Here is a 72,089-nt window from a genome sequence, read left to right as displayed (position 1 = left end):
CACACACACACACACACACACACACACACACACACACACACACACACACACACACACACACACACACACACACACACTTAAAAGTGTGTGCAGGTATTCTTCTTAGGACACTGCATTGACTTCCAGGCATCTGGACAGGTTAAATAAACAAAGCCTTATTGCTAACCTTATAGTAGAGCAGATTAGCAAAAAAAAATCTTCACAACTAGAAAGAAGCACCACAATTTGACAGAATGTTCCCCTTTAGCCACGAACATTTCAAAATGTCTCCATTTCCAACCATCTTTGACATCAAAATGTCATTTCCTGGGCTGATTTCAGTGATTTTTGGTGTGAAATGATAGGTAACATTTCGAATTATTAAATCAGAAATCCTTTTTATATCTCTTTATGCCATAATGTTTTCTAAAATAATGTACAAAATATGCATATGGAGAATTTTAAGGTTTATTCGCATTATAGATATTATAGATTCTGATGTTCAGGTTATAATTGATTACACCATTTTGTGTGTTTGTTGTATGCCAAGCTGTACAAATGATATGTACAGTAGTAAGCAAAGGGTTCAGCTCCTCATGAGCAAATAAATTGACCATTTCTGTGCATTCGTAATGAGTTTTGCTGGAATAATGTGTTGTGTCAAATGTTGGTGCTTCTAATATAAAGATATAAATCTGCTTTTATATCTGCAACTATAATCAATAATTTGGTCTACTATTAACCTCAATGTATTTCTTAGCCCTCAACTTAACCACTTCATCAGAAATGAGGTTCTGCCTCATGAGGACCAGGTTTTGTTCATGTAGAGGTAACAAATACAAGTGCAAACACACACAGTCTGGTTTCCATGACTTTAGAGGACATCACATTAACATTAACCTAAATGCCTTCGCCTCAAAATGTAATAATTCACGTTATATGAGGACTTTATTTTTGTCCCCATAAGGCAGACAAGTGACTGTGTCCCCACAACCTGAGTAATACCTGGAACACACACACACACACACACACACACACACGCGGATCTACTTTCGTTACTACTACTCGTTACATATGGACGAGTAATATCCTACTTGGATCCTGATCCTGCTGAGCGGAGGGGGAGGTCGCAGCATCAGCATCATCATCATCATCATCATCATCACAGCGGTCAGAGCGCAGCAGCTTCTCCGCTCTCGACAACCAGAGGAGCGACACAGACGCACCAAAAAAACAAAAACTGTCGACCTCAATTAATGAAGCATCGTAATTATCCAGGAACTCCCGTGGGTTTTCAGCGGCAGGAAAAACAATTAAAAGAAAAGGAGGGCGAAGTAACTCCGCTGTGACAGATGTTGGAAAACTCTGGTTGAGAGGAAGAGGAGAAGAAGGAAAGAGGAGGGAAAGTGTCCTGAACACACAGACGCTCTGATTTTGTCTCTAATGTTGATGCGGGATCTTTATCGCGATGTTTCCTCCTCTGAGAGCTTCAGCAGGTGAGTTCACTTCATAAAATACACTTTTTCTTTTTTCTTTTCTTTCTTCCAAATTCCCAGCATTTTACTTGTATGTGGTGATGTTCATGTTCCATAACGCTCTTCATTCCACATTTTATTTATAGCATGAGCTGAGTTTAGATTCAGGTCTGGATGTGCTGTTCCTCCCGCCTATAGAATCTATACCCTTCCTATAGGTGGTCATAATGTCTCATTGTACTCAGAAACACATCAGCGTTGACGTTATGTTAAATGTGATGTTTTAAATCCACCGCTTTTGACAACTTTTGGTATATTTATATGCATAGATAAGACACACATGATTATTGTGTCATATGGGAAAATGGAACTAAGTCAATTTTAAGTTGTCCTTTAACCGTTGTTTTTTTATTATTAGTGGTATTAAATACTGATATAAAACAATAGTAATTTGCATTATTGTGTCTGGTGCAATAGTGCACGTACATGCTGTACTATTCAGCCCAGTTTATTGGTTTGTGAAATGTGTTCCCCGGCTTGTTGTTGTTGTTGTGTGTGGAGTTACAGTGTGTCCTTGTGAACAGTAATCCTCGGGATAGTTTGTTCCATAAACCTAAAAAAGGGCCAGAGCAGACTGGTGTTTTAACTGCAGGATTACTGACAAACTGCAGTAAACTGCAGCCTCATTTCCTCCCCGGGGCACAGTGTGAGGCTGTGTGTGTGTGTGTGAGAGAGAGATAACTTGTATTTGTTATAATTTAGGACCTTTTCTGGCAGAAACACTGACCTTGACAGTGAGACAGATCCTAATTTCTGAGGCACTGGTTAAGGTTTGGGGGTAACAGTCGAGTTCTGGTTATGGATAAAGGCTTTGTTTAGGCTGTAAGATGCCTCATCGCTTAAACTCGGGTTGGTTTCACCTGCGCTCTGATAGAAAAAGCCGAGGTCAGCGTTTGTCAAAACCCCTGCGTCCTGCCTTCCTTGTCATAACGAGGACACGCATCACATCGGTTACGATGTGGCCGTAGAGGAGTAGATCACCATCAGGGGAGAACCAACGATTTGACGCTTGGGACTCTGCCAAATGGGCAATTTAATCAGAGGGCATTTTATGCACAGGAAGTATGTCAGTCTCCTTGTTAGGAATGATTTATCTGGACTGTTAAATCGAGCAGCCGCTCCAGTCCCCAATTGATTTCAGCCTCGAGCTGCATGACAGATCTTTAACTTCTTAGCTCTGCCCGCGCGGACGCAAACAGCCACACTTGTAAGTGGATTTTGAGCCGCGTGGACACAGCACTTGAGACTTTTCTAATGTTTTCTAATGACGTTGATCTGCAGTGTCCTGTCACTTGCTCGCATGATACATGAACGCCAACACTTTTCCTTTGCTCTTGAATTTAAAAAGTGTCCTACCAGCGTGTCAGATAATAATAATAAAAAAAAATAGCATAAAGGAAACTCAAGGAAGCTTTTAAGTTAAGGCTGGTCGAGCTACAGATAATGCAATTTAATTTGTGATGTAATTTCCATGTGAATCATGAGCTCAATAGTCACTGTTTAGCAGGTTGAAGACATCATTACAACTTTACAGAATTGCAGCGCCATAAGAAACCAATATGACTTCAGGCCCTATGAGTAGGCAAAAGGTGAAAAAAGATGACTCAGTCATGTTTTTGTGGTCCATGCGCTCATTGCTACGTCTCAATGAGACATTCCTGGAATTTTTCTCTCGTGGAGCTCCGCTTTGTCCCTAAAAAAGACGAGAGTGCAGGTGAGGGCAATAGTATCAGGAAGAGCAGAATTCAGCAAAGTGTTCTATTCTTGGCTGCACAGTGCAGCACAGAGTTCTACACAAAATTCCAGGCTCAGAGGTGCAGCACAGAGTTCTACACAGCTCCTTTTTTGTTCATAAGCGGTGTGTAGTTTTGTAGGTAAATGTTTTGCCACCAGGTCACATGCAGGTAGTTTGATTTGTCCATTCTGGGCTCCTATAGAAACACAACAACACTGATAAACTCAATGGATGATCACCTGTTCACACACAGACTAATTTTAAGGCGATGAAAATGCAACCTAAAAGCATTATTATAATATTATAATCCATGTTTAGAAATCCCCACACATCCTATACATGAGCACCAGGAAAATCCTGTTTTTATTAAAGTAAACATTAGGTGTGAAGCACCTGAAGTTTTTTTGGAGTTATAGCCCTGCAGCGTTTTAATCAAGCGTGTTGAATCCACTGCTGAATCTATTGTGAACTCACTGCACACACGAGCACCATTCAGGTTTACCTTTTGTATGAAGCGCTTTGTAAAAAAATATGTTTGCTGCCACTGGAGGAAAGGAGTCAGAGAATGAAGAGCTGAATACGGCACTGGCCTCGAGCTTTGTGTTTGGAAGAAGCTTTGTGTTGTTTGGCCATGGAAATTCTTTCCACTGATGATGTTTCTCACACATTTCGTTCACGCATCGCATCTTTTCTCTCCACAAAGATGTCTCGCTCTTGTGTGGCACGTTTCTGGTCGGATTATTTTCTTCTGTGTTCCTTGATTGTCTGACACACTTTGTTTTTTTTGTTTTTTTTACTGCCTTTGGAAAGACTGTAAGTTGAGTTAAACAACTTTCTCGCTGCTTTTTACTCTACTACAGCCAGTGCAGCGCACACGTGATATCAGATAGTGATGATATAAATGCATCAATGCAATGATAGATGCGTCACTCAATAAAACCTTTTACATTTTAAGTGTTAAAACAGTATCTCTTGGGAATTTTCGTTAATCTCGTGGCAAAGACGTCCATTTTAAACTTGAATGACAATAATGTAACTTATATTGATTATTACACGTGTGTCAAAATATCAATTTGGTGATATATATATCGTCTTCCTTCCTCCGTCAATTCGATAATCGATACGCCAGGGCAAATATTCATACTTTAAGTAACAAATTAAGGTACTCAGTTTCGCCAGTTTCCTCATACTTCACGTCTCCTTTGGATGGAAGTTACCTGGCTGAGGAAGAGGGAGTTTACAGCGGGATAATGGTGGAGAAAGCTACGTTAAGAGATGCTCCATCCATGTTCAAGGCATAGACTTTATGCTCTTTGTTCTCTATGTTTTAAACAAGCAGAGACATCCTGAATCCTGAGTTCTGTTTCGTGAGGTACCCTGTGATTCCCACTTCTTGTCTTATCCATGATCAATGTAACAGTGTAATGACATCATACAGGTTTTTGTGGTCCCTGGGAAGAAGAATAGCTGCTGTATTGCGATACCTAATATTGGATCCTAATAAACGAAACCAAACTGTCGGTATCCAAGCTCCCCCATTTAGGAACTGCTGCTACAAATATCATTAAACCTGCTTTCACTGAGACACTTTGAATAAAGTAGACATATTATACCCTATTTCTCCAAGTTAAGCTAGTTCCCTGGTGTCCTAATGTGACATGCTTTGGTCAAAACACCTTAAGGATGAAGCACCACAGCAGTTCAATCACTCTGCCAAAACAGCCCTGTTCAGAATACTCGCTTTTGAGTGCCTGTCTCTTTAAATGCAAATGAGACACAGGAAACTACGTCAGTTGGCTAGCCGGCACATTGCCGTCATATATAAAATGTAAATCCTCTGAGGCTGGACGTTTGTGTAGAACTCTGTGCTGCACTGTGCAGCCAAGAATAGAAACACTTCAAAGACTTCCGCTCTTCCGGTCCCCTGGAAAAAAACTGAGTTAATCGGCGTTATTCAGACAGCTGTCGATGATGTAGACCAGTGGTGTCAAACTCATTTTAGTTCAGGGGCCGAATCGGCACAAAACATTTAGCTACAGGTATCTAGACTGTGACATGGGGCCTCTCAGATTCAGGAGTTAGCACTCAACAAAAACATGATCCGCTCTGCTCGTGAATAAGTCTACGGTGAGTAAGTTTGCTGCTCTGAATTAGTACAGTCAATGTTTGACACATAACCTTTTTCCAGGTTAACAACTCTCCTGTCACCTCGACTTAAACACATCCTCCTCCGATGTACGTTGACAGATCCTTAGCTTGACTTCAGCGTGCTGAGACGACCTAATTTGTCACATCACACAGGCACAGAGCTGAGAGGCTAATTCCCATCCCTCATTTATTCAGGCTATTATTAATATTGCACACCGAGCACTTTGTGCGACAATCGTACAGAGTTGCGACTCTCTCCTCGTCTGAATTAGGAATTAAAGCAGAGTACTTTACCCAGCATGCAGTCTGGAACAAGACTGAGAGGAGTGGATCACTGTGACCCACTTCTTTCACATATTACATGGTTGTAAATGCTCCCAACCTTAATTCTCTCTCTCCTTCTGTGTGTGTGTGTGTGTGTGTGTGTGTGTGTGTGTGTGTATTCATCATATTTTACGTTTTTTACTCACATTTGGCCTATTGTGTCTGGAACATTACAGTTGCACTCTAAACTGCAGGTGTCATTAAAAACAAAAGAAAATGGGAAAACACTACTGACTCACTGCAGAGGACACTGTCAAATGTTGGTTGGGTAGCTTTGTGTTTGTCCACAGTTTGTCTGCCTTGTGTTTTATTTAAACATGGCAGACAAATGTGTCCTTCCGTGTCCGAAGTAAAATTAAATGTGTGCATCCTTTACAGCCGAGAGGATCCCGAGACTGATGGCGTGCCAAGAACAAAAATTCAACAACAGAAACAGCACAATAACACACTTTTATACAACAATAAAACACAGGAACCTGGAAGAACTCATTAAATTTTCAGTTGATTTATCCTCTTGAGGGTTATCAATCCCAACTGACACAGGGCAAAAGGCGGGTCACAACCTCCATCACAAGACCAACATACAGAGAACAACTATACACACATAGATGTTGAAATAAATATTGTTTGTTTGCTGGTCTAATCTGCCAGGATATGAACCAGTCGCTGTTCATTCTGCTGTGAGGCAACAAGGCGACCGGTACCATCGCCATGTGGCCCTGGATTCAACAAAATAAATTCCTTTAAACCATTATGTGCCATTAGGCATCTGTGACAGTGACGGCTGTTAATATGCTCTGAGAATCCACAGCAGACCAGTGACCAACGGCACCAGCTTCCGTTGTCTGTGGAGAAGGTGATGGAGACACAGATGAGACAAAGCCCATATTTGGGTGAGTGGGTGGAGCTGGAGAAGGGATGGGTGGATGCCACACAAGTTTTAATTTAGGTAGTAGTGTCTTTTGCGTGTTTTATCTCCTGTACTTAGACTGAGGCAGACCACAAAAAAGTCATCTTTTTTTCACTTTGCCTACTCATAGGGCCTCCAGAGTCCCAAATATATGTATTATTTAAAACTATTAAAAAGTTGATTTTGCATAATATGTCCCCTTGAACAAAGTTGAGCTCCATCAACTTGCTTTGGTCCTTGACACTGACAACCCCCCCCCCCCCCCCCCCCACCCCAAACGTAGTGACAAGAGCAGGAGACGTTTGTTTTTCAGCCGTGCAGCCAACAGCTGTTTTGCCAGCAAACCTTTTAATATTTGCTGCTTGCATGCTGGAGGTCTCAGGGGCCATCGCACTGCAGCAGGTGCCAGAAGCCGTTTGTAGGGAAAAAAAATAAAAGGAAACACAATGAAATGCACCAGTTCCACCACCACCACCACACACTCGAACACATGGTCCACAAACTAGAACACACATGGTGCAAAGACACGCGCTCGCACTCTGTGATCCCCGCGCTGTTGTTCGGTTCCAGCTGCTTTAATTGGGGATTTGATCCGGGCTTTTCTCTTTTTCACTGTGAGGAGCTAAAAATAGTCACCAGACGAGTGTCATAAAACCCAGCAGGGCTCCGGCAGTGGCGGGCTCTGTCTCAGGCTGCCTCACTTGCATCGGGACTCGTGCTTGTGGACATCCAAACTCAAACACAGGGACAGATTGTCCGATCTGCCAGACCACTTCAGGAGGTGGTCGGAGACGCATTGTGACCACTTTGAACAGCAGCTATATGAGCGGAAATAACTAATCATCTGCTTTTGGTCGGTTTTTCATTTGATGATGACGACTTCTTCCCCTGCGACTAATGTTGTTGTTGTTGTTGATATGGCTACACATAGGACGGGACACTGGAGTCCACTGCTGTAAGTCTTTGCAGAAGCAGAGGGGGAGGTGACGTAAAGGGGATCAACATAATCGGATAGTGATTGGATCTTGATGTGGACACATGTTAATACCGTCAATAAGCATGTGGATAAAACTTGACAGGTGGGGGTTATAGTGTCATAATTTTTGCAAAACACGATAATGCTAGTGGGCATTTTCCGATTTTTTTTCCTGCCAAAAATACTAATTTAAAAGGAGACATATTATGCAAAATCAACTTTTTAAATAATTTTAATGCTTATATTTGGGACTCTGGAGGCCCTATGAGTAGGCAAAGTGTGAAAAAGATGATTCTGTGTCATTGCTACGTCACAATGACACATCTCTAGAATTGTTGTCAAGCGGAGTTCTGTTTTGTCCCTAAATAATGTGCGAGTTCAGACGAGGGCAATAGTATCAGGGAGAGTGGAAGTCTGCAATTTTATATATGACGGAAATGTGCTGGCGAGAGTCGGCAAAGCATGGCTTTTCCAAATGCTAACTGCTGTTAGCTGCCAGAGCCTCAGTGACGCTGACGTAGTTTCCTGTGTCTCATTTGCATTTAAAGAGACAGGCACTCAAAAGAGAGCGTTCTGAACAGGGCTGTTTTGGCAGAGTGATTGAACTGCTGTGGTGCTTCATCCTTAAGGTGTTTTGACCAAAGCATGTCACAGACATGTTCATTAGGACACCAAGGAACTAGCTTAACTTGTAGAAATAGGGTATAATACGTCTACTATAAGCCTCTCAGAATGTTGGTTCCATGTGGACAGAAAGTCAATAGGATTCTCCTAAATTTCTTTTCATGTGAACATGCCTTTGGACCTGAGTTTTATTGACTTGACTGCATGAATTGCTGCTCGCTTTTTTTAACCTGAGCAGAAATGCCAACTTTGCAGTTTGAGAACACGAGAAAAGGAAATGTTTAATCTGGGCTTTTGTTGAGCATCGTAAGCAGCAAACAAACATAACATAACCTAATAACACTTTAGTGACCGTCCTTCACAACACAGCGATTCACTGATGTGATACCCGGTGAAATCAGTTCTCTGATTGTTTTTTAATTTCACTCTCGTCAATGAAAGCGATCATCAGGGGAAACATAAAGAAGCTGCGGGGGGGATCTGCAGCTGTGAAGGTTGTAATTTTTACCACAGAAAGGGAAATGTTCACAGATTAATGGGAGGCGATAAAAACCAGAGCTGAGAGTTTTGATGAGTTCTGTGCGATGACAGAACCGAGGGAGCAAAGTGAGCAAAGTTTAATTATTTCAGTTAATGAAGCGACAGTTGGACTTTGCCCAAAATGTCTGTTGCTTTTCTGCCAGAGAATTGTCTGAGGAGACGTAACGTCCAATTGCCTTTGATATTGTCTGCATTTTGGCTCAGCTTTAGTAGAGTGGGTGGTTTTAGACTTATGAAAAAGGTTTTTTTTTCTCCAGGGACGGGAGCGGAGAGACACAGGTGAATCTAATGAGGGCGTGGGCATGCAATCAAGACTAGAGGGAAAACACACAGGGGCAGGAAGTGAAGTGAGAGGAGAGGTAAGATTCACAATAAAACAGGAAACAAGAAACATGACAGAGAGAAACAAAAAGCACGACCTTAAAGGGAATGTCGAGAAGTTTCAGCAACAAAACAAATGAATCATTGAACTGAATAATAAGAGGGAAGTGGTTCACAAATTAAAATTATCAAGTTATATGAAGACAAAATGCTTCCTTCCTGTTTGTATTGTCTGTATTGTAATCTCAGGCTCAGCGAGATCTCTAAAAAAAACCATTCTGGTTACGTAAACACCGGTTCTCCTGAACAGCAGATCCTCCTGCTCTGGGCACTAGTCCGGGTACATCCGGTTGCGTACATTGAACCGCAGAAGAAGAATAACGTCCGTTGTGGAGGTGTTTCATGAACGACAGCGTCTTCTGACTCTGGGTCTGACTCTGGGTCAAAGTCATTAAAGGGACTGCGGCGGGGAGTCGTGAAGAAGCTATTTTTGAACATTATTAAAACAATGTTTTGATAATGAGTAGCAGTGCAGAGGGCTTAATTTTTCAGATTTCTATTGGCTCATTTATAGCAAATAGGAGGTTTTTGACCATAAAAACAATTCAAGTTAATGTATGTAAGTAGACCTCCATAACTCACATATATGTGCGATAGGACCACTCTATGGGAGCTTTAATAGAAAATGCTACAGTCATAAAACTACAGTAAATACCTCCTCATTTTGTTTTTTTTAATTTATAGTTTTTTGTGTTTACGTGTTGGACCAGAGCAGTAACAGCTGAGCTATTGCCTTGCGTTGACTCTAACTTTGAACCTTCATTAATAGAAACAACAAGCGGCGCGTGTGACAGAAAATAGTTAAGGTAATTAACACCGTAACGTGACACCCCTGTGACCACAGACTCACTCTGGGTGTGAAATTCATGTTGAAAATTACAAATGCATTTAACTCCCTCACTTTCTAAATTAACAGACGGGTTCACTCCGGGGTTGCGAACCTTGGACGGAACCTTCGCTTTATGATGTGTGCAGAGTCACAGAGGAATGAGCCACTCTGGTCCCTGATTGGCTCAGCAACTGACAGCTCACACACCTGCCGGTCTCCGTCTCTCACGAGGAGGTTCAGGAACCTTTTAAATTGTGAATCCCTCCCATGGGTACGGAGATGGTAAACCGAGGAGACAAAATGTGAATTTTTGAACAGTTAAAAAGCCAATATTTTGTTCCTTATGATTACAGTAAAAGTAAAAACTAAGGTGACAGAAAGGTTTTCACAATAACAATTTTCTCATCAGTTGATGTTGATAATTATAAGTGCTGAACAGTCTATTGCACTCAAATAGGAATTAAAACACATTCCGTAAATCACAAAGGTCGTTTATTCATTCTGTATCTAGTTTTATTGTGCATTAAAAAAAGATTAGATTGCAATTGTGATATTTGTCAAAATAATGGTAATTAGGCATTAGTGACACAAAAATTGCGATCATGATCAATTTTTGTGTCACTCATCGATAGTGTCTCAACATTCTGCCGCTAAATACTTTGACCAATCGGCCGTCAAAACTCCACAAAAAGAGGCGGTTCTCTGTGCTCATGTCGTTAGAATGCCCCCCCCCCACCAAATACATTCATGGGGTTATCTAAAAGACAACAACTCTATGTATTCTTCACTTGTTAACAATTCAAGGTTTTATATCTCAGTGTTTTTGCGCAATACCATACAATACATTTATAGTGAACTTTTATTATATTAATATTGAATAAAATCCCATTGTTTACATATATATATATATGTACATACACAAATATGTGTAAATATACACATATCACATTATCTTATTGTGTCAGGAAAAACTCAATATTTGAGTCACAAATTGAAAGAAGTTGAGATAAAACACACCGAGCTGATATAAAAAAAAGGTGTGCCTGGGTGTCTGTGAGTCAGCGCTTCTGGCGGGCCACTATAAGAGTTGTTTGCATGAGGAGCAGCTTTGACACAAGCACTGTGCACAGCTCTGGGACTGTTGACAGCTGAGGCTGCAGCGAGTCCGCTCAGTCCACTCTGGGATTGTATTCGGTGCCGGTTCGGAGTAACTGAGTTCATGAAACCTATCTGCTCGGTGGATCTGGGTTTTTCACTTTGAGACGCAGTTGGTAAAGAATCAAAGTTACATGTTTTTGTTTCTGTCGCAGTGGTGGTTGATATGAATGGGAAGAATAATGTAGTTATGTAATATTTCACTGAGCTTTGTTTTAAATCAGTGCTCCTTGGACTTTTTTGAGTTTGTTTTTTTTATAAAAGTACCGACCGTGTTTGTGTTATTCAAATGTGTTGTTTTACTTGTGCGTGTAATGATCTGAAACATTATGCATTTGGATAATTGCCTGTGTCGAAATTCAGCCAGAGTTTTTGACAGCTGGCCAGTGCTGCTGCCTTCAGTGGAGTAATTTTCTAACTCTAACACTATGGTGACTACAGAATTATGCCCTCTACTCGTGCCAGTGATTAAAGCAGAGGAGCCACCACTTTAGTTTATCACTTTGTTCTTCTCCTAAAAGATTGGATCTATATCTCAATACTTTGTTTTGTGAATGATGCATTTAATGAAAACCTTATATGATAGTGTAATATGATTGGCACACAACATTTGCACATGCTTTCACGCTGTTATTCTCTTTATTCTGGCATTTTGTGGAAAAATGACAACAATTCACAGCACAAAGGAACAACACTTTTACGTATCAGTAATAATTAAGTTACACAGTTTCCTCACATGGGAGGAAAAGGTCCTTACTGTGTCCTTACTGCCTGATAATGGCCATAAAGAAACTGCGAGGGATGCACAAGTTGTGTAATTCTATTATTGTATAAGGAATCTGTAACACTCTGGTAACTCAACCAACGGTTCTCAAACTGTGAGCTTCCTCTGCTGGTAGTTCAGAAAAAAACTGTTGTACTCATTTTCGGAGTCCGGAGTGCTTAGAAAATGACACAAACAACACATCTGATTTCACTATACGGTGTGTGTGAAGTATTTGTGAGGAAGAGGATGGGAGCGCAAATGATCTTAGTGCGAATAAGTCTGCCTTGTGTATGTGCCTTGAGTACTTGGCTGACTTTGCTCAACCTATTTACACAACTGTATTTTCACGTCTGTGATAATGGCGTTATTTCAAAAGCCCTTCTCAGGTGGTACCAGTTTGAGAACCACTGCTCTAACTCATCGGCGACACTCGCTGCCCAAATCCAGCCTTCATCCCACCGCGGCCTCATCTGCACTCTCATAGGCACTACAGCACGCCATATGTGGACACGTCCTGGGGTATTAAGAGCTGTTAGCGGTGCTTTTTCAGTCTTGGAAGAGGATAAAATATCCAGAGTCAAGAGTGCGACATATTCTTTGATAATCAGTTAAGTAGGGATTTTGCCGTCTGTGGCACAGAGATGAAGGCCGGTCTTATCAGCTGCAACATCTGCTTCACATGGAGGGACAGTTGACTGTTCAAAGATGTGCTCTTTTTGTTGCATTCTCCCTTAAACAACAATGAAACTAAAAAAGCAGGAAGTCAAAATCAGATAAAATGATGTTAAAAGTCAATCTCAAGTGCAGGATTTCTTTGTTGTGGCTTTATGTAAGTTGGGTCTTTAGTCACTACTTTAGACCAGCTGCCACTAATGAATAATTTAGTCACAGGACAGTCAGTGATTCAGTCTGTTCAGAAAGATGCTGTTATGTCTAGTTTGTATTGGTTTGGTTGTAACACCAAACTGACAAGATTAACAATGTTAATAGTTCTCTTACACCTGTCTTCATTTAAAAAAATAGACACACAAGAGTGCAATGACAGACTGATGGCCGTGTCTTACGTGTCATGTTATTTTAAACTTTGTCCTTGAATCCATAGCGTAAGGCTGCTGTTGCTGACTTGTTCCTCTTGTTTCTTTTCTCCAGGCCACGGTAAAGGGCATGTTACTGACTAAAATTCATCTTTTACGAAAGACTTAACTCAAGTCTGATTCCAACTTGACTTCCACTGGTTATGCGAATCTGCACAACAAGACTGAAACGGTAAGTTTCAGTTCGAATCAAGTAAAGACGCTAAATTGAAATGAAATGCATCCGGATTATTCATTATTGTCTGTCTCTCTCTCTCTCTCTCAGGCAGGGGGTAAGATGTTTGTGGAGTCCGTTGTACGATGGGGGACGTGGAGCATCCTGCTCCAGTTTGGACTGGGTGTATCTGCAGGAGTCTGTCCTTCACGCTGCGTGTGTCGCCCGGAGGTTAAAGAAGTGAGCTGCTCTGGCAAACATTTCCTCTCAGTGCCAGAGGGATTTTCCAGCGATGCCAGACGGTTGGATTTTTCCCAAAATAAGATTAAGACTGTTAGCCGCCGCCAGTTCTCTGGCCTCACACAGCTTCAAGACTTGGATCTCAGTGATAATATAATCTCCATGATTGAGGTGGAGGCTTTCCAGGGCCTACAGAATCTCAGGGCGCTTCGGCTTAAGAGTAACCGACTCAAGATCATTCCAGTCGGGGTGTTTTCTGGCCTGTCCAGTCTGTGCTTTCTAGATCTGAGCCAAAATGAGATTCTGGTCTTCCTGGACTATACTTTTAAGGAAATGGTGAACCTACAAATGCTGGAAGCTGGCGAGAATGACTTGGTGTTCATCTCGCAGCGGGCTTTCTACGGTCTCCAGAATTTGCAGGAGCTCAACATCGATCGCAGTAATCTCACTTCTATTCCCACCGAAGCGCTGTCCCAGCTCCAGAGCCTGACGCATCTTCAGATGCTGCGCCTCACTATAACAACACTTCCCAACAACGCATTTAGACGACTCCATCGTCTGCGCAGCCTCCTGATTGCAAACTGGCCGGCCCTGGACACTATTGCTAGCAACAGCCTGATCGGCCTCAATTTGACCTCACTTGTCATTACCAGCTGCAACCTGAGTGCTGTCCCTTACTCAGCAATGCGTCAACTGGCCTATCTGCGATTTCTGGACCTGTCCTACAACCCCATCACTGCTATCCAAGGCAATCTGCTTGGTGACCTCCTGAGACTCCAGGAGTTACATCTAGTAGGGGGCAGCCTGCTACGAATAGAACCAGGAGCCTTTAGGGGACTGGTCCACTTTCGCATGCTTAATGTAACATCCAATCAGATGTATACATTGGAGGAGAGTGTCTTCCACTCTGTGGGGAACCTTCAGGTGTTGCGATTGGATGGGAATCCCCTAGCATGTGACTGCCGCCTTCTCTGGGTGGTCCGCCGCAGGTTACGCCTGAACTTTGACGGACATCAGCCCACTTGTTTCTCCCCTGATGCTGTGCGACTGCGGAAATTCAAAGACTTCTCAGAGAAGGAGCTACCAAGGCTGTTTACATGCCGCCCTGCTCGTATCTTGGACCGCAGGCCACAGGAGGCCAGAGTGGAGGAGGGCACAACGGTTCTCTTCTCCTGTAAGGCTGATGGAGACCCATTCCCATCCATCACTTGGATCTCATCCAATAAGAAAGTGGTTTCCCCAACAGGACGAGTCAGAGTTTTGCCTAATGGTACTTTAGAAGTCCGTTTTGCCCAGGTTCAGGACAGTGGCACTTTTCAGTGCCTGGTGGGCAATGCGGCTGGAAATGACAGCCTAAATGTTGGTCTCCATGTGAAGGGCCTTCCTCGTAACCGAACCATCCCTTTCTACTCGGACGAGGGCTGGGTAGAGTCTTCAAATACTCAAGCAGTCAACTCCTCCACTCAAATGGCCAAGCCATACCCGTTTGACGCAAAGACCTTGATCATTGCCACCACCATGGGCTTCCTCTCTTTCCTCAGCTCAGTGGCCATCTGTTTCGTCTTCATGTTCTTCTGGAGCCAGAGCAAAGGGCAGATCAAACACACCGCGACGATTGACTTTGTTCCCCGGTCTTCCATGGGTGGAGGGGGAGGAGAAGGTGACGGCGGCAGGTTCACCATGAAACTTATTTAAATAACAAGGCAGAGGCGAAAGTGGTCTTTGCGTTGACTCTTTGCAATGTGGACACACCGTTGAGACATTCAAGAACTTCTACTCAAAGGCAAATCAGAGTCAGTGTGTTGGGCTTCTGACTGTCTTTCAAATGAATATCTCATGATCCTGAACTAGAGAGAGTTAAACAGACGATGAATGCTGGGCTGTGTCGTGGTAAATGCACATTTGATTCCAGCTATTTTTGCTTCAAACAGGCAAACGGCATCTTACCTAGCACAGGTCCATTTTTTATGTAGCATGCAATTATACTTTTTTTTTTTTTTTTTAAATAAAGATGCGTTGTTATGATTGTCAGTATAGCAGGGTTTCCTCAATCCTGGTCCTGAACATTTGAATCAGGTGTGTTGGAGCAAGGAAACTTCTAAAACATGCAGGGAAGTGGGTACCCAGGACCAGGATTGAAGAATCCTGCAGTATGGCATCAGTCCGACACTGGACAAAATCACTGAATTGGAGATCCTTTTAGATCTGTAAATCCCAAATAAGGCACAATTACTTCACTTAACACAAGATTTAAATAGAGACGCCCATCAGCTCGGTGGCGTTACAGCTTGGTAAATGCATTAGCATAAATGTCTTATGAACAGTTAAGATAAAACCCTCAATCAGACTGCTTCTGGTTGAAATTCAAAGTTGTGATATTGGTTTTGTGTCAGAAACAAACAAAAAAGAGGTGTAGCCAGCCATTTTTAAGGTCCAGTGTGTAAGAAAAGTGACAGAGGACTCATTCACTCAACCCTCTCTTTGCCAAAACCAAAGTTGGGTACTATAGTGGCCTTCACAAACAAGAAAAGAGGTTGTTTTCCCCTTATTTGCATCAAAGCTTCTGCTTCAAAATGTGGAACACACTCTCTTGCTAGCGGCCATCATGGTGGAAACACGATGGCACAAGATGGCGGCCTCACTAAAGCAAGTCCCTTGCCCAAAGGCTTATTCTAAGGCTACATACTGCATAATCCCTGCTAAATTGCACACTGGACCTTTCATTTTCACAGGTATTAGGATTACACATGCAGAGTTGAGAGTTTAAAGCATCCGTCACATGTTTCTACATTGTCATAATCATACCAGGTGCTTGTTTTATTCGTACATAGTGTAAAAGCCAAACCTAAGTCAAGTGAACATTTGCGTTTTTGAGCCTCGGGGTTGTTGTTGTTATGGTTGCTCACCAACAGAAGAATAATGTGTCAATTAATCGGTTGTAAAACTTTAACATAATATGATGAAGCTTTTGATACTACTTGCAATAATTGTCAAATTCATGGTGACATGGTGGACATTTTTGGATTTAATTTATAACGTTGCGTTATATTTTCAGCTGGTTCTTGCTTGCTTTAAAATGATCATGTAACAGCGTTAGAGATGAAAGGAAATATAATAGTGTGGCATCATGTACACGAGAACGTTCCCATTTCATTACTGGTACAAACTGGATCACTGTCTTTATTTTTCTGCATTATCGAATCATCACATTTTGAAGGGTCTTTGTTCCATCAAATGATGGAATTTGTTTTTATTCATTAATTTTTTATATTCGACAAAACACCGGAAGATATGTGCCTCAGTAACATTCTCAGAGCTGAAAGACAAAACGCTTGCCGTTGTCTTGTAAATATGTAGGTCAAGGGCGTTTTCTGTGCGTGCTGGGTTTATTCTCATCATTTTGATCTAGTTCTGGGGATTAGTGTCACTCAGATACTGTACTCCACTGATGTTGATGTGTATGAACTTAACTGTGTAGATGCACTATGCACAAAGCGATGCTTTTACGATGCCAGGAACACGCAAAATGATGCACACGCAGACTTTTTGACAAGTCGGTTTATCATCTTGTTTCGTAAACGACGGCTTTTTTCACTTCAACGTTATTAAATGCATATATTTAAATCATCCCTGTGTGTCTCTGCAAATGCATTGAATTGTTGAATAATGTTTTTTTTTTTGTTTTTTTTACTTTAATTGTCAAGAGACTGAGTGGAAGAGCCAAATCCATTCATCTGAGAACCAGTCTCTATGGAACCAGGGTCTTCTAAGAGGATGCTATTATCGGGGAAATTGGCAGTGGGATACGTGTATTTTGCATAACCAAAGAATTTGATCTGTGTGCTGTTTGTGTGAAGAAGTTTTGGTTCACTTTGTTGCCACGTTGCAAGACGATAATGCTACAGTTGGCAGTCACGCACGCAAATCTACGTTCTTTCTGGGATTTTGTTCCCACACTGAAAATCTGTTCTCTCTCAGAGCCATGTGTATCCCTGCTGATCCGACACATTTATTTATCCCAAAATGCAATTTAATGATGTCCCCAAATCCATTGATACATAAAGGTTACTACAACAATATAATAATAATAGTAATAATGCATTATATTTGGAGGCACCTTTCATAACACTCAAGGTCACAATATACAACATAGAGGGTAAAGGGCAAAAGTTTTTTAAGTCAGACAACTGTCTATTTTTGTGACTTCTGCACAATTATCGCTACTTCATAATGTGACTAATACAAATGCAAGAGCAAACGCTGACATTTTGAAGACAATGATAAAACAAAAATAAGTTAAATAAAATTCCAGGGAGAAATAAAACCAGTTTAACAGTCTGATTGCAGCTGGGATATAAAAGACTTAAGAGAAGGGTTAGTTTTTGTGGATGGAGCCATAAGACGCTGACCTCAGGGCATTATTTTGAATTTAATAGTCAGGACATGGTCTTGTTGGTCAATAATACTCACTCCTGTTTCCCCTGCTGCACATTCTTCACTGCTGACTCTTCGTTTTAAACAAATTACAACACTTGAGTGTAATAAACCAAACGGTAACCAACGTGTTATCCTCATTTTAGCTGTACAGAATAATCTGGACAGCAAATCACTCTGTCCATATCAGAGAGACTACAATAACCAAGTAAAAAACAACAACTAATAATCACTTGTATGAGATAGAGGAGAGATTTAAAACCTTTAGGATTACTTCTGCATGTCTTAATCTGGTATATAGGTCTGCCTACCCAGCCTGGCCTGTTGTATGATCTATTTTAATACAACTTTTTTTGCTCCCATTGGACAGAAAGCCAAAAGGGCAGATTAGAGAGGTATTTAAACGCCACTCCCCTCCCCCCGACCAATGACTGACACAAGCACACCAGCAACAACAGTATGGTCTATTCCCAAGTGCCATCCGCTCATCCACTCAGTTTCATTTTCACAGCAAAGATTGAAACATTTCTTTGCAGCAGTGGATGCATTTTACGTATTTATTGTATTTGGCAGATATGCAGAGTCAGGCAATAATAAGATTAAATGTTCAGAGCAAATAAACTGCAGGCAGAATCTGCGTCAAAGCTGTATATTCATGTGGCCACAGATTAAAGGAGCTAAAGTGCTTCAAATATTACAGATAGGGGTCAAAATCTAAAAGGAAATTGTCCTTCAGGTTTGTTACTCGTTGGTTTAAAATGGTTTTTACGGTTGGGTTTGTCGCCGCCTCGATTTTTCGCTTCATAAATACATGAACAGGTCAAATTCAGCTGCAGTAAGAAGGAGAAAGGAGAAAATAATTGTTGAATTGTTGTGTTTTAACCACAGGTGCTTAAAATTAGAAGTTTTGGATTGCGGCATCCTCATTTTTTGATGGAGACATATTATGCAAAATCAACTTCTTAATCATTATAATACTTATATGTGGGACTCTGGAGGCCCTATGAGTAGGCAAAGTGTGGAAAAAGATGACTTTGTCATGTTTTTGTGGTCCTCCTCAGTCTAAGTACAGGAGATAAAACATGCAATGTTGACTTCCGCACTCATTGCTACGTCACAATGAGACATTCCTGCAATGTTGTCTCGTGGAGCTCGGCTTTGTCCCTAAAAAACACGAGAGTCCAGGTGAGGGAAGAGCAGAAGTCGGTGAAGTGTTCTATTTTTGTCTGCACAGTGCAGCACAGAGTTCTACACAAACATCCAGCCTCAGAGAATTTACATTTTATATATGACGGCAATGTGCCGGCTAGAGTCGACAAATGATGGCTTTTCCAAATGCTAACTACTGTTAGCTGCTGGAGCCTCAGTGACGCTGACATAGCTTCCTGTGTCTCATTTGTGTTCTGAACAGGCCGGTTTTGACAGGGTGATTGAACTGCTATGGTGCTTCATCCTTAAGGTATTTCGAAAATTTATCCAACTTTGAAAAATTACCATTTTCGATTGGGGGCGCTATTGAGCCACAATGCCTCCTCTTGTATATGAAACCAAAGAAAATATGAAATGAAAAATCAACACATCTCATTAATGGAATGAGAACATCACACTCTGAGTTTTGTCCCAGTCCGAGGACACTCGTGTAACCACCTTTTGGGGGCGCTATAGAGTCCCGAGGCAACGCACGGGTCCGATGCGATGTCACTATTACAATTTGACTGAAAAACGGCAGAGAAGAAAGAGTTGGAATATATGTGTTTAGACGTTTTTACTGCTCAAATTCACACTCTGACCCTCAAATTTTATAAAAAGTGTGTATTAGTAGATTCTATTCACCTTGAATGAATGAATGAATGAATGAATGAATGAATCGTTTATTTCGGGCATGACAAGTAATCAACATCTGCACACATCAGCATTTAAATTCATACACACCTTAATTATGGATATGTATTTGTGAAGTCTAAATTGCTTCCTGCTTCTGGAGGTATGGTGAAATTATTTTGTGCCACGTCCCGATTTGGCTCTTCAGGCTGAGGTTGAGTTGAATTAATATTTTGACAAATTGCTGGCACTAAACAGAAAGTCAGGGACTCACTCAAGATATTAGGTTTCATTCTTTTGGCAATCTCAAAGCCTGGGTGAAAATATGAATTCATCCAAATGTCTTTCAGGATTCATTGCTGTGAAAGCAAAATGTGGTTTTACATCTCTAATCCAAACCAATCCAATCCAACTTTATTTATAAAGCACAGCAACAGCTGAAACAAAGTGTTGTACATTAGTAAATAAATAAAACATACAAACGTGTGACCCTAATAGACCTAAGAACAAACAATAAAACAATACAATACTGTAGAAAATATAAAAACAACACAAATAAACAGGTCATACATTAAAACTAAAAAATATCAAAACCAATGTCTCTTACTAGGTTTGAAAGCCAAACAGTAAAACTGGGTTTTAAGATGCATTTTGATCTATTATGAAATGCTCTAAAGTCTTTTTCAACTGCTGCTAAGTGATAATAATAATACTAATACTAAAAATAAAACAAATAGACTTAAAACAAGATTGGAAATGAATTCAACATAAAAATCTTTAAATGCTCCCAGTGCTCCACTTGTTGTCCTTTGATTAGCACAACCTACAGGCAAATGAAAGGAATCGCTTACATAAACCATGCAATTATCCCAAAGTGTTTTGTAACCAGAGTCAGTAATGATCCTCTGATGCCTTCAGTCTGATTGGATGTGAATAAAAGGTCTCGTTACCTTTCTGTTTTCCACAATCTCAGCTGAAACTGCAGACAAACACAGGTAAAGTAGATCTAAGACTTTGTGCTCCAGTGCTTCGGCTTGGTTTGGTTTGGTTTGGTTTGGATCGACAGGAAAGCAGGTTCATCATTATGGTCTGTCAGCGTGAGTGATATTCAGGCGTTCTTGATTGTGATGATGATAAGCAGGTGTGAGGTGAGTAAAGGGACAGGAGAGAGAGAGTGCGAGCGTCAACCTTTGGTGAGTTTTGAAGATGTTATTATTCTGAAAACAGGCTCTGTCAAGCAAGACTATCAGAGCAAAGATGGGTGTCTGCTTCACTTCAGCACCATTAGACTACTCACAGCTAATGTCGGCATGTTGTTACATGACTTCCTTGAGTTTTTAAGCTCGGACTGTATATGTTGTAGGATGTGTTTCAGCATCCTACAGTGTTGCTAGGCGACACGAGATGTAAACACTGCTACAGTGAGACAGAAAGGTTACATTCAGGAGTTTTAATGGCATAAATACACAACCCTCTCGTTATTTCTGATAATAACAGAATGTAAATGTCACCTGATGAGGTCTTCATGTTGACTCCTGCTTGAACAAAAATACTGTATGATAATCACTGATAATACCAGATGCAAATTTTGGAGAGTTAATTAACTCTCGTCTTCCTGCAGAAGCAAACCAGGTGAAGCTGTAATCAGGTATTCAGCAAAACTCCAATGAAGAAGAATCCTGCTGATGATCATCAGACCCTGACACAGACTGAAACTCCTACTTTTGCTGCCACCTAGTGTATGAAATAAGACACCCCGTGTGTTACAGTGAATGATAGAAAACACTCACAATGACATCATTGGTGAATGATGTCATACAATATTTGAAACAACTCAATCCCACTGGTTTTATCTCCAGACATTCAGTGCATATTGTTCATCTATTTTGTGTTGTTTTTATGTGGAACCTAAGACAATAAAGTGGATAATAAAGTTAAAGTTTTATTTTTCCACACAAGTCTCCAACAACGACCTTCTGGACTAACTGTAAGATCCTGTTGTGAGCTTTCCCACTCACGGGGGTTCAGGAAGGATGAGAAGGCGTCGTTGAGTGAGTGAGTAAACCGGTTTATTGCAAAGCAAAACAATGAACAAACAAAAGGAGACAGCTGTTGCTGCTGTGTCAGCGCTCCGCTGCTCTCTCTCTCTCTCTCTCTCTCTCTCTCTCTCTCTCTCTCTCCCTCTCTCTCTCTCTCCCTCTCTCTCTCTCTCCCTCTCTCTCTCTCTCTGTCTCTGTCCGTGTGTATGTCAGGACCCAGCCTACTGCAAGAGACCAGAACCAGGTTACAAACGTGCTTATATAGCTGACTGATTACCTGATTCTGTCCAGCTGTCTGATCACCGGCTGAGCCACTCCTCCCTTCTCTCCAGCAGCCGTCGCTCTAACCAAGCCCCACTGCCACACCTGTATTGTCCACAATGAAGTGGTTTTATTGTGCTTTTATTGAAAGTGTTTTAAACATTCTGTATCAGAAGTGAATCACAACGAGGCTTAAGATTATTGTCGGTTGATGAGAGGCATCCTCTCCCTTCCTCTCCCTTCCTCTCCCTTCCTCTTCTTCCTCTCCCTTCCTCTCCCTTCCTCTTCTTCCTTCCTCTCCCTTCCTCTTCCTTCCTCTCTCTTTCTACCAGCGATGGGAGCAACAGCACTCCTTTAAGGCTAAGGTAGAGTAAAACTTCATTATAATCCAATCAGAGGCAGAATTGGGCGGGTGTTGTTGACACACAATTGAGTAAACGATCAACAACATGTTGAATGGCGAGCCCGGTAATTCCTAAAGCAGCCGTCTTGAACTGGAAGTATAACCATTGCTTTTCCTTAAATTAAAGGAAAGAATATATACACTAAATGCACATTATGCCCTCTAATGGACAAAAGTGCTTTGTCACGCGCTTCCACGAAATGACTGACTGTTAATACTAAAGGAGACGAAGACAGTGCCATGCAATCAAAACAACTCAAGCTTGATTGTTCGGCACCAGACGTTTTGGAGCTTAAGAATGTTACACTCCCTTTGTCCCAGAGCAACATTAGAATATTCTGATTTATCATAAATAATTAAAAATGCACATACATTTTGGCATTTAAAATGTACTTACACAATTCTTAATTTCCATAGTAACTAGTTACTTTTATAATTTGTAAGTCAGTAACTAATTGAGTATCTTTTTGGGAGAAGTAACAAGTAACTGTAACTAATTACTTTTTTAAAGTAACACTGCTTTCTACAAACATATCTTGACAGGAACTTGTGGAAAGGCTGCACGGCTGACTATACTGTAAACATGAGGCGGGTTGACAGCAGGAGTTGAAACCGAGAAGAATATTGAAACAGGAAATGCATCTTTTATTCAGTATGTATGTGTCTGCAGTTCCCAAAATAAATACACAGTTCAACTATGATGAAATAGTTCGGATCACGATTCCACGCCCACGGAGTGGCAGTGAAGTATTGTTTTTGGTGGCTCTGTGTATCTGTCTGTTTGTTTGTGCTTCCACACTTGCACTTGCCAATATGACCAACGGAGGCCGCCAGAGGCTTTTTGCGAGAATGGGGTGAAGTCTGCCATCTCTGATTTGCTCTAGTTTGACTGTAGGTGTGAGCTCGAGAGTGAGTTGTTGTGCAATGCATGCATGAGCTGATTTGAATCAGGTATGTTGGAGCAGGGGAAACAGTGAGGGACTGAGAAACCCTGCTTTAGGGCGCTTTCACACCACTAGTTCGATTATTTGATCCGCACCAGGCAATACAATTGTTATTATGTAACATATGACTCCAGTGTGGTCCGCTTTCACACCAGCAAACGAACCAAAATCGGCCCGATTGACGTTTCATCAATATCCAATTTGAGAATGAGTCACGGCTGCGTCTGGAGAACAATCTGCTGATGCACTGGAGTCGGCGAAGACGTATAGCGCGTCATTTCAGGCAGAGGAGACGCGCTATTTTCATGAATGTGGTCGTGCTAACTATGAGATGAAGATTGCTCCAAAGACCTACAAGGTAGGCTATGTCCATGGCATTTACTGCAGAATATGGTTTGGACCCGAGTTCGCGTTCTCACCAGAGGGACCACACCAGAGTCTGACATTTGGTGCGGATTCAAGTGGACCGAGACCACCTCTTTTTGGCGGTCTCTGTCTGCTTGATTTGGTGCGGACCCGAGTGCGATTGATGCTTTCACACCAACAAAAACGAAACGAACTAGAGTTTTCTAGCAACTGCTGTTGGTGTGAAAGCGCCCTCAGATTAATAATCTATGTACGGGGCACAGATTTCTTCTTCTACAGGAGGCGACAAATGAAAACAAGAATCAACACGAATTTGAGTCTTCACAGTTTTTATGCAAATGTATTTCGAGTAACATCGTGTCAGATGACGAAGACGAAGGTCAAAGGTCGATCATCTGTAGAGATTCTCTGAGTTTTGGCTCATACCATATTTTTGTGTCCAGTAAAATATCAATATTGGTTCATTATTGCCTCCTTTAAACTTGGCTGTTTAATCCATCCATCCATCCATTTTTGTGTCAATCTCAGCACAACATAAGGCGAAATTTAGTGTCCAATTTATCTAAACCGACACAAGGGGAGAACATGCCAATTCCTACATAACCATCCATTATCTACCGCTTTATCCTCCACCAGAGGGTCGCGGGGGGTGCTGTGCCTATCTCAGCTGACATTGGGCGATAGGCGGACAGTTCGCCAGTCCATCGCAGGGCCACATACAGAGACAAACAACCATTCACACACTCTCACGCCTACAGTAAATTAAGAGTGACCAATTCACCTAATTCCCATATCACATGTTTTTGGACTGTGGGAGGAAGCCGGAGAACCCGGCGAAAACCCCACGCACACACGGGGAGAACATGCAAACTCCTTGCAGAAAGGCCCTTGTTCCGAAGTTGTTCCAAACGGGGCTCGAACCCAGGAACCCAGGTCTTCTTGCTGCAAAGGCGAGAGTGCTAACACCTACATAACCAGACATTAAAAAAAATATATCTGTCAATACTGGATGATATTGTCTGCCTCTGTTTACAACAAACGATCAAAAAATGTCTCTTTCTTAATGAAGAACATAACGTTTTCTTTGACTGCTTGTTAACACAAATGATTATGTCATCAACTCAATCCACTTAGGGGTTTGTAGACATTGTCAACACGAGCTGCTGAAGCGTCCGAATGGGAGAGAAGAGGTGAGTTTTTTAGTTGTTAGTGTCAGATAAACTGCATGGTCTGAGTATTCCAGAAACTGCTGATCTACGGGGATTTTCAGGCACAACCATGTCGAGAATTTAAACAGAATTGTCCAAAAAATAGGTGAAAATATCCAGTGACTCATTTCTCTGACCCAAAAAAAATGCCTTATACAGCACTTTCAGAATGGGGGGAACATGCAGCAACACATCACATCTTTTTTTTTCTTCTTCTTTTTTTTGTATCAATATGTATTTATTGAGTTATTCCTGCAATGACTGCTCCCCTAAATGTCTCACTAAAACCCATGTGGCTCATCCTCTGTTCACTTCAGTGAGTTAACCTCCATTTTTTCACATTTGAGTCAATTAAGTTGCAACGAATGCCAGCACTGCAGAGCCAAACTGCTGATTCATCCCCGTTCAGCCATTCAGCCGCGTTCATTGACATGTATTGATTAGACATTAGACTCCACAGTGAAGGCAGCATATCACGGCATAGTGATAGGATTACTATTAGTAGTAGTATTATTGGCTGCTGGTGTTATGTAGGGTTTGTGCAGTCAGACACCATGAAATGACCACAAAGAGTCATACAGTTTGACATAACTTTGGTGCAGTTCAATCTAATGTAGTTATTCAAACCTATTTCTTTTATAAGGATGTGCGGTTAGGTTCTACAGTGTAGATTAGATTAGATTATAGATCTAGTAGTAACACCATTATCGTTAAAACGTTAAAATACAGTGGTTTGAGCAAAGTCAACTGCAGACTTCACAGGAGGCAGATTTATTGCCTAACAGATCATTTGCTCTCCTCCTCTTTCCTCACATATACTTCACACAGTGGTGTAGTGAGATCAGATTAAGACGGAGCGAGAGATTAGGTGACTCTGCTTATTATTATTATTATTATAATTTCATTTCATTCACTACGCACTCTGGTATATACAGTATTTCTGATTTTCCTCCAAGTACCACCAAGAGGAAGCTTGCGTACCACTGGCGGTACACGTACAGCAGTTTGAGAACCATATGGTATTAGAATAGATTAGATTTGTCTGTCGGACAAAGTGCAAAATAGGACTAGAATAAGCAATAAATCAAACAATATGATGTAAAATAATGTAATTAAAACAATATACAGGTGTAAAAAAATAAAACAATAAAAGTATACTGGATGAATTGGTGAATGTGTGGCAGGATGATGGGATTATGCAAATTCCAGTTATTTTATTAGATTATAACAATGTCTACAGAGGATGTTTGGGCTAAAAAACATAAATAAAATAGAAGTAGAAGATATTTTCAAGAACGGTGAGGCTGTGAAATGTTCATTATTCGAAAGAAAAAGAAAAAAGCCGTCTCGTGCTGCTTGTTTGAACACGTTTTAAAATCATGATTTCGAATGAGAATATCTGTCTGCAACAGGTATGACGGCGTCACCCTCCTGCGATTGCGAATCCACATGTGATGCGTGTTTTTGTTCACGATTCATTTTTTTCTTGCCCTAATCCCACTCGTTCTCATCCATGCGCCCCGGACGCTCCACTCCTCCTTCTTCTTCTTCTTTGCCTTTTATTGGCGAGGTGGAGCCTGAGAGAGACACCCCGACTTCTCCAAACTGAACCGCCGGAGAGCGAAGCAGACGGACGAGCGAGGAACCGGGACCAGCTGGAGATCCAGGGCCAGGAGGCGACCATAAAGACGGGGTTTTTTTGAGTGAAGGAAGAGAGGGATATTTGTGTGTGCGCTCTGACCTTCGGCTGATTATTCTGTGCTTTTCAAAAAAAAAAAAAAAAAAAAGAGCTCCGGGGAAAGATGAAGTCTTTGGTCCTGCTCTCTCTTTTTGCCACGGTGATCGGCGGAAAGTCACCTCGGCTGAAATTTGTTGTTCACGGTAGGCAAGCAATCCTCTTCATATTGTGTGGTCTGGTGTGGAAAAATCATGTGACATAATTATTTCGCCTGGAGCATGTTTTATTGAGTGTGTGCTTGAGGATGGATGGATGGATGGATGGATGACAGTTTAATCATGAGGTGATGTGGCCAGTTATTTGTCTGTCCTTTCACTGCGCAAACTGCACACACACATACACAGTGAATTTCCTATAAATCCACATCCACGGAGCTACTTCTGTGTTCATTTCTTTAAAACACTACCCGCCCTCCTCCCCCCAGCTAAAGTAGTAAATTACGCGCATCCACCACCATCCAGGCCCCGCGCGCACACACACACAGGGTCTAACAGGGTGAGTGGAAAAAAACTGCAAAATCTCAATATAAACAACACAAAATGTCATAATTTTAATATAGTCTGTGGCAGAGGAGATTTACTTCATCTCAATGTCCAAGGAACATCTGGATGATTTCTGCAACTTGTGGCTTTTCTGTGCGTATTTCTTGACACCTTGAATGTAGGTTAGTGAACCACACTTCTTATAAATGCACAGAATGTTCATTTTTTTTACCCCTTCAATTAGGGCACCCAGGCTATAATTGGTGCCCGCTCCTCCATGTTCTCACCTTCAGACGCAAAACACAGAGGCGCACAAAGGCGGCAGCGGCAGTCTGTGCGTCCTCAAGCAGCAGGAGGAACATGGCGTCCGTCCACTGGCCCCGGAACACGAGAAAACAGGCGCGTGCACCCGCCGAGGAGCGTCATTACAAAGATATATGACTCTGTGGAGGTTGACACAATCACAGTCGCTCGCGCGAAGCCCCCCCTCGTCCTTTTTCTTTCCCGAGCTGCAATGCGGGACACGACCGCTGCTTTTTATACTGCAGCACTCGCAGGAGTCCGGGATAAGAGGGGGGTTGCGTTAGGGCAGCAGAGGCAATAAAAACATAAATACAAATATACAGGGGGAGAGAGAGAGAGAGTGGGGGAGAGGAGAGAGAGAGAGCAAAGAGGAGGAGGAGGAGATGGATGAATGGAAAATTCCATGCCCACTCCTATTATCTATTCCACTCACGCCTTTTTACACCTCACACAGTCCTCTAATGTATTCAGCAATCAATAGAGATGCGCGTGTGTGTGTGTGTGTGTGTGTGTGTCCCTTCCCCTCCCCACAGTACATGCGTAAGATGACGTGCTCGTCATATCAATCAAACTGGTTGTTATGCAATGTCAGGATTTCGGTTTGTGCAACATTCTTTGTGAGGACATATATTGTAAACATCACAACTAACCCTAACCTAAACCCACACATCGGATGTCGAACCCTAACCCTAAGACCAGGTCTTAACGTTGAAAAAGCGAGTGAGGAGCAGACAAAATGTCCTCACAAAGAATGGAAACGTGTCTTCACAGCTTATTGGGGACAATAACACACACACACACAGAGTCATCTGAGGGGACAATGCAATCCATTGACTTCCATTCTCTTGGACAAACTAAACAAAGCATTATCTTTAACCATAACCACTTAATTCACAGTTCAAATCTTAGGTGCTAAACATAACCGGTTCCTCAGAAATGAGATTCTAATTGGAACCAGGTTTTTGGTCCACATGTTCTGACAAGGACAGTGTTTATACCGGAATACAAACAAATACAAGTAAACACACACACACACACACACACACAGTTAAAGGAAAAGGAAAAATGTCAGGATATCCATCAAAGGTGCAGTTCGAGAATGATTTGCAGAACCTTTACCAGCAGGGTGATGGGGGGAAAAATGTCTCAAACCAAAGGAAAACAACCATCTGTGGACTTGAATGAGCTTTTATTGCGACATAAATGACCCTACATCACATGTACCTCACATTATTTCCTCCGTTTAGTTCTCTAAAGAAGACAAACAAATCAGAGTATGGTCCTTTTGAAGCGTCAAACTCAAACATTCCAGTCCTGTTTATTTCCTGTTGCCGTGTGAACAATCTGATCCTGACAACGACTGTTATTCCCCTGTAGACTTATCGCTTTCATATTAGACGATAAGATATTATTACATATACTTTGTACTCTAGTCATGTTGCACCATCTTATCTCACACCGTAGCAGAGTCTGCTTGTTTCAGCACCATGGACAGCGTCTGCCATCACACATGCAGCCTCAGAGAGCTTTGACAAGGATTTAGGACCAATTCCAATTCCTATTTTAACCCTCGATCTTAACCCTAAAACTCAACCCTTAGGCTGAATCCCAATTCCACCCCTTAGCCCTCCCCCTAGGGGGAAGGGGGAGGGCTAAGGGGTGGAACCCTAATCCCAATTCCACCCCTAAGATTCAGCCTTAAATTTAACTGGCCCTCAAAACCAAGTGTTGAGGGTTATTTTGTCACTTATAAATGGGACACCCCTTAAATGCAGATACGTCTTCAGACTGTGGGGGGCAGAATAACGCGAAAGCTGCGTCCAGTCTGTCAACTCCAAAAAAGAAGAAGAAGAACACATTTACGTCACGATTATTTATTACGATCCGTTTGTCAGTCAAGTTATTAGGTTGTCAGTTAGTTATAAGATGATACTCATACAAATACCACAACCACGGACATATTCAGCTGACAGTTACCACACACCACGGCTTATTGAAAAGTAAACCATAGCAAACGATCGCTTGTGCGCACCGGCCGGCTATTGACAAAAGATGTTACGCAAAACAATGATGTCAGTAATCCATAATATGGGCCTAAACTGAGATAATACAATGTTTTTCATAATTTTTATATCTCTATTAACAAAGAAAATACTTAATTTGTAGCGTACTCGTTTCGCTGCTTTCGACGCCATCTTTGTTATGGCAAAACACGCAATGCATTCTGGGTAGCCCTTGCTCCCAAGGGTGGTCTTGGAAAATCTTAATATTGAGGGCGATACAGCCCTTAAACTTGCCCCTCAACTTAATTTTTCTGAGAATCGGGACAGCACTTGCACTAACAGGAGCGCGCATTTTTGAGATTGAGGGTTAAGATTGAGGGTTTAGCAAGGAATTGGAATTCACCCTTAGTCTTTAAGGGTAGTTTTGAAGTGAGGACTGTTAGTGCAGTAGTAGGCTATAAATCTGTTGATGTAATTTGAGGTAATGGTCAATAAAATAGGACAAAATCAAATAGAGATCATTGCAACTTCTGCACCTCCTCCATGTCTCCTATTGGTTGTAGAACAAATACATCTTGTTTTTCCAACTTTATACACTGCATAGCAAGGAGGTAAAGGAGGGAAGCAGATGAAAAAAGAGAGTCTGAGGATGAACAACATGAATGACTGCGCTCAGAGATACAGAGATGGAGAGAATGCGCCTGGTCATCGCGATAATCAACGATTTTTACATGATATGGTGTATGTTATCTTAAAACTATGTTCACTGCTTTATCTCATCATTAGACAGCCTTTTCCAACAGGGAAATCTGTGGTTTTACCTCACAGAACACAGTGTTTTTAGTCCACTGCTGCCTCCACCATTAAGTGTGTCATTTGTGTGACTCGGTGGCTTCCATGCAAGGAACTCAAACTTAACCGATCGACGCAGCAGTAGACGAACTCTTCTCGTGTCGTGGGAGCTGCTTTATGCCGTAAGAGACAATGACAGTGTGATTTACCTCAGTGAACGTCACATTATTTTTATCGAATGTGTTTGTGGAAGGGGACAGAGGTGTGAGAAAGGCAGAGAAATAAAAAGAGAAACTGGAGAGAGAGAGACATGGAGACAAACACAAAGAGTCAGACACGGAAGTGTGCAAAGAAACAACATCACACATCACGGTAATTTGACACCTGCGGTTGTATCCGAAATATCACAACATTTGCCAAAGGTTGAGCAGTTTGATTGATTTCACCTTCTCTCTCAGTTGGAAGTTTGAAGACATCGATACTGAAACTGTTAAACATGAGCCGGGTAGATTCTCCTTGTCGTGTCTCTAAGTATTCACATCACAGTAAATCATTTTTATGTAAATACCACAGCAAAGCTTCCATATCACAATGCGTACGTCAGCTTAATTTACACAAGCTCAAGTTATCTCCACGAATAATCTGTTCCTTACTTTTAATGAATTCACGCATTTTAGTGCAGTTAGGGATTCGGTTCTTGAGACTCGTTAATTTGCAAATGTCTTCACTCCTCGTACGTGCTCTCTCCACGGGTATGCTTTAATGAACCCTTCTTTTTGTAAAACAAGGGAGAGAAAAAACTGTGCAATTTGTCTTTGTTCCTGAAGAGCTGACCTTTAGAAAATGCATGTGTTTTTTTAACCCAGTAGCAATGATTTAATGTCTGAAGGAAATAAGAGAAAGAAGCACAGACTTACAGAGAAGTCAAGAAAAATACATTTTTGATGATTTTGAAAACACACATGGAATGAACCGCTGTTTGAAGTGTTCCCCTTTTCTGTTTCTCTGAGTCAAACATGGTGTACAAACTGGGTCAAATGTAATTATTGATTATTTCTTTATACCCTTTTCAGCATAGTACACATAAGGAGAACTGTAGGTGACAGAGCTGAAGATGGTGAGGTGATGGTGAGGTGATTACAAATGAGCATATTTGAGGGACAAGGTTGAGATGCTTCAGTCGTGTTGAAGATGGAAAAGAGAGAAGGTTTGTGGATGTTGTTAAAGAGGACATGAGCACACAAGGGATAAGGCAACATGGAGGCAGGTGATCCTCTGTGGCGATGGCCTCTAAAGGGAGAAGCCGAAAGAAGAAGGAGAAGGAGATTGAAGGGAGAACTAGACTTCTGCACCTCCTCCATTCACTCGTGTAGCAGATCAGGAGGGAGAAGGCTGTATTATCTGTTTCTATTACATGTCCACCTTGGTTGGACAGATCTGTACTGCAGCACTGGCAACGACTGCTTATGCCGCAAAACCACCTCAATCAAGAGCTCTCAGGGAGCTCAGACATCTGCCAAACCTGAAACACTTTGTCACCTGTGATTTACAAACTGGTACCTGAGGTTTTCTTTTACATTTTGATCCAATGGACCCAGAAGACTTTCTGCTTATATATGCAGCTGAACTTTTTAAATGGGACTGAACTGAGATACATTTAAATTCCTGCCAAACCTGTAGTCTGGATCAGATCTGGAAACTTAGTCTGATGGTAGTTTTTGGCAGTTTTGAACCCATGATAAGAGTCAGGGGATTTCTTGAGAATTTGTAAATTTGTCTTTTGTGACGTTAAGATTCACCAAAAAAATAGTAGACAGGAATAAGACAAACAGATAAATCCACACTGATGTAAACATAACCTCCTTAGTGGAGGGGGGAAAAGGAAGAAGCCTTAGGATAATCTGCAAAGAATAAGTTGGGATAAAATCAAACGCTACAACTACTAGCAACTTTTAACGTATAAGAATTGCAACAATGCTCCATCGCTCTATGAACCTGCGTCTTCACTGTCTTCACTGTCAGTTTTGACGCCAGTGGTCATCCAATTGCATCCAATTAAATGTCAAAATACATGCACATATGGGGAATTTGAGCTCAAATTGCCTTATATAGTGTGGATTTCCGTTGAATGCGTCTGTTTGAGCATAAGTAGCTGTCAGTACGGCTGTATTCCAGTGAACTCCAGCCACTACTCTGGTCTTCATTTTTGACTCTGGTGAGAATGTGTCTGTCTGGCCGAAGTTGAACCTTTCGTCTGTCGCTGAATCAACAAAGGCTGACTCATGCTGTGTCTGCTTGTTATCCTCCCGATCAAACAACCACGCTGCAAATCAGTGTGCTTTATCAACGACAGAATATTCTTCTCACAGTGAAATGAATAGACTTAATATATATTTGTGCAGTGCTCTGTCCTCAACCCCTAAACCACATGGGCACTCCTTGTGCCTGCCCTGCTCCTTAAGCTTCATCAATAAGATTCAAGCCAATGTGTGAGGGCCCCTGTTGCCATAGAAACGTACTTGGTTGGTTAGCAACCTGCATCAGTGATCACCACTTTATCTTTGCCTGCTGTCAGTCGGAATGTCTCATTTTATTTCAGACTTTTTAAAAAAAGATATGTAACCTTGACCATATCATCACCTCTTCTCATTGTTGTGGTACTTTATTCTGAAAAAAAGCAAAAGCAAGTTTAATTTTTACTCAGTAAAGTTTGAACCTTTTTGAACTGATGTGGTCAGGGTCTGGTGCATTTTCTGCACTTCAGATTTGATAATTTTTCCAAAGTGTTGTAGCTGATTGATTTAATTTAGAGCTGACACAGAAGAGACAAAAAGATACCTGGTCAATGAAATGACTTTAAAGCAGTCATATTATACCCTATTTCTCCAAATTAAGCTAGTTCCCTGGTGTCCTAATGAACATGTCTGTGACATGCTTTGGTCAAGATACCTTAAGGATGAAGCACCACAGCAGTTCAATCACTCTGCCAAAACAGCCCTGTTCAGAACGCTCTCTTTTGAGTGCCTGTCTCTTTAAATGCAAATGAGACACAGGAAACTACGTCAGCGTCACTGAGGCTCCGGCAGCTAACAGCAGTTAGCATTTGGAAAAGCCATCATTTGCCGACTCTAGCCGGCACATTGCCGTAATATATAAAATGTAAATCCTCTGAGGCTGGAAGTTTGTGTAGAACTCTGTGCTGCACTGTTCAGCCAAGAATAGAACACTTCACTGACTTCCGCTCTTCAGGATACTATTGCCCTCGTCTGCAGTCTCACGTTTTTTAGGGACGAAGCGGAGCTCCGCGAGACAACAATTCCAGGAATGTCTCATTGTCTATCTCCTGTACTTAGACTGAGGTGGACCATAAAAACATGAGTGAGTCAGCCAGAGTCCTAAATATATGTATTAAAATGATTAAAAGGTTGATTTTGCATAATATGTCTCATTTAATGTTTTCTAAAGTGCTCTTACACGTTCTATTTTTGTTGTTGGACATTAGTTCTCTTGCAGCATAGAACCACATTTTTTTTTTTTTAAAAGGTTGCAGCCAGTTGAGACTCATTCTTAACACAAGCACAGTTGCAGTGTAGGCTAATGTGTGAGTCTGACTGTATGGATGATTCAGAGATTCCCCCCGACGTACCTTTGAACCATCTGGAAGCACACGAAGTGTAATTCAACGACCGTCTGTGATGGGATTTGCCCACATGATGATGTCAGTGGTATTTATGCTTCTTACCAGATGCCCTTTTAAACCAAAGCCATGTTTCTGAAGCAGCAACAGTCACGCTCAGAATCAGATCAGCCATTTTGGTAAATGACACCAACTTCATATTCTATTTTCAGGCCTGTCACACGCTGTATTACCTGTTTGACTACAGAACCCATGCAGGTGTAGATACAGATATCCTGTTGGATCTTGTCTAAACGGTTCATCTCCATCGGTTCATCTTCAAGATCCAACAGGATATCTTTCTGAACCAGATTACAGAGACATGGAACTTCATCAGAGAGAGAGAACAGACAGTGTTGCATCTACTCTACTGCTGGTGTCAAAAAAATGTAATGTCCAGAAACCTGAGCTATCCCTTTAATCCCACTCAATGACTTCAAACAGAGACTGAAAGAAATTTCTCTCAAAGAATTGTTATTATATTATTTGTGATGCTGTCTGAATTGGCCAAGCCTCCCAAGATAAACAGATTCTTAATCTCATGTGGTTGTTTTTCCAGGTGAGCAAATATTAACTTTTAATACCACGGAGCATGTTTTCCTTACACAAGTGCAACAAATATGGCTGCAAAAGTAAGACGAATATCACCACACATCAAAACGTTTTGAACCCCAGTTTGAGCAGAACATATCTGTGTGTAGTTTGCATGTTCTCTTTGTGTGTGTGTGTGTGTGTGTGTGTGTGTGTATGTGTGTGTGTGTGTGTGTGTGTGTGTGTGTTTGCGCCAAGTTCTCTCCGGCTTCCTCCCACACTCCAAAGATAAGCAGACTGGAGACTCTTGACCATAAGTGTGAATGTGAGTGTGAATTATTTTATTTCAGTACCGTAACTCATTGCATTACTTCTCCAAAAACGTCAGAGTTGGCACCGCATTAGGCCTTCATTAGGTCACCTGCTGTGGTTGAAGACTGTCATGCAAAAAAACATACAACTGATAAGTGATTAACATATGGGTTTCTATAATGTATGAACTAATGTCTCCATATAGCTTTGTAACACCAGCAAACACTACCGTTCGAAAATTTACTAACTAAAGATTATTTTAATAATCGATTAACCGGTCGATTATTTCTCTGATGAATCGATGAATCCGTTAAAAAAAAGAAACATTTGTAATTGCCACATCTTTATTCAAAAACGGAACATTTCAAATGCACAGTGCAGACTAAAGTGTTAAAACAACTGGTTATTGCTCCAACGTCTCTGAGCTATCAAAAATAATATTAAATGATAAAAAAAAATCAAAAAATAACTGGAATAACACAAAAAAAACATACAATGTATGATATACATACGTTTACAGACGAGACACATTTTTATAATATTAATATATTTATTTATACTCACACAGGTTTAAGTAAACATGTACTTATTTAGGTAGATTTAACATGTTGATTTTGACCCTGTGTGACGACAAAATGTTCTACCTCACTTGAATCTCACCTGCTTACTACAGAAAATGTACACTTGAAACTTACTCATTACATTATTACGTCATTGTAGTATGTAAACTAGTTTTTAATAATATTATATTTATTAATATATTTTTATTATTAAAAATAGAAGAAGAAAAAAGTCACACGCACACACACACACACACAATAACCAGCTAATGTTTACGTTAGTTTAATAATCTAATGTTTGTAAAGCTGAATAATGAATAAATTAACCCACTAAACGGGAAACATGAGAGACTAATGCTACATGTCCTTACTTCCTTTCTCCCTTCCTTGTCACGGATGACTCCGACATGTTTTCTTTTTAGGTGCTGGATCATCAGCCGAAACGGTTTTCTCCGCCTCCGCCATGTTTCAAGTCTAAAATATAAGTTGTCGCTCACTCTAAAACTTTCCCGTACCGCTTACTTGCTCCACTATTCACGCGCACGCAAGGCTCGCTGTGGGCATGCATGAACCGGCATGAACGATCGGCATCTGTAACTGTAATCTGTTCCGCGCCTAGGAGTGACGTATTAATTGCGCAAATCGTTAATTAAATTTGTTGCCAACGCTTTTACTTATCGATTTTATCGATTTGCTGTTGCAGCCCTACTTCTAAGGCAAACACAGTGTACCATTTACCACCATATTCCAATAAAAACCAGACGTTTGCAGCTAGAATAGTCGTTTACCACATTAACAATGTATAGAGTGTATTTCTGATTCATTTAATGCGCTTTCTTCAAAAATGAGGACATATCCAAGTGACCCCAAACTTTTGAATGGTAGTGTACCAGCATGTGCCTGTGACTTTACCTCTCAAGGTTCTGTTGTCCTTCTCTGTGTCTGGTATCACAAGATTCCCAGACTCTGTCTAACCAACCAACTGCTGCTCACGGTGTTGTGAGGGGCGGCTGCTCTAGGTGATAATAAAACCAGAAACAGTTACTCCTTACCCCTGAACTACTGCAGCACAGATGCACTGAGACAGCCGCTGTTATGTTCTTATTGTTGATATGTTCTTATATATGCACTCACCATGGTCTTATTACGGTTTGGCCACAACAGTTTCGACTGATATCTCTTGCATTTCTTCCGCAAACAATGTGTCAGTTGGCACCACTGAACCATTGGACAGTTATGCAGACAGACAGACAGATACTCCTTGTATTTATAGATTAACAGTCCAATGAGAGACTGGTGTTTAGCTGTTTAGTTGTGCGCTGCTTTTCGTCGACTATCAGCTGCGTTATTGGTTCCAGCTCCTCACAACCCTCTGAGCGTTAAAGAACAAATGATGTACAAACAGCAACAATAAAGTGCACCGGAGCAAGGCTCTTGCCTGCCTACCTGCCCGCCAGCTCACCCACTCTAATACATTTCATTCTGACCCACAGAGCCGTCCAGGTTCCACTTCAACAAACCTGAGAACTACATCAGCATGTACCACGACCAAGGGAGTGACACGCTGTACGTGGGAGGCCAGGCCATGGTCTACGTGTTGGCATTCACTGACAGAGGGGTCCGCGACGTGCAGGTATGCTTTACTTTTATCGGACGTTGGTGCAGTGCGTAACATAAGATGTCAGGCAATACTATCAGTGAAACCCAGACGCTGACCGGTGTAATGTGCTTGTGCCAACTCATGTGACAGTGGGTTGAATTTGAAAGAAAAGGAAGCAAGGAAACACAAGATACCAAACCACAAAGCTGCCATTCTTTTAGATTTAGGCTGATCTACTCACAAATAGAGCTGCAACTAACGATTATTTTCATAATCGATTAATCTGTCGATTATTTTCTCGATGAATCGTTTGGTCCATAAATCAGAAAATGTTAAAACACGCTGATCAGTGTTTGTAAAACCTTGAAAATGACGATGTTCTCGAATGTCTTGTTTTGTCCACAAACCAAAATTATTCAGTTTTAATGAGTTCTTTGTTAGATGGAGCAAAGAAACAAAGTAAATATTCACATTAAGCTAAAACAATCAGAAATCTTGTTTTAATCATGAAAAAAGCTTCAACCAATCAATCAATTATCAAAATACTCGACGATTAATTTAGTAATCGAGTAATAATCAATGAATCGAGTAGTTGTTTCAGCTCTACTCACCAACCAGCTGTTGTTTGCATTGAATGGACAAATATCACTTTTTTCCCCCAATTAAAAAAACTCTTGGCAGAACAACTTTATCCAGCGTCAGATAATCTCACATACCAGAAATAATGGTGGACAAGAATAGTTTTGTGATTTTCAATATAAAGTCGCTGATTGAGCGCATTGTGTACAATGAAAGAGGCGTGATTAGCTGTGTGCATCTTTGAAGAAACGATTCGTGAAGTCACAGTCAAAGAGATGTAATTACCTTTAAATATACATTTAAATTGACGTCTAACAATCGTGGAGTGCGATAACCGCAGGTATGGTTTTCTGCCCGGCCGTGAGGGCGGAACACTGAACCACAGAGGGCAGAAAGAAACGAGAGACGGAGCGAAGGCCGCGGAGGCCGAGTCATGAATGCATTAATGAAGCTCTGTCTGCGAGGACAGAAAACATAATTCACAGGGCTAATGGTGTCAACATACAGTAGGCTTGGGATTACAGAGTGTGCGTGGTGCACTGTGACAGCAATGAATCGCCTGATAAATTAAACAGATCATTTAAATGATACCTAAAGGGCCATCTGCCTAAAATGATCATATGCTTAGCTGTGGGAGGAAAATAGGGATAATAAAACAGTTAGTTTTGGTCATTATGTTCACATTCTGATGAGCAACCGGAGACATGAGAATAGAGTTGCAGTTGAGAGACGACATCAAGGACTCTCTATAGGAAGTTCATGTCTTATCTCCATGAACAGCCATCTGCAAACCAATGCAGAGAAATTATAGAAAAGCTACTTGCAGATGCTTTTACAGTCAGACTCTTTTTAACTGCAAAGCTATGGAATTAGCTTATGGCTGGTAAAGGAGCCAACTGGTAAACGGTGCCCCCACCTTCCGGTGTCGCGGAACGTAAACATGGCGTCACGCTTGTCTTTTTCTGTTCAGTCGCCAGCGAAACGTGTCATGCGGTAACGTTGATGCCATTAACGTGCCCAGCACTGGTTTATAATAAAGGCAAATGTTAGATATTCACAATTATTTTGGGGAAAACTTTTGGGAACGAGTTTGCTAAAGGAGCTAACTGGTAAACGGTGCCTGGACTTCCGGTGCCGCGGCACGTAAACATGACGTCATGAGAGACTTTTTCCGGTCAGTCGTCATGGAAACGTGCCCAGCACTGGTTTATAATAATGACAAATGTTGATATTGATATCAACATTTACAATTATTTTGGAGAAAACTTTGGGAACGAGTCTGGTCCATTGAACTGTCACTCCAAAACTCAGCAGCCAATCAGCAGGCAGCTTCCTAAGGCCCTTCCTATTTTCAAACAACAAAATGTAATACTTTTGAATAATAACATCGATATTTTATTTGCTTAAAAAGTGTTGTGACACAAATCTAATTTCATACAAAGCCTGCTCACATGTGATTGGTCAGACTAGCGACTGAAACCGGACGGTCTGCAGGACCTCGTCCGTCGTCTTTTCACATGCAGAATCTGTGAATAAAGATATTCATGACATTACGAGACAAACGGTGAGAAACCGTTGGCGGCGTTCTGTCGGAAAATATAAGGTCAAAAAAGGTCCATTTTAAAAAGGTCAGTAAACTCGAGTGTAAACTTTTTACAAAATAACAATTTCACTGAAGCAGCCTACAGTATAGGAGTTCAAGCTTCAAGTCATGTGTGGTAGAGCGCTGGAAGAGTTTCTGGGAAATGTGAAGTACACGGGAAAACACAAACAGAACAAAATAAATGTCAAAGTAAGTCATATTAATTGACTGTCTTTTAAAGCAGCAGCAGCAGCAGCAGGGTCACTGTTTTCATGCTGAAACTGCGCTGTGTGGAGAAATAAAATCCTGGCACAGAACTCAACAACAGTCTTTCCTCCTCCCACAGATCCCGGCGGCTTCTGATCAGACTGCAATTGACACCTGCAAGGCCAAGGCTGCGCCACTCGAGGTAGAGGCACATCTTCCCTGTCAGCACATTCATCAGTGGTGCAGAGCATCAGCATCAGCAGCCTCCATTTTGTAAATCACCGTTATCATCAGCATCATCATCATCATTATCCTGTTTCTCATCATCATCTTCTGCAGTTACACTGTTGTGAGGTTTGTGATACAATGTTCAGGTTCCCTTCTGCTGGGAATTATCCACAGGTTTGAGATGGAGCTCCTCCCACCAAATTAGCATGTTGTGCAGACACACAAACACACACGCACACATATGCGTTATTTCCTCTTCTTAAAAGGTACAGCTTGTAAGATTTATTGTATATTGCACAGCTGAATATCCCATCACCTCAGCCTTCCCTTCCACATGTGTTGGAGAACATAATATATAGCCTTCAGTTTACATCAACACTCAAAAGATGTGTAGTTTGTCCATTGTGGGCTACTGTAAAAACACAGTGGTCCACTATGACCCAGAGTATAATAGATTTATTCTGGGGTCGTGAAAAACAACAATGCGTACAGTTAAAAATCCTCATTTTCTGACATTAAAATGTCACTGAAAATCTACACACAACACCCTCCAAGGTTTGCTTTTCAGTTTAGTTACAAATGAAGAGCGACACATAAATGCTTCACCGAGCACAGACTATAAGAACTTTGTCTGAGTCAGACTGATATTGTATTATGTCGATACTCAAGGTTGTGATTTTAGTATTGAAATTCAAAAAGAAGTAGCGCCAATTCATTTCTACTAAAATGAAGTTCATCTTTTTGTTTTGTTTTATACAATTAACTACTTACACTTGTCCTCTCAGATCATTGTGACATTTTCCCTCCCTCCGTCTCGACTCTGACTTGAGTGTTTTACTCGCTGTTGATAATGTTGTATAGTATATATTAAACATCTGTCGTTCCCGTTCACGCTCATACGAGCTTTTGCATCAGTCATCTTTTCGTGATCTCATATTCAACTTACACTAACCTTCAAAAGTTTGGGCTCGCATATACAATTTTTGTTGTGTTTTCCATTAAAAGTCACACTTTTATTCATCAAATTAGAAAATAGAAAATATAGCCAAGATTAAGAAGATTAGAAATAATGATTTTTAATCAAAATAATCATTTTGCCTTTTCATCAAAGAACCAGCAAAACTGTTTTCAGCTGTGCTAACATCATTGCACAAGGGTTTTCAATGGTTTTCTAATCATCCAATAGCCTTCTAACACCATTAGCAAACACAATGTACCATTAGAACACTGGAAATGGGCCTCTATACACCTATGTACATATTCCATTAAAAACCAGACGTTTCCAGCAAGAATAGTCGTTTACCACATTGACAATGTATAGAGTGTATTTATGATTCATTTAATGTTATATTCATTGAAAAAAAAGTGCTTCTCCTTCAAAAATAAGGACATTTCTAAGTGACCCCAAACTTTTGAACGGTTGTGTAAATAGCAGCAATTTTAATGTCCCTGAAATCTTTGAGCAATTTTCCCCCTACTCACCAACTGGATTGGGTCTAGGGTATGCAGTGTAAAAAGGTGTGTGCCTGCAGCTGTCAGCGTGGAGTCTGTATGATGGATGATGAAATGTGGAAACGGAAATTACGACCCTGCCCTTAGACTGACCCCTAGACTCAGGTCTGCAGCTTCCCCGCGTGCTTTCCTTAACCACGCACACAGGATGACACCTCGCGGTTGAATAACTGTATTTCAGACGCATCTCTATAGAGTGAGCACTTCCTCACTTCTTCTGAGGGCAGGAACGTGAAATGAGGTGTGCAGGTCTTGAGATTGAGTCGTCCCTGTTTTCAGACGGCGTCGGTGAACACCGTCTGACTCGCTCCTGCAAACTGTGAATAACAAAACCCAAAAACAGTAACAGCAACAACAAAATAATAATTCAAGACTGTGTGAATTTATGCGACTATGCCTTTCACCATCTTAGTAACTCGTTTTAGTTTTGCAATATAATAATTTTTACCCAGGAAAATCATTTGTTCCTTTTAAAAGCTCAGTTTAAAAGTGTTATCTGTTAATTATGAATGATTATTCTTGAACTGAACATCAAATTATTCAGGGTTTTTTTTTTTTTTTTTAATACAATGAGCACAATGAAATGTCTTGTGGATTCCTCCATTTTTATGAAAAATTTAAAAAAAGCTGAATAAAACAGAACTTACTCACACAGACAGTTTAGTGGATGTCAAATATTAAAAGATTGTCTCTTATCTATTGGCTTTCTCTATTTCAGTGTTGTCACCGACATCTGAGCTAAAACCTGTTTCTTTAACCCTTAGAACACAGAGCATTTTTCTCCACTGTTGTCCATTACTATGTTATAACGTACAGTACATAGAGACAGTATAAGGATGTGCACGTATAACATAGCAGAAGAACATATCAAAATAAGAATTAGCAGGGGTTATTGTGCTCTTAGCAGACAGATACTTGACTTTTTCAGTTTCTCGCACCGTCCTGTCATTCCTCTCTGTGAAAGTAAAACCTTTTTGTTAATTGAAAATGAAAGTGTGACATTTATCAAAAGTGTCAAGGGGATGAAGAATATAAATCAGCCTTATGTCGTCGTCCTAAACGGCCGGTCCCTCTCGCCGGGAGGCTTTTGGAATGAGACGTACCTCAGATCAGTTTTCCACAAAAGGGCAATTCACTGGTTTTTAAAAGAAGAGTTATATTCCCAAGGATCAGGACACACACAGCCTACAGAAACTGTTATGTAATATTTTCTGTAGCCGTACAAGAACTTTATCAGGCCTTAGAAAAGCGTCACGTAGCTTCTCTTGAGTTATTGTGTCGAGGACTTTAGAATTTCATTCTGAGACGTTTTTTCTCCTGTGAGTTTTTGGGATCAGGAAGAATCGTACATCGTGTAGCACACGTTGGGTAACAAGCACCGATTAACCCTGATTAATCCCGATCGACAATCGTATAGTTGTATGAAATTCAAACTGGCCCTTCATTAAGACCCCCAGCATACCCATGACACATGACGCACTTTTAGATCCACGCAAAGAGCGTGTAAAAGATAGATATGAACAGATAGATATGAACAATTGTTAGGCATTTCATCCTATAAATTTGGTTAATTTTAACAATTTTTGATGATTTATTCAAGTGTCCTCTTCATGAAACTGACATGTTCTACTTCATGCCCGTCGTCAGTAAAAGTTAGAGTAGGCAGACGCAGAATCATTTAAAACCTGAATGGAGATTAAAAACACATGGATGCTGGGTTGGTAATCTGTTTAGCATTGTATTTTAAACAGCCCAAGAGATTCATTTATTACAACACAGAAATAATAATAATAGAAAAATACAATACAGTGTGATGCCTACGGGGAAAACATAATAATGAGAGCAGCATTTCCCCAAATTAGAAATGAAATTTGCAATTAAAATGAACCAACTGGCTCCAGCCAGACATGACATGATGGGCAGCTTCTGCAAAACGCTCAAGAAGCTCTCTTGCTCAGAAGAATAATCGAAGTGTATAAAGAAAGAATATTCAAGCAAACACACACACAATAATAATACTAATATAATGATAATAATAATATTTTATTCAGCCTACCCACTCGCCTACATATCCACCTACACACATTTGGCCTTGGTGATATCATTGTTGCCTGTTTGCTTCTTGTTTGAATGTTGCATTTTCAGCATAATAATCTCTGTTACAACCTCAACAACCTGAGCTGCACCCTTCAGTCTAACTTTAAGGTTATATTTCATATTCATTTTTATTCTCCTTTTAGTGATGTCCTGGGGGAAGCGGTCATTTTTTTAACTTAATGAATAAATGATGTGTTCAGTATTGCAAAGCTTAACTCCTGCTTTGTTTTCTGCCAGAAAATTGTCAGTCTTTCTCTCTCAGTTTTTCCTCCCATGATGTTTTTTTTTTATGCTTTGTTATTCTGTCCCTCCATTTCACCTTGCTCTCCCCACTGTTTGGTTCTTTCAATCCCTGGCTCGCTGCTTTGTTTTATCTCTTCCTTTGTGCAGTCTTGTCCTCTCTAATCACTCTGCCACACACCATCCATTTTTTTCCCTCTTCTGCCTCTCTCTGCATCTTTAATCCCTCTCTCAATCTGTGCGTCTCTCTGCCCTCCCCCTCCCTCCTGTTTCCTCTTCATTTTCTGCCTTTGTCCCTCTCTTTTCATCTCACTCTTGTGCTTCTTTTTTTTCTCTCCCACAGCTGGAGTGCGATAATTTCATCACTGTCATTCAGAAAGTAAACGACAGGTTCATCGTATGTGGGACGAACGCTGGGAGCCCGAGATGCTGGATGCTGGTAAGATGTTCTTAAGAAAAAAGCACAACAAACTTTCTTTTTTTTACTGCTGCGCTGCTTCAAATCTCTAGATGAATTGCTTTAATTTATTTACTTGGGGCCCATTTTATGAAATGGTTCAAATGAATCCAGGAGTTATTTATTGTCACAGAGGATGTATTCACTGTGGAATGAAGATGTGCGCAAAAAAGGGCCTACACAGACTGCCGTGTCCCTAAAAGACATTGCAAATTGGATTTCCAGTGTAAGACTGTGTGTTTTCCCTCTGCAGGTTAATGACACAGTGCTGACTGATGTTCAGGGCGGTGGACAGATAGGCTCGGCCTCTGATATCTCACCTCCGTACCCGTCGCAGAAGTCCATCAGCCTGCCTGCAGGTAACAAACGTGATGATACTTTTGTCAAAAGCCTCGTGATAGATGTTCTGAAATGAAGTCAGTTAAAGGTCCAGCTTGAAAGAAGTGAACAGTGGACTGACACACTCTTAGAAATAAAAGTGCTAAGTAGAACTATAAGGTTATTTCCACCAGGAACCCTTTTAAAACCCTTTCTTTGGGAAAGGGTTTTTCAGAAGCAAATGTTTCTAGGTAGAACCTCAGCCCTTGTAGAAGGACCCTTTTGGAACCCTTATTTCTAAGAGTGCAGAAGGAAAGGAGGAGGGGGGTAAGGTAAGTGCTAGGACAGAAGATGCTCTTGGAAGAGCTGGGTCTTCAAGAGCTTCATGAAGATAGACAAAGACACACGCCCCCTGTTCTGGTAGTCCTCGGTAGGTCATTTATTCCACCAGTGTGGAATGACACACAAAAAGAGTCTGGATTGTGTTGTGCGGGGGTGTTGGCACTGCCAGACGACAATCCTTTGATGAACGGAGCAGTCGAGGGGGAACATGATGAGCCTTTAGCAGAGCATTTGAGTAGGTGGGAGCAGACCCATGAAGCCCTTTGTAGGCTTGCATCAGTGATTTGAATTTGATGCGGGCGGCGTTGACTCCTCTACTCCTTCCTTTCCCAAGTGCGTCAGGGAACTGTGTTGGCCTTCATATACCAGAAAGGATGTCCTCCTTCTGGTTATTTCGTCTATTCAGGCATTTGTAAACACATCCTACGGTTCCTTGAAATCCGTGAAAGTTTGTGAATTTGATTAGTTTGTTACGACACCATCTACTGTTTCATGTCCTGCATTGCTTGACGTACGTAGACTAGACCTATGCAGAACAAGCGTTGAGTCATAATTACAAGCGGTGTTGTGGACACTGTCCACTGTCTCTCTCTCTCTCTCTCTCTCTCTCTCTGCCGTTGATGTGAGATTCCATGCAGAGCAATGAGCGAGTAAAGAGAGTGTACATGATGACGCGATGCCTGCAAAATCAATAAAAGTGGACACAAAAACAATGGAAAGTCATTGAACTTGATGTCAACCATGGTGTGGGGACCCTGAAACATGGTGGCACAAGATCACAGCCTGGATAGAGCAAGGCCTTTGCCTTAAATACATTCAGTGGCTCCAAAACTGTTTTTTTTTTTTTTTTTAAATTTCCAAATATTAAAGCTAGGATAGGCCTCATATTCTGTTGTTACTGATGAATAATTCTGTAATAATCTTTCAGCATCAAGCGATCAAATAGAAATCTAGAGATGCCTTTAGACTTTCACAGAACAGAGCAGTTCAGAGAGAGAAGACGCCCCCTGTTGGCTGTTCTACTGAACAGCTTCATGTACCATTCATGTCTAAAAGAGAATGGGGACAATAAACAGAATCATCAACCTCTGTTTTTTTCTGTCGCATATGAAACGTGTTTGCCTCTATCTGTGTCGGGTGGGAGGGGCTCAAAAAAACCTTTTCATCAACCTGCAGGCGAGACTCAACAATTAGCTAATTATCTTGCGATCCTGCTGAGTGCAGCTTTAACTTTGCCCATTTGTTTCGGCTGCTGAGCGATACTTGTGACTCCCAGGAGAGATTTTGTCTATTTACGGTCTCTATTCATAACCTGCAAATGAGTAAATGCCTTCATCTGAAGAACCTTGCGGTACTTAAAAGACACATTCTCTCCATAAGAACGATGCGTTAGCATTTTTTAATTAACCGTGCGCTGCTTTTGCTGTTATGTGCATTTTGTAGTCTACCTGGAACAAGAGCATGTGTTATGTAACCATTGTTTATTCGGGGAAATTGACTAAGCATTGTGCTGATTTACAGCAATGCCCTGGGTTTATGTTCAAACAGAATAGAATAGTAACACAGATACAGGGCAGACAAGTCTTAAATCGGTATACATTAATAAAATGACGATAGCAAATAAGCTGAAAAACAACAACTTAAGAGTGGCAATACAATTTTAGACACTAGTTTTAAGTCAACTTCTACTTTATTTCAGTCATTTGGTGCAACAGGTTACAGGTATTTATTATTTTTTTATTTGGATGCATGGATGTAAATAAATGAATATGATAACTGGCTCATACGTAGAGTCTGCACCAACTCCACAAAGATAAAAAGGTATATTAGAGCACTAATTGTCTTCAGAGACAATTGTTGTGTTGGCAGGTTAACAATTACAAATTTGTCCTGATTAGTGCTGGGCACGATAACGGCATCAACAGCGTCAAGTTAAACGCACGTTTTCATGGCGACTGACCGGAAAAAGATGTACGTGATGTCATGTTTAAGTGACTCCAGATTGTTAAAATGAGTAACGCAAAACTTTAAAAACAGAGGCGCACATACGCTGGTTATTTGTAGCGCTGCTCTTTTCGTTTAAATCGGAACTAGACCGGAAGTTCCTATTATCGCTGTTTTTTTTGGTGTGTATCTGCGTCATTACCTTGTTTATGAAGCCTGACGGTTCGAAACAAACAGTTCAGCCATTGCTGAGAACGTTGTGTTTTTTGTAATCTCGGGGGTCAACGAGATCACTGAAAATCCCGTTAACGTTACGTAAGCAGCGGTTCTCCTGAACAACCGATCGTCCTGCTCCGGGCGGTAGTCCGGGCACATCCGGTTGCGTACATTGAACCGCAGAAGAAGAATAACGTCCGTTGTGGACGTGTTTCACGAGCAACAGTGTCTTCTGACTCTGGGTCTGACTCCGGTTTAAAGTCATAAAGGGACTGTGGCGGGGAGTTGTGACGAAGCTATTTTTAAACATTGTTAAAACAATGTTTTGATAATGAGTAGCAGTGCATCCACCGCTCCAGAGAGGGAGCTGCGCTTCTGAGAGCTGACGTGATAGATTATGTCACTTCCAGATACCTGGCCAATCACAACACAGGTGTGAAGGCTCTACGCTGGCTGGCCAATCACAACACACTCTGTCTTTATTTATGGCTGAAATAGCGCGACTGACAAGCGCTTCGAAAAGGACAGATTTCAATCGGCTCGTTTACATCAACTAGGAGGATTTTGACCATAAAAACAACTTAATATATGTAAGTAGACCTCCATAACTCACATATATGTGCAACAGGACCACTCTATGTGACCTTTAATAAACAGATCGCTCCAGTTCAACTGTAGGCGCGCTAACGGCACTAAAGGAGCTAAGTGGTAAATGGTGCCTAAACTCCGGTGTCCCGGCACGTACGCATGACGTCACGCACGTTGACACCATTAGCGTGCCCAGCACTCGTCCAAGTCCAGGCCACATAGGGCCATCCATTTCCCTAAAGTTGTCCAAAAACAGCTTTGTCTTTCAGCCAGAAACCTATTGCTTCAATCGACAAGATCTGAATCATTTTCAAATCAAATGTGAGTCCGTAGGGACAGGAGCTACTGTCCAGTGGAGGAGAATGCATGTCCTGGCACTGAACTTCAGAACCTTAAGCAAATTCACACAGTGGATTTAGGGGTTTTATTGAAAGAGAAGTGAGATTGAAGGGTTCTCAAAAGAATTCAACTTGACATAATGTCATCATATATGTGCAACGGTTCAGTGCCACCGTGGGGGTCAAAAAGCCCAAAGATGAGTCGGCGAATTGTGAGGTTTTTTCGTACTTAATAAAAATATGTCACGTGTAACATCACCAGGGAATCACACCACCCTGGGTGCCAAATGTGCAATAGTTATGAGCCATCTGCCATTTACAGGGAGAGCGGAAAAAAGCATTTAAATAGAGCTGTTACACAACTGAGTGCACAAACTGTTTCCAGAGCAGCATGTACCACCAGATAATTATGTTTTCATACCTTCATACCGATTTAAAACACGAATGTCTTATCAGTAATGTTCAGGTTGGAAAAATGAATAAAACGGGTTCATGTAAATGCCCTGCAGGGTTTAGCTTTCTCCTTCAGTGTTGAGGTAAATGTATCCTTCAGTATGCATCTCAGACAAATCAATATCTGACTACATATACAAGCAACATCCACAGACTGCCTGGTTGACTGTTAGAGTCCCAGGTGGAAGATGCTTCGCTGCTACAGTTTCATTTATCATAATTTAATACAGAGCTGCTTACAATGACACAACTGTGAGGAAAAGTACCTGTGTTTTTATGACATGACCATGACTATGATACCTGGGTAGTGCTGTAGGACACCAGCGCTTTCTGTTGCCCCTTTGAAGCAACCTCGATATGTTTCGCCGTGATATTGTTTACCAACTTACCCAATGGCAGAGATCCTCCCTCCCACTTCCTTGATATTATTTCAGGTCACAACACAAACCCTTTCAAAATAATAATTTTGCCCTTCAAACTTTCGTTTCTTTCGTCAAAGAACCAGCAAAACTGTTTTCAGCTGTGCTAACATCATTGCACAAGGGTTTTCTAATCATCCAATAGCCATTAGCACACGATTAGCAAACACAATGTACCATTAGAACACTGGAAATGGGCCTCTATACACCTATGTACATATATTAAAAACAAAGACGTCTAAATCATAATTTCATGTTATATTCATTGAAAAAATGTGCTTTTCCTTCAAAAATAAAGACATTTCTAAGTGACTGCAAACTTTTGAACGGTAGTGTACATTGAAAATTGACATCTGTATGTTCTTGTCTTTTATTAAGAGTATCACAATGAGATATTTTGCCCTAAGTTGTTACTGCTACAACCCTTAAAGTTGGTAGTATGTTCAGGCAAAGAGAATATTCCTTCTATATTAAAGCTAGTTTTACGAGCACGACTGAATGAAAAGTAAAAATTGCAAATCCAAATTCACATTATGCGGCGTTGGTGTCTCCCTCAGTCATCTCCATCCACAGTGTCTTCCTAACACATTAAACAAAGAGATGTTCCAAAATGAAGAGACTTCTGTATTCACAGTGCATGACGAGGGATAAACAAACAGTTTGCTAAACCGCCTAATGCAGATCGATTGTTTGTACAGACTCTTGGAAATTAGCGAGCGGTTATCTCACGCTGTGGGATGCTTTTCCGCGTGGCGATCGATTGCCGAGGCAACGAGTCGAATCTTTGGTTGAATTGAACCGTTTTCCAGTAACAATCAGTCCTAATTAAGATGCTACTGCCACTCTTTTCTGATTTGCTGCAGAGAACGAGCTCTAATAAGAACATGGTTATTGGTGGCTGCTCATTGATGCAGTTACCTATTCCGCCTTGATGTCTTATTTTCTCCCACTGTGTTTTATTCTTCCTTCGTCCTCATGTGCCGTCAGACGGAATCAATCTTGTTCCCTTTGTCCCTCTCGGTGTCTTCATATCCCCCCATCTCTGTTCCTATCCCAATCAACCTTGTACCCATCCATCACACTCACTCTCTGCCTTTCTCCTTTGGCGCCCACGCCGCTGACCCTTCTCCTCTTGTCTCTTTCCACGCCATCTCAGATGGGAGTCTGTACTCTGCTATGTCATCAGTGGGAGGTCATGCCGGCACAATCCGGCGTACGTTTGGCCCCCAGAAGCTCCTGAAGACGGAGAACGTTTGGCTGCTGAGTGAGTAGGGAGGGAGGGAGTTGCTCTGAAATGTTACAGGCTCAGACTAATGAACATGGAGATGGTGGGTAATAATGATCTGAGTAAATCATCAACAGTTATTGCTGTACGTGCTAACATTTAGGTACTGTCTGGATTTTATGTTGGATCATTATGTGCAACAGTAAAATACCAATCAGAAATACTGTTGTTAAACATTTGATATACAATTTAATATTCTGTTTTTTTCATGATATGATACTGTAAAATAAATGATTTAAGTTAGTACAGATAGTACAGGTGTCGTTAAAGTGTGGTTCACTGAGGTACTGAAACATTGTCAGCTCCACATCGAGATCCCCTCTACCAGCGGATAAAAATGGGCTTAATTGTCTTGTTGCACAACCAAATCCCATTGTAAAGAATAATAAAATGTGCGATTTGATTGGCAAAGTGGAAGTTCACAGGTGTCATCTGCCACAAGGCACCGAATGGATGATACTAGCTGCCAATCATACTGGTGTCTATGCTTCATGTATTCTTCTCTAAACACAGAACATTGATTCATTTATTCATCGTCTACCTCTTTATCCTCCACATGAGGATTGCTGACATAGGGTGAAAGGCAGAGTACACCCTGGACATGTCGCCAGTCCATTGTCCAAGGGCCAACATAGAGACAAACAATCTAAATGGGAACACAATTTACAAAATTGGCATCAGTGCTATTAAAGAGGACCTGAAACTAGTGATTGAGGCTGTTAACTTCCAGTCAACCAACAGATGCTTCCATCCTACTTCCTCTACTTCTGAAGACTATGACTATTTTTATATGCAGTCTACAGGTAAAACCTGTCAGTTCATAAAACCAATAACAGAAACAAACATACTAAAAGATTTCCTACATACAACATAGACAACATAGACCGAGTGTCTCAGGTGACATGTTGCAATCTCATCGCACAGATCCACAGTTTGCTGGTGCAGCCATAATCCCGTCCTCTCAGAAGTTCAAGGAGGAGGTTTACTTCTTCTTCAGTGAGCTCAACAAAACTGCCAGAGTGGACGAGGAACCGTACAGGGCCCGCATCGGTCGCATCTGCACGGTAAACGCTACACTCACATGCCAGTGTTTGTGGAAATATAGCTAAAACCAGGTCTTTGCATGAGTTTGACTCTATGAGCAGCAGTATCAAAGAGTGCTTTCTGAGTTGGTTTTTTTTTTCATACAGATTATTTTTAGAAGCCTGGAAATTTGACACGAGTGATGGTTCAAAAGAAAATCACTGCTTTTCAGTGAATGGCTAATGAGATGAGATGAAGGATCAGATTGCTTCAAAGTTCCAACAAATCCCAAATGTTCTGAATGAAGATTAAACAAAATTAGCATCGCACTTGTTTCTTCTTTTCTTTCCTTTCCTTTTTGTCAGCACTTCCTTGTTCATGTGTAATTGTGTGCTGAATACTGGGCATCTAAAAAGTGCGTTATTTTTTTAATGTTGATACGCTGGATAGAAACACTCACCAATTAAAAGTTAAAAACTGATTAAGGAATATTACAACATTTTGTTATACTCTGCAAATTTAGTTAAACCAGTATCCCTGTATTTATGTGCTTTATTAATCAACTAACGAGTTAATTGGTCTGGTTGAATTTTGCATCTCATTTCAAATTAAAATGTTGGCTTTTGATTGCCATGAAGAAAATTTGTGTTTTGTTTATTTTTAAATCAACTTTCATGCAAGAAATGTCATTGTAATATTAAAATAGTCCGCTTAGAAAGTGCTTAAGCACATTTCCATCCAGTAGCTGCTGCTAGCTACATCATTTTGGTCGGCATGCTAAGATAAGATAAGCGGCTAGCTAGCGGCTATGTTTTGCTTCATATTAAGAGACAGTAAAGTGGGGTGATAGATTTGTGAAGAGCCCACTTTTGGTAAAAGTTAGGATTTGTTGCCATCACTTCAAGTGAGGAATTTTAAAAGTCCTGTTTCTTTGGACCTACATGTATGCTCGTCGTAAAAAAAAAAGTATGCTAGCTGTGTATAAATCCCTTTAGCCTGCCCCACACAAGCTGATTCAGTCAACTCGCTCCCTGCTCTCACCCCAATCACTGTTCAGTCTTAAATATCAAACATTCTTACAATTTGAATTTGAAAGACTGATGCGTCCAATGACATTAAAATTGTGTCTGTTAACACCTCACACTACAGGATTATTTGGCCAGCCTAACATAGGAAGGCACCCATGATTGTCGAAAAAGGGGCCAGATTATCCTCTATTGTGGCACAGGCTTAAAGAGTTGTTGTGTTTTACTTCCAGGTGGATGAAGGGGGCATTAAAGCTTTGCTGGCAGACTCGTGGACCACCTTCATGAAGGCTCGGGTGATGTGTGGCGCAGGTAACACCCAGCAACAGTACAACAACATGAGGCAGGCGGTGGTGCTGACGGCGCAGGACAAGAGGGCCGGGGTGATGTACGGCCTGTTTTCCAACCCATGGTGAGCTGGAACTTCACAGTTTAGTCAGTGAAAAAAAAAAAAAAACTAAAGAACAACAGTAATTCATCCACCCACACGGCACTGACACACACACAGTCTTCGATGGAGCCAAGTGAAACCGTTCGTTAAATTCATCACAACCTTTGCAGCTGGTGTCAAAGGATTTGAAGATGATGATGACTAATTTTAATCGTGTACTCAAACTGAAAGCTAAATCATGGCAGTGCTTCTTTCCAGTGGCTGTGAAGGGCTGCTTCTACTGATTCCTTTATTACAAACAACTTGTAGCCTAAGTAGAGATGGATACCCTGACCATGGCCCCTTTCACAGTGGAATTTGTGGGAATAACCTGGGGACCTTGCTATAAAAAGGCAATAAACACCATCCGTTGGTTAGTCTGCCCTCTGTTTTTTCGTCTTCTTCTTCTTTTGAATGAATCGCAATGACACAAATTCACATAACAAGGAGTTGGAGGATGTTATTGAACTTTGTCCCAGGATGTAAAATGTAAGGTTCCATTTCACTTCAAACAAGGTAATGCAGGAATGTGCAGCACTGACAATGAGGAAGACGAAAGTTCAATTCCATGTCACCCTTTCCTGATATTATCCTGTATATAGGAAATAATTGCCCTTCATTCTGTGAATTCACGAATAAGCATGTTCTGTCTTTTATTATTGTATTAATGTAAGGTGAAGTGTAAGGGCGTAACTAAACTTTCTCCGAGGCACATTTCAAAGGAATTCAAGGAAGTTTACTGTCGTTAAGCTAAAATTGATTTGAACATTACATAGGGCCAATTCCAATTCCTATCTTAACCCTCAATCTTAACCCTCAAGCTCAACCCTTAATCTTAACTGGCCCTCAAAACCAAGTGTTGAGGGTTATTTTGTCACTTAGAAATGGGACACCCCTTAAATGCAGATACGTCTTCAGACTGTGGGGGGCAGAATAACGCGAAAGCGTCCAGTCTGTTAACTCCAAAAAATAATAAGAACAACAACACATTTGTCAGTCAAGTTATTAGGTTGTCAGTTAGTTATAAGATGATACTCATAGAAATACCACAACCACAGACATATTCAGCTGACAGTTACCACACACCACGGCTTATTGAAAAGTAAACCATAGCAAACGATCGCTTGTCCGCACAGGCCGGCTATTGACAAAAGATCGTAAATTAAAAATAAATGTTACGCAACAATGACGTCAGTAATCCATAATATGGGCCTAAACTAAGATAATACAATGGTTTTCATAATTTCTATATCTCTATTAACAAAGAAAATACTTAATTTGTAGTGTTTTCGTTTCGATGGTTTCGGCGCCATCTTTGTTTTGTTAAAACACGCAATGCATTCTGGGTAGCCCTTGCTCCCAAGGGTGGTCTCCAAAAATCTCAATATCGAGGGCGATACAGCCCTTAAACTTGCCCCTCAACTTAATTTTTCTGAGAATCGGGACAGCACTTGCACTAGACTAGAGGGAGCGCGCATTTTTGAGATTGAGGGTTAAGCAAGGAATTGGAATTCACCCTACATACTGTAAACTAATGGGCAGGGGTCTTGGATTTCAAAATACTTTTTTTTTTTACCAGTGTGAAGGGGTTATTTCACTCCTGTCAGTCTATTTGAGTCACAAAACACTGCACTTTTTCTTAACTCAGGTTTCTTTCTGTTTCAACAGAACCAAAAAGGGTTGTTGCATAATGTCTTGTATCGTCACCCTGAATCAGCCAATAATTTCTAGTTGTTCCCCCGCACGTCCCGCTGAACCACCTTCCTTGCTTCCATTGTGGATGTAATTACTATCCTTTCTTCTTTCCTTTCTGCAGGGGAAGAACAGTGATCTGTGCCTACTCCATAGAAGATATTGACCAGGCCTTTTCCACGAGTAAACTGAAGGGCTACAGCAGTCAATTCATTGGCAGTCGCCCTGGAATGGTAGGTAAAAGAGAAAATATTTCTCCCTCTCTTTGTCTCGGCAATCTAAAAAAAAACTGCATGAGTCAGCTTTTGTTTCAAAAAGGGTAAAACTATTGAAGTGCGTTCATAAAAGAAAAAGCAATTTTGAGGTCTTTGTCTGAAGGGCGTTTTTGTTTAGTCAAGATTTCATCACTTCTCCTCTCAGTGTGTGCGCAAGAACTCGACGGCAGGAGGTCACAATGACATCAAGAACCTCGGGGTGATCAGATACCACCCAGAAATTGAGGATGTCATCCGGCCTGTTGGCGTGGCTCCACTTGACCTGCCCACAGACGACCAGATCACTCACACCGTGGCGGACATCGTCCTCGCAGTCAACGATGAGCACTACAGCGTCCTGTATCTTGGAACAGGTGGGTGTGCATGTCTTTTGGCTATGTTAATGTCTTTGTGTACTTGACTCAAGTCGATTTCCGCTCCATTGAACGTTAGATTATTATGAAATCGCTGTAGTAACTAAGTCTTTCACTTACTGTCATGGGAATCACAGGCCTCTCAAGAGAGTTGGAAGTAAGACGTTTTAAGCATGTAATTGACAGCCAACCCATTTTTTCCTGCTGTTACTCTATAAATCAAAGCCTTGGTAAAAATGATCTTACTCACCAACAGTGTACTTGCTCAATGAGAACTATCCAGGTGTTTTCTCACACGGCTCAGTTGGACATTTCGTGAAATTGCCGCGAGCAACATTAATCAAACTTTCATTCTCACAAACAAGCGCTCGATTCAATTTCAGGAAAATCTATGCCTGGAAGCAGCTCATACTTTCTGTTCACTGCTGCTATGTCTGCCCGAACTGTGGTGCCATTTCTCTGCTGTTTGTGCCAAGTAGATAATAAACATTTGATATTAAAACTGCTTCTGGGGCAGGGTATGCGGTTGAAATGTGACATTAAACTAGATGTAAAAACCGAATTGTGAGGTTATAAGCACAGCGAGTTTGCATTTTTCTCCGCCTTGTGCACGGGCTTTCTCTGGGTTCTCCAGTTTCCCAGAATCATGCGTATTTGGGGATTAGGGTAATTGGACGCTCTAAATGGACCGTAGGTGTGACTGTGAGAGTGAATGGTTGTTTGTCTCCATGTGGCTGTGTGATGGATTGGTGACCTGTGTCATTTGGGATTGGCATCAGCGCCCAGCGCTGTAATCCTCAAGTGAAGGATACAGCCATAGAAGACGAGTGATTTCTCGATTGCATTGAGTAACTGTCATCACAATATCCATGCACAACACCATCTTTTTCATTGTAAACATGGAAAGATCAGACCCACTTGTTTACAAATTCATGTATAATAAAACCTATGTTAAAACCACTGAAGTGGTTTTGCCCTGTTCCAGGCCATTAAGTTGCTTGGAACAGAAAATGTAATCACCAACAAATATCATGACCACGAGTGCTTAAATAAGACTTGAGCTGTTAAAAAATGCAGCACAGTTAAATACACAACCAAAACAAATTCTTAACAGTAGAAAATGTAGGGAACTGACAACAGTCACAATGCTCAAATCCTACTCAAATGGCTCCCGGCCCTGACAAGACTGCTTCGATTTGATGAAAGCAGCACTGCTGAGGCGCTGTTAATGCCCAAAGATGTTACTCCAAAAATTGCCTTGTGCCACAGGGAGATTACTATGGCAACCATCACAAGTCATATGCTCATGTGTGTACAGAGTGTCTCACCACTCTGAAGTCCACTGAACAGTGAACATGTATCATCTGTGCTGCTGCTGCTGCTGCTGCTGCTGCTGTGGATACATGGGTGTCATTCATCAAGATTTTCTGGGTTGGTTCTCCACATTTATTATAAAAAAAACAATAAAAACAACGCACTTTGTAAGATGACAAGATGACGTCGTCTCTCTTCGGGTTTAGCTAACTGTGTCACTCGTGGTGAACTGCCATGGGTCTCTGTGTGTGTTGGCCTACAAAGAAACTAGAGCAGTTTGAGTCACAGTTGTCAAGAACAGGTCGCACTGGAGATTTGGCCTGTTCACACTGACCGAAAATTTTATTTTATTTATTTATCTATCAGGCAGCAGCAGTGTAAAAACCACATGTATTAGCCATCATTCCATAATCTTGTGTCTATAGGTGCGCTTCAGTTGTCATCAGAAATCGGAATGTCCCAGTTCCTGATTTAGAAGTTTGAACTGAAACGCTAGCCTCAGATTTCCAACTGGGGGAAATTGGAACAATTCAATTTTATTTGTATAGCTCCAAATCATAACATACATTATCTCAAGGCACTGTACATAGACAACATCATGCAGAGCAGAGAAACCTGACAATTCACACAATGAGCAAGCACTAGGCAACAGTGGAGAAAAAAAAAGACTCCCTTTTAACAGAAGAAGAAATATCTGACAGAACCAGACTCCAAGATGTGCAGCCATCTGCCTCGGAAAAACGGGGGACAGAGGAGAGGTGGGGGACAGGAAGGGGAAGAGAAAGGTCAAGATCGAGATGAGGTAGAGACAGAAGAAAGAGACCAGGAGCAGATATACAACAACTGTGTCAAGTTATACATTTATACAAGACAGTTAGCAACCTCCCAATGTCAGGCATAGGAATTCAGGATGGCAGCCACTAGTGTCCTGGTTTCCGTGGCTAAAGTTTGACCAATCACATTTTGGGAAGGTGTGGTTACTCACAGGAAAACTGTTCATGTTTAGATCAAAAGAACATCATCAACAGAAATATGTAGAATACTGCGACGCCTGACCAGTATTCAATTACATATACACTACTTTCATATGGAGTTAGTCCACCTTCTACAGCTAAAACAGCTTTCATCAATATTTTGTGAATGTGAATTTGTGGCATTTGTGAGGTCAGGCACTGATGTTGGACGAGGTCTGGCTCATAATCTCTGTTCCAGTTCATCCCAAAGGCGCTCGATGGGGTAGAGGTCAGGGCTCTGTGCGGGGCCAGTCACGTTCTTCCACAACAAACCCAAAGTCAAATCATGTCTTAACACTGCTTGCTTTGTGCACTGGGACACAGTCATGTTGAAATAGAAAAGGGCCTTTCTGACACAAAGTTGGTAACATAGCATTGTCCAAAATGTCTTGGTACGCTGAAGCATTTTAATTGCCCTTCACTGGAGATAAGGGGTCTAGAGCCTGATTGAAAGACCTGAATTCAATACTTAACAGGTGTGGCCAAATACTGTTGTCCATATAGTGTAATTAATAAGCATAATTGGACTAAACCTCAGTAGTTACAGATTTCCTCTCTTCGTTCTTGTGTCTGATGTTGCAATATATGAGTTTGCAAGTCCTTGACAATCACTTTAATCATATCCCTTTTTCGTCCTCCTCATCACTACATCACCTCCACTTTAGGGCGCCAACTATAAATATTCACAAGGTTTTTAGCAACTCAAGATCATCAGTCTGCATAAGCAACTCCAAACAGCAGATGATGGAGTGAAGCTGCCGTCTTGAAATAATCCAATCTGTAGTGAGCGAAGCAGACGAACAGACAGCTCGCCTTGATGGATCGCAGCATTACAAGTGTCTAAACCAATCAGAGGAGTAGAATTGGCACGCCTGGGTCCACCTCATGATCTGGACGGTCCAAATGGAAGCAGATGCATTTTGGGTAGCCCTGGGACATTAATATCCTTATTCTTTCAGACGGACGAGCTGGGAGGCACAAACCACACAGTTAATCTTTGGAGGCAATATGATATTAGTATGGTTGCCCTGCAGAGTCAATATCACTCAGAGTGCTCCAATAACAAATATCTATGAAGGGGGAGAGCTCATTCTCAATGGGGCTCCCTCGGTTAAAGATTCGTAAAGCTTGCATTCTCACCTAATCTATAAAGTGTTTTTGTCCAGTTTGATGTAGTTTAATTATACTGAAGAGACCTTTAAATGCCCATGTTCAAAGGTTCTGTAATTTATGTGTGTGATGTCACAGCTTCTGTGTGCCAGCAGCTCTATCTGACAGGAACTGTGTTGGATTCGACTGCTTATTGTCTACTTGTTGCACTTTTGTAGATATGCAAAAGTGCAACAAGTACTTGTTGCAAAACAAGTACTTGTTGCAAAAGTACTTGTTTTGCAAGTACTTTTGCAACAAAGTACTTGGAGGTAGCAGTAGTAGTGTCTGCAGACACTAGCAGTAGTAGTGTCTGCTACTTTGTCTGTGTCCAAAGTAGCAGACACAGTCTGGTCGATTCGTTCATGGCATGCACCGTGAACAGTGATGCAAAAACTGCTAACCCTATTTAACTACACTTATTTAAATGATCAGATGAAGACAAGTCAGAATCAATGTTATATTCATCATCGTATTTCTTGTCAGACATAAGCTGACAACTGTACTTTGCTGCAAGGGAATGAGAAAAATGTTCAGGGACATGATTGCGTTTGGTCTGAAATCAATGATTAGCCGTGTTTGTCGCAGAGGACGACAGACAACTTTACTTTATAATGGCTAACAGGATGTGAAGGCTGTGTAATTTCAACAAACATGGTGAAATGTTTAAATTTTGAAGCAGATGTTGCCTGTGGCTTTTTGTGAATTACGTTTTATTCCACTGAATAAATTCAGTTTCTAAAATACAGTCATTTAAACTGAATAGTTACACATAGTTGTTGGCAAGAGCAGTGTGTTGATATATGTGTATGTCAGCTGAGACTGGCACCAGCGCTTCCCTCACGACCCTCATGTGGACGATAAAGCAGTAGTGGATGATCTTGCATATTTGGATTCCAAACTATTTGCAGATAAAATGTACACTTCCTGTTCCACCATTACCAATATTGGGAGAGTGACAGTACAGTACAGTACACTGTGGTGCGCCGTGTGCAAGGGCAGCTTAATGGTGTCCATTAAAAACTTAGAAAACATTACTCTAATCATTTCTCACTGTGTTTATTCCAGTCGCATTAGTGTGACAAAGTGATGAACTGTATTTGGAGGTGCTGGGAGCTCACTTCCTGGTGTTGACCTTGAACAAACTGATAGGGTGGAATCCTAATTAGCTTAATAGCTTGCCATATACCCAGAAGGACAACAGTGCATTTTGCAGGTGGGGGAACCCTCGATGAAGCAGTGGGGCAGTGCGTAACGGACCGTTTTAACCTCTGTTTATATACGACCGTTTTCCACCTGACGATGTAGCTTTAGCAGGGCCTTCGCTGTGAAGCACACGCTGACAGAACGCTGCAGGACGTGACTAAATTAATTTCTCTGTCTCTTGATCACAGCCAGCAGATAGTTTAGTAGAATATATGCATGTCATAAACATCTACTGCAATATCTGTCAAGTTGACAACAAGGCAGACGAGGACATTCAGGACGAGGACTGCAAGCTGTTACAAAACTGCTCTTATCCTCATCGTACAGACTCAAAGTTCAACCAGAGTGTTAGGGAGAGTTCTTTTCTTTGGTCTGACCCAGTATTTCTGGTAGGTACTAGGGATTGGGGAAGGCTTGGTGGAGCAATCTATTATTATACAATGTATTGCAAGTCATAAAATAATATCTTTACATAGCATGTACAGAGTTGGTGGACCGACCATCAGACTAAGACAGTCATTTTAAGAATTGCCTGTCTTAGTCTTTTTTTTACAGTAGTGATTGCTTTTCTGAAATTATGTCTCAGTATTGTCTTATCACTAATCCTTAAAGGAGACATATTATGCTAAATCAATTTTCTAATCATTTTAATAGTTATATTTGGGACTCTGGAGGCCTTATGAGTTGGCAAAGTGTGAAAAAAGATGACTCAGTCATGTTTTTGTGGTCCTCCTCAGTCTAAGTACAGGAGATAAAACACACGATGTTGACTTCTGCACTCATTGCTACGTCACAATGAGACATTCCTGGAATTGTTGTCCCGCGGAGCTCCACTTTGTCCCTAATTAACGCAAAAGTTCAGGCGAGGGAAATATTATCCAGAAGAGCAGAAGTCTGTGAAGTGTTCTATTCTTGGCTGCACAGTGTAGCACAGAGTTCTATACAAACGTCCAGCCTCAGAGGATTTACATTTTATATATGACGGCAATTTGCCAGCAAGATTCGGCAAATAATGGCTTTTCCAGATGCTAACTGCTGTTAGCTGCCATAGCCTCATTGACACTGACATAGTTTCCTGTGTCTATAGGGTATAATATGTCTCCTTTAACAAAAAAAGGTTGTGGATGAAAACACAAAGCTACCATTTTCCTATCAAAATATATTGCATGTGGTCAGCTGCCCTCATTATTTGGACACATAACATTACTGAAAACTAGACCTGACCAACTGAACCAACCACAGATCACAACATGATGAAGAGAGTAGGTCCAATACATTTGATTTGTTGGCTTTTGAAAGAGGGAAAAAAGAAAAAAAAAAGCAGAGGTGAAAAACCAAAGTGGACCAGATCTTAAGATTTTCTAACCTAAGCTGCACTTAAGTCTTCCAGCGTCTTTTCAATCCGCTAACTGGAACATGTATTTGCAAAAAAATGTCAGCCAGGATTACCAGAACTGAGTGAAGTTCAACAGCCTTAAGACGTCTGACTGCGATCATGTCGTGTCAGAGCTCAGGAGAATAGCTTAGAAGGAACGGGCAGAGGAGTTATGCAGGGCTGTGGGACCTTTGAAAGACGGAGAAGAAACTGATGCAGTGTTGAAGAATATTAAAAAAAAGCCAGCAGCTGTGAAACATGTCTTTTCCTTCAGTTGCTCACTGACAGGTTGAAGAAATAAAGGTGCTTGGGCCATTTCAGTCATGATGGCAAAGGAGTGGAAAAGATTCCCTCGGGGGGATGGAAGAAATGTCAGCGCTATAGTCTCATTTCAAGTTGACTTGAGATGTTTGAGATGAACGTTACCCTCTATTCAGGCGGTGTGACATTTGTGGCGGCGGTTTTAAGTTAGAGAGAAGGAGCCAGGTGGAACCCAACTCGGAAAAATGCTGGTGACATTAGTGCACATCAGTGGCTATTAGCTGTGGTCTTCCAAGGAGACTCCACCATACTCCCAGTTGGAACAAGAGCATTTCTGCATGTTCTGCCCCGTGTGTGCATGGGTTTTAAATACAGCAGCATGAAGGGAATACAGCAAAAAGACGGAAGCAAATTTGTAGATTAACAGAAATGATGTGTTGCTGTGGTTCACACAGTGGTGCAGTGGCTAGCATTGTTGCCTCACAGCAGATTCCAGGGCTTTTCCCACTGTCCAAAAACATGCAAATTGGAAATTAGATTTAATACTCAATAAGAAAAAAATGGTTGTGTCGCCATCTTACTGGCCGATCTCACAAATGCCAGCCCTAGGAAACGACGGTAACAACTGAGCGTGCATGCATGCATGAGGGGCTATAAAAACAAGATTAAATATAAATACTGCAACAGAATCAATCACACGAGTAGTCGCCCTGACTGAACTTATGCTAGAGCTTCACTGAAACTTATTTATAGCAAAAATAGATGAGCAGACGTGGACAACGCAAACTGTGCCTGGATAAACAATTACAAAAGCAGACGCTTCACTGTCACCATGTCTCTGTTCAGGATTGCTGTCGTCTTTGTGCCGATACTCTCTTTTGATTAAAGGGCTGAAAATAGCTCTCGACAGGTTTAAGCTATCAAGAGAATGAATTGGGTAAATGCTGAATATTATCTTTGACAAAAAAAGAGAGAGAAAGATTTGAAGTTTATGAAAAAGAGACGAGACAGTTTCAGGACAAAAGGAGACGGTAAGACAGCGAGAACCTTCCAGTCTGATTACAAATGAGAAAGCTCCTCGTGGGATTGAGTGCTCAGGAAGAGAAGCAGCGAGATAAAACGATATCAGTGTCATCAGATTCTCACAATGGGTGAAGTAAAATAATCCTCGACATAACAAAAGGCAAAATAAAAGTACAGCAAATGTCTGCAGGGACTCATTAAACCACTCATTATTCGGAAAGTATAGAGAGTAGTCAGATCAATGGAGATAATCCAAAAAAAAGAGTGTCAGTGGAGGGAAACTGCCAGACAGGAGGTATTACAGTATATGATGCAGTCAAATGATGTGATGCAAGATTGATGTATCACAGCTGCAGTGATGACTCCGGCACCACCTGCACAAAAAAGTCTTAACAAATAAACTAAATTTTAGTCACTCGCCTGAATAAAACAGATACGTGTGAGCGGACATTTCTGAAAATTATGTTTTTTTTATGTCGACACAGCACATTACTGCAGTTTTCACACTGGCTCACAGGCAGTTGGAGAATAGACTTTAGAAGTTCAAATCACTAAATGACATATTGAAAGGAAATATACACCTGCACCTCCACCATAAACCTCTGCATATCTTGGAGAGCATTTTTGCCTATTTGGAAAGTACATCACTATTGGTGATGTGCCAAAGCAAATGTAATGTGTGGGGTTTTGAGTTGTCTTGATCCACCCACTCTCTTCATATGTTCAGATTTACCAATGCTGTCATTCTGCAGGTTTGCTTGGTGGTAGTTTAATGAGAAGCAACTACATTTAGAGAGAAGCATATTTAGTATTTGGCTTGGATTTTTATTTTGTAAAGTCCTTGACATTTTAAAGTCCAGGAGCACTCGTCCTCTTCATGCAGTTACTAAGCCTGCATACATAATGTCTGCGGCTCGAGCTTACACTTTTATTTTGTCTAGTCAATAAGAAATGACTTATCTCATCTGTTATTGCAGCCACAAGAAATGTTTTAAGACCGTGGATGTTCCATTGTTTGTATTTTTCAGGTAATAGTTTCAAAATTGACCTTGAACAACAAAAAAAAAAATTCAACTTCTGCTGGGGATTATACATTTTCTTCTTCCGAGGTCAAAATATTTTCCTCACCTCATGCCTACCAACAAATGTCCTTTGTTGTTTGAACTGATATTGTGGTTTTGGCTTCATCTTTCGAGGTCAAACAGGTTCACACAAAGAGATATTCTTCCCTCCAGAGCAGCTTCTGCCTTCAAACGCTCGTTTTAAAGAGTCTCTAAAAACTACAGCCTTCCATTTTGCCTATGGCTCTGCAGCCTCGCCTTAAAGAGTGGAAGCTGTCCAAGGCAAATCTGTGAATTTTACAATGCACAAAGGGAGCTGCAAGACAGAAACAGCACACGTTTTTTCCATGTACATATGTGTCCATTTCCAGATGAATTTATGAGGACTGACATGTCTTTCTATTTATAGTGTCCTCTCGCTCTTTGTTTTTTTTCTTTTTACAGAACAAGGCAAAGTTCTTAAAGTTCTTCACACCAGCGACGGCGTCTTCATTGTGTCCCAGTACTCGCTGTTTCACAACAAGGGTCCCGTTTTAAACATGGCCATCGACTCACAGAAGGTAAGATGACTCCAGTGTGAAGGAGGGACACATTTTCAGTTCACACTGTCCCCCGGACGGCTCTTTTAGCTGCATTTGCTGACCTTGAAATGGATCTATGTTTATGGGATGAGTCCATTTAACCCTCATGCAACGTTTAAAAACAACAGTGCACTCCCAAAAACTGACAAAATATGCACCATTTTCCATATATATAACATGATGTAAGATTTTACCACTAAAGCCTCATAACCAAATATGAAAATACTACTCGGGGCATGAGACAAAAGTGTTGAGCTACACTTTTAACTTTCCCAAATATTTCATTGTCTGAGTATAAAATGGGCTTAAGGAGGATTAATGACACAGCTGCTGAAGGATGTACTCACGCCGCAGTCTCAAAGGATAAACAAGCAATGTGATCATATTTGGAGAAATAAATGTTTAATTTGGTATTTTTTTTGAATTCCTCATTTCCGTCTTTAATCCTAATGAATAAAGAAGAAAAAAATTTCAATTGAGGAGAATAATAATAATGGTCTTTTTACAGTTGGTTCTCTAAAATGTGAAATAAATCTGCTCATGTGTCTGAATAAGGCCGCTTAATGCCTCCATTGGGATTTCTGACACTCGCCTTCATAAAAGCATTTAATGTCGTCCTTATTACAGAAATTCCTCATTTCGGGTTTCAGTTGTGGGCTTTATTGGTCCACGTTGGTTTGAAAAGCTGTTTCAGAGACTGTGAGGAGTATTGACACTGCAGCGGCTGATTTATCACCAATACGCTGAGACACACTTTGTGTTGAATCTTCTCCTCCCCAGGGACATCTGTACGTTGGTACAGCAATGGAGGTCCAGCGGCTGCAGTTGGCTGACTGCCGTCGCTATGGCGACACATGCAGGGAGTGCATCCTTTCCCGGGATCCGTATTGCGGCTGGGACAGGGCCAGGAGAAAGTGCATTCCCATCCCGCCTGGATACAACGCCACAACTGGGTATGATTAGAAATGATGTCACCACTGCAGAGCCTTTTTGTTTTTTTAATGGTGGAAACAGAGGGTTTGGAAATCTCTGTATCAGAGCCGTCCGATCGAAAGCATAGATCTGCATTACAGGGGTAATACTTAATGCTGTGACTGAAAATCACTGAGATGACGACGTGTTTGACTTCAAATAAACTGCAGTTGAAAGAAAAGAAAAAAACATCATCAGTGATCAGAAAAGATAATATGCAGCTTATTTCTCAATCAGTAATTTTCTCTTGCCCTGACTGAACCCATTTCTTTACAGTTTTTAACGGAAAACTCTAATAAACCCTCCTTCTCACCATGATGCCGCCTAATTATTTGTGTCTGCATGTGTTCATTTGTTAGGTTGATGAGGAGGCTCATGCACTCATTTGCAAAATTATTCAGTGCCACTAATTTGTCCCTTTATTGTTTTCCAACAGGGCACTCATTCAGAATCTGGACTATTCAAACTCCACGGTTTGCGGGGAAGCTGCTGGTGAGTCCTTATCTTGCTCACACACACACACACACACACACACACACACACACACACACACACACACACACACACACACACACACACACACACACACACACACACACACACACACACACACACACACACACACACACACACACACACACACACACACACACACACACACACACACACACACACATACACACACACACACACAGGATCTTAATTAAAACCAAAATAGGAACCTTTCTGAGCAGCAAGATTAAAAAGATGATTATCATATAATTGAGCAGGGTTCAACAACCCGTGGGGGGAGAGAGAATTTTCTTTCCCATGTCATGGCTTTGCCCTGTTTTAAAGCTTAAAAAAAAAAAAACCAGCTAGAACCTCAGCTAATGATGACAATTACTCTTCTCTGAAGGAAAGACCAAGCTCCTTAAAGTGGTCAGATGTCTTGCCTGAGGATTCAAGTCAAGTCCCTTTATTTATACACATATATAGGTTCAGTTTTGTTTTAATGTCCTTTAAAGGAGACATATTGTGCAAAATCAACTATCTAATCATTTTAATCCTTATATTTGGGACTCTGGAGGCCCTATGAGTAGGCAAAGTGTTAAAAAAGATGACTCAGTCACGTTTTTGTGGTCCTCCTCAGTCTAAGTACAGGAGATAAAACACACGATGTTGACTTCCGCACTCACTGCTACGTCACAATGAGACATTCCTGGAATTGTTGTCTCTCGGAGCTCAGCTTTGTCCCTTAAAAGTGCGAGAGTGCAGGTGAGGGAAGAGCAGAAGTCTGTGAAGTGTTCTATTCTTGGCTGCACAGTGCAGCACAGAGTTCTACACAAACTTCCAGCCTCAGAGGATTTACATTTTATATATGTTGGCAATGTCCTGGCTAGAGTCGGCAAATGATGGCTTTTCCAAATGCTAACTGCTGTTAGCTGCCGGAGCCTCTGTGACGCTGACGTAGTTTCCTGTGTCTCATTTGCATTTAAAGAGACAGGCACTCAAAAGAGAGCGTTCTGAACAGGGCTGTTTTGGCAGAGTGATTGAACTGCTGTGGTGCTTCATCCTTAAGGTATTTTTACTAAAGCATGTCACAGACATGTTCATTAGGACACCAGGGAACGAGGTTCACTTGGAGAAATAATAATGTGTCTACTTTAACAACATCCAGAAATGTACCTATAGGGAGCTGGCTAAAAGTTCCAGCGGTAACTCATCTCTGAACTTGGCAGGTAGTTTTGCTTTGATAAGCATCCCATAGAACTTGCCACAGAGGAGAGAAACTCTCAGCGTCTTCTGTCTCTGTCCCACACTGAATCCATGATGCTGAGGTCAGCTCTCTGTGGGGGCAACCACCCCATCTGCTGGAGGACATCACGCTGTGTTGTGTTGCAGAGTAAAGATTCTATTAAACTTTGATGGCATTCTGCTGCATTAATACGGTCCAACGTGACCCAGGCCCAAAGCATGCCAGGGAACTCAGGTGGCCTTTGTTGGTTTATGCATCAGGGTGTTGTGGCCAAAGAAATTCATTCTGGCTTCTGTCAAACAACTAATGAGTTTAATTCCTGTCAAGTAATATTTCTGTCAACCTAAACACCTTAAGCCAATTTTTTCCTGATTGTTCGTGGTTAGATGAACATTTTTGGGCCAAACATTAGCTCTCTTGACTCCTTGGCAGGTGATATCCTAATGCAGGACTTTATCCCTTAATTGGGTAACGCACTTGAATGCTTAATGTCCCAAACTAAATTGAAATATAAAATAACTGTAAAGCATTTAATGAAATTGAGACTTGAGGGATCCAAAGTACCAGAGATGGTTACCTTCTTCTCAATGCAGCCTTTAAAGCGGACCTAGACTGGGAGTTCCAATGAACGCTGTTTTTTAGTGTGTATCTGTGTCATTACCTTGTTTACGAAGCCCTGAAGTTTTATTGTAATCTCGTGCTCAGCGAGATCTCTGAAAAAACCCGGTCCGGTTACTTAAACAGCTGTTCTCCTGAACAGCAGATCCTCCTGCTCCGGGCACTAATACCGGGTACATCCGGTTGCGTACATTGAACCGCAGAAGAAGAATAACGTCCGTTGTGGAGGTGTTTCACGAGCGACAGTGTCTTCTGACTCTGGGTCTGACTCCGGGTCAAAGTCATAAAAGGGACTGCAGCGTGGAGTCGTGACGAAGTTATTTTTAAACATTGTTAAAACAATGTTTTGATAATGAGGAGCAGTGCATCCACCTTTCCAGAGAGGGGAGATGCGCTTCTGAGAGCGGGTGTGCTGAATATATCACTTCTGGGTATTGGCCAATCACAAGACAGCTGGGAAGGCTCTACGCTGGCTGGTCAATCACAACACACTCTGTCTTCTGGGTGTGAGAGTTCAGTCTGAAATATCGCGGCTGAGGAACAGCGTCAGAAAAGAGGGATGTCTATCTGCTCGCTTACAGCAACTAGGAGGTTTTTGACTATAAAAACAAGTTAATATATGTAAGTAGACCTCCATAACTAACATATATGTGCAACAGGACCACTCTATGTGACCTTTAAAGAATTCTAAAAAAGAAAACAGCTGCTCTGAGAAGAAAATATCAATGTGTTTAAATGATGCTATGTGTGCTCCACAGAGAGGAGTACATTTAACATGCAAAATGTTATGTGTCTTCAGCTCTGAAGCAGCGTCGAACATCACCAAAAGAAGTGGTGGTGCAGTCCAACACGTCCGTCTTCCTCCCCTGCCCCGTGCGCTCTTTCCACGCCACCTATCGCTGGGAGAAGGACAACTGCATTAAGAACTACCCGTGTCTCTTCTCTGGGGACTTCTGCGTCCTGGGGCCTCTCATTGACACGCCCCTCAAGGAAGGCGTCTTCCGATGCATGGCCACAGAGGACGGATTCAAGGTGGAGGTGATCTCCTTCAGGCTGCTGAACGACGGCAGGCACCTGGCCGCCTCCCTGGCCTCCACCTTGGGGGCGTCACTGCTGCTGGCCATGGCCACCCTGTGGCTCCATTAACTGCAGCTAACGCTAATGCTAACCCCTCATCCTTACTGGCTCCCAATGAAAAGAAAGACAAGGAGCCGCTGTTAGGAGGTTAGGTTCGCAGAGCATTGAACTACATGATTAGGTTGTATGGTGCCAATTCACCTTTTTTCCAATTTATAGAGAGAGAGTCCAGCAAGGGCTGGAAATATCTGTAGCTGCAGCTGCGTTAATAAGTTCAGAATATGTTTTACGTAAAAAACTAAAGTGAATAGGAGTTACTGTCCTAAAATTGACATATCGTGTTGCGAGTTTGAACTCGATTCAACCATAATTAGGTGCTTTGCAAACCTTTCCTCTCTGAGTCAACTAGAAACATATCCTATGAGTTGGGCTAAAATTCAAAAATGCCAATACCAGGCCAATTCTTTTTACCATTTCTCTTACTTATTTTGAAATTGACTTGACTGTGCTTATTTGTGAATATGTAAACCTTTAATACCACTCGTACATCTTGCCATCCTCGTTGATTGATATATCTCATTCGTACTTAGTAAAAAAAATAATAAAATAAAATAAAAAGTCTGGTATTGAGATTCAAAAAGCCTTAAACACTTCTGGGACATAAACTCCTAAGCACAATTTTGCAGTCGAGGCAGAATACTGCAGACTCGGATGCACTTGGCACTATAATTAGTGCAGCTGAGTCTTACAACATCACTGGGAGGAAGTGTCAGCTTTTTGACAAGAAAGTAGGCGGATGGGCAAACGCTCATTCTCGAACATCACTGTGTCTCAGCAACTCCTCCTCAGGCGAGGCAGTTTCTTGCATATTTTTAACAGATGGTATAAGACGTCGTTATTTACGCCTTGTTCACAGCTTTGTGCATTGTTGCTTTTTTATTATTATTATTATTATTATTATTATTATTATTATTATTATTAATAATAATATTATAATTAGTCATGGACTTGCCTCCTTTGTAGGCCAGAGCAAAGTTCTTGATCTTATGGGATGTGAACAACACCCACAGCATCTTTAAGTAAAGCAAAACACTTTAAAATCTTTCAGGAAAACGGTCTTTTGGCCATTTCTGCAATGTCGTCTTTTGGCTTACTTTTTTTTTCCACTGTCAGCGTTGCCCTAAATATTTATTCACTGGCACCAAAGAGGACCAACACTTTGTGGAGTTGTGGCTCCTGATTGGATAACTGTGGGATACTGGAAAGGTTTCCCTCTAGATTTAACATTAATCCTGGATTTTAACTAAAGTATAACACCGAGAGCAGCTTTACGTGATTAAACAATTAAACTAAAATGTTCTTCAGTCGTACCAGAAAGATCAAATTAGTTAGGTTCAACAAAAGAGTGAGCAGCGATTGCTAAAAACACCCTCAAGAACAGAGCAGAGAAGACGGAAGCTGGAACAGAACGATGAAAAGTCAATCTGCTGCAAGTGTCCTCTCATTCCCGTCAACCTGATGATGCATAAAGATGCGAACAAGGTGCGGCGTTATAGCGCACTCACATTCTCATAAGATTGCCAGATGGAAAAAAAAGGCTTGTAATTAGATCTGTGAAGTATGTTCTGTATTTTATTGCTCTGCAAATGCTGATTTCTACCATTGCTGCCTACGTATGTGATGATTTGTCTCGATGGTTTGGGTTTTTAAACGCCATATAGTTAGAATGTGATATGTAACCATTGACTGCTTTGCCTCTTATCCCCCTGGTGGACATCAGTGGACAAGGGAAAAAAACAAAAACACTTTATTTTTTCATAGTTGTATCTTTATGCTGTGAAACGAACAAACAAGACTCTTCACTGATGTGCAGCAGCAACCGCAGCCAGCAGAGAGAACAGTGGGTGTTTTCAAACGCCGTCTTTAAAGCAACGCTCCTCTGAAATATCAAATGTCACCTTACACACAAAGCCAGTGAAAAGATGAGTAGACGATGTGAATCCCCTGCTCAGACACAATTTGGGTCATTTGCTACAGTTGAAATGTTCAAATTCAAGCTTAAAGCTCTCATAGACCGGAAGTTCCAATTAACGCTGTTTTTTTGGTGTATATCTTTGCCATTACCTCATCTATGAAGCCCTACATTTTTGAAACAAACAGTTCAGCCACTGCTGAGAACGCTGGGTTTTATTGTATTCTCGGGCTCTGCAAGTGCTCTGAAAAAGCCTGGAATCGTGACGTAAGGTGTTTCACTCGCGACAGTGTCTTCTGACTCTGGGTCCGACTCCAGGTCAAAGTCATAAAAGGGACTGCGGCGGGGAGTTGTGTCGAAGCCATTTGTAAACATTGTTAAAACAATGTTTTGATAATGAGTAGCAGTGCATCCACTGTTCCAGAGGGGGGAGCTGTGCTTCTGAGAGCTGATGTGCTAATTACATCACTTCCAGGTACCTGGCCAATCACAAGACAGTTGAAAAAGCTCTCGTTGGCTGGCCAATCACAACACAGTTCTGTCTTCTGGGGATGAGATTTCAGTCTGAAACAGTGCGACTGACGAGAGCTTCAGTGAGGGGAGATTTCGATTGGCTTCGATCAGCAACTACGAGGTTATTGACCATAAAAACAAGTTAATGTATGTAAGTAGACCTCCATAACTCACATATATGTGCGATAGGGCCACTCTATGGGAGCTTTAAGCCAATCAGTTTTGATTCTTCCAACATTCCAAAGGTTGTATCAGAAAAGGGACAAGCAAGTTTGGGACAGAAGAGCGGAAGTGCTTGGCTGAAACTGAGCGATGAAGTTCAAGTTCAAGCTACGGTCGCACTTTACTAAAAAATTAATTTGCGCTACCATTCAGGTGACTTGACAAATCCCTTTGCGTACACACGCCATTTCCCTAAAACTGAATGTAAAAACAGCAGTGAAATGCCACCCCACTACGCCCAACTGTATGAATACTGATCAGCTGACTGAAGGAGCAGGCTTTTGCTGTGATGAATTATGCAGTGGGATTAGCATGTTCCTCCGGAACCTCTAGAGAATTATCACTCAGAAATGTTACGTAAAAATCTGCCCGTGCCAAGCTTTCCACTTTCCGCAGATATGTCATTACGAGCTAATGAGTCACCGGAGCTTGGCTTCTCTTCAGGAGAGCTTGTGTACGTATTGTATGTTCTCTGCTTGAGACAGCGTCATTCCTTTCTCTCTGCTCACTTGTGCGTTGCTGCTCGGGGGGATTTGCTTGCTTTCTGCATTGCACTGATGCCGTCTACTGACTGTGCCAACAAAACAAAAAAAAAAAAAAGAAACAAAAGCTTCATTGAGCCATCTTATTTGCCCAACACTTGAAATCCCTTCATCAACCTTGTGTAGTCCCACTCTGACCTTGAGTGTCCAACTTTGGTCGTTAACCAAACTCAAACACACAAATCTGCTGCAGGTCTAACTCGCATATTAATTGCCTTTGTGTGTGTCTCTGTCGCCATCTGAGTGGGGGGGGGGTGGGATTAACACCAGCCACCAGTGCTGGTAAACATTCAATCAAGGCTGTTAAATGAGCTCCAGAGACTTTTAACGGGAAACTAACGCTCACATATTCACACGCACTCTGAGACCATTTTCCCCTGTATATCCTCATTAATGCTGTAATTGTGTGTGTGTGTGTGTGTGTGTGCCGTGTATGTGTTGTGGTTTTTAACTTTGAACGCCGTGATCGCTGAGAAGTCTTCACGCCTCGTTTCCACAAAGACAGAAAGTGTGTTTTGTTTATTCGCCGTTTTATCAGCATTTTTCCACAATGAAAAGATGCCAAATCTTATGTTTATTTACGTGACAAATTGATATGCTAAAGAGTATATCATTTCCTTAAATTCAGTTAATTGTTACTGAAGATTCAACATGTGTCACAAATTTGGAATAGAGTTTAATCGTGGAAGAGTTTGTATTATTACACCGATATTTGTTTGACATTTTCAGTGTATTTATTTACCCATAGATTTATTGTTAACAATGTGCTTTTATGACTTTAAATTTGGCTGCAGTGGCGTCCGTTCATCCGTGACGGAAATGCATTTTTGTGTTTTTTTAACGACAAGTGGAAGAGAAACAAAATGAGGTGTGGAAACGAGGCGTTTAATGTTCAATTACTATACAAACCTCGAATAAAAGAAAAACTGTCCCATGTCCACACTATACCCATAGAGACGCTTGCAGCAGTGGATGAAATGGGATTT

At 41.3% G+C, this 72,089-nt stretch overlaps 2 protein-coding genes across 2 annotated transcripts; both read left to right on the top strand.

Annotated features, from left to right (window-relative positions):
* Nucleotides 1-13,273: 13,273 nt before the first annotated feature.
* lingo4b (leucine rich repeat and Ig domain containing 4b) lies at nt 13,274-15,085 on the top strand (the record flags this gene model as incomplete). The annotated part of the gene is made up of 1 exon (XM_083894691.1): nt 13,274-15,085. The coding sequence occupies one exon, from the start codon at nt 13,274-13,276 to the stop codon at nt 15,083-15,085; it is 1,812 nt and encodes a 603-aa protein (XP_083750817.1).
* An 11,583-nt stretch (nt 15,086-26,668) lies between these two features.
* LOC310924624 (semaphorin-7A) lies at nt 26,669-67,923 on the top strand (the record flags this gene model as incomplete). Its single annotated transcript, XM_083886412.1, has 14 exons — nt 26,669-26,747; nt 36,757-36,896; nt 39,371-39,433; nt 43,652-43,747; nt 44,019-44,124; nt 49,540-49,647; nt 50,593-50,732; nt 51,950-52,128; nt 53,963-54,071; nt 54,259-54,466; nt 63,313-63,428; nt 64,230-64,402; nt 64,858-64,913; nt 67,577-67,923. 14 exons carry the CDS (start codon nt 26,669-26,671, stop codon nt 67,921-67,923), a joined length of 1,920 nt encoding a protein of 639 aa, XP_083742538.1.
* Nucleotides 67,924-72,089: the final 4,166 nt, after the last annotated feature.

This window comes from Microchirus variegatus, assembly GCF_963457635.1.
Source record: "Microchirus variegatus genome assembly, chromosome: 1".
NCBI classification, from domain to species: domain Eukaryota; kingdom Metazoa; phylum Chordata; class Actinopteri; order Pleuronectiformes; family Soleidae; genus Microchirus; species Microchirus variegatus.
Note: the sequence above shows the minus strand (reverse complement) of the source record. Positions and strands in the feature narration are given on the sequence as shown.